The 57519-nt window shown below is 38.5% G+C and overlaps 3 protein-coding genes across 3 annotated transcripts; 2 read left to right on the forward strand and 1 right to left on the reverse strand.

The window, feature by feature from the left end:
• Positions 1-3071: 3071 nt before the first annotated feature.
• LOC145769112 (uncharacterized) lies at positions 3072-6272 on the forward strand. Its single transcript, XM_082580705.1, has 4 exons — positions 3072-3105; positions 3213-3339; positions 4335-4443; positions 6078-6272. Exons 1-4 carry the CDS (start codon positions 3072-3074, stop codon positions 6270-6272), a joined length of 465 nt encoding a protein of 154 aa, XP_082436831.1.
• A 20793-nt stretch (positions 6273-27065) lies between these two features.
• On the forward strand, positions 27066-38207 carry LOC145769318 (hypoxia-inducible factor 1-alpha inhibitor-like). Its single transcript, XM_082580914.1, has 5 exons — positions 27066-27557; positions 31840-31993; positions 32228-32345; positions 35217-35587; positions 36791-38207. The coding sequence occupies exons 1-5, from the start codon at positions 27072-27074 to the stop codon at positions 36862-36864; spliced, it is 1203 nt and encodes a 400-aa protein (XP_082437040.1). The 5' UTR covers positions 27066-27071; the 3' UTR covers positions 36865-38207.
• Positions 38208-44844: 6637 nt separating this feature from the next.
• Positions 44845-49652, reverse strand: LOC145769113 (uncharacterized). The gene is made up of 2 exons (XM_082580708.1): positions 48323-49652; positions 44845-48239 (listed from the first exon to the last, which is right to left on the reverse strand). The coding sequence occupies exons 1-2, from the start codon at positions 49650-49652 to the stop codon at positions 44845-44847; spliced, it is 4725 nt and encodes a 1574-aa protein (XP_082436834.1).
• Positions 49653-57519: the final 7867 nt, after the last annotated feature.

Consider the following 57519-nt stretch of genomic DNA (forward strand, 5'->3'; position numbering starts at 1 on the left):
TTTCAACCAACAAGCAGAATGCATCCATATAATAATAAAATAGACTCTCGGATTTGAATGTAAACTTGCGGAACTCTTAGACTTACTGGCGGAACCTTAGGGTTTCGCAGAACCCTGATTGAAAACCACTGGTCTAAAAAGCTAGACTTAAAAAGTAAGTTTACTTATTTCAGTTTAGGTATTATTCGGAGGTTTTAATCTGTTTGCTAAGATTTAACAATGCTTTGCATCAGCTAATCTAACAAAGTAGAGTTTCCTGAAAGCATTATTAATTACAAATTCATATTTTGATTTACTTTCTCACAGTTGATGAAAATGTTGCAAGCGAAAATGTGTCAAGTCAAAGCGTTAGATCACTTGAACTCGAATCCTCTGGAGATCTTGAAAGCCAAAGTTTTGACAGTTCAATCACTGGACAACAAGAACTTGCAAGCTTGAAAAACAAGAAAGAAATAACAACAGAAGTGTTCAATGCATCTGCAACGTGGATTAGTAGACCCATGCCTACTTTTTATCCAACAGCGCAAAACCGCAAAGACGATAGACAACTGGATATTTCGACTATCATAACTTCCAACAGCAGTCAAACGAACTTCAGCGATTTCGTTTTTGCAATCCAATCGTCACCGCCTGCTACCATTTTGACGGAATTTACAAAAGTACTGCTGGAAAAAACAAATAATACAGTAATTGCAACAAGGCAAAATTCTTCACGCGAAATTTTGTTGCAGCAAAACACTTCAATTTTGAAAAATAAAAACGCATCACAGACTCACACTGGCTTCTGCAAAACTATGGCAACACTCTCTTCTCGACTTTTCAAACATTATTCAATAATCAACACATCCATTGTAGAGCAAAGAATTAACATCAGCTTTTATTTAAATACAGCGTCTTCTCGCTATTTCGATAAATATATCTTCATTGATAACCATCCAAGCACAGAGTCTGATTGCTACGTGCCTTACAGAATTTTAAAAGGCTCTGAATTAGAACTTCAGTCTATTTTGGGAATACTAAAGTATGGATCACCTATTCGCATAAAAAATCAAACGGTAGTGATTGAATTGGTTGCTGATTTTGGTTTCGGCAAGAAAAATAAAGCAAGTCTTTTGAGAGCAGTGTACTTAGATGTAGTGGCGTCAGACTTGAGTACCGACGGAATAACGATACGAAATTTCACTATGGATGTGGAGATAAAAAGTAAGTAGATAATTTAATCTTGAACAAACTCTAGGTTTATCTAAGCTATGGGTTACATTTCAAACTTTAGAGATCATGGGACCAGAGATTAGTATAGAGCAGGGCTACTCAACTGGCGGATCGTGGTCCAAATCCGGACCTTCTGAGTGTTGATAGTAGACCATAAGCTTTTGGATGAATAAATTCTTTGCCACGGTTCGGGGCTTCTTTAAACAGATTTCTACTGGGAGGAAGCAATTTTTACTGTAGGCTAATTATCCTAGTTGCTGGGGGGCTTTGACTCCCAAACTCCCCAACACTTTTTCAGAAATCTAATTCGAGCTACATTTTACCTAAAAAATGGTTTGGTACAAATAGTTTAGGCTATTAAACATATTCAACTTTCAAACTGGACCTTTGTTAAGATTAGTTGAGTAACCCTGGTGTAGAGCTTGTAAATTTTCATAAATAGATACGGAGAATGTACTGTTATAATCAAGTAGGATTGTTATTCACAATGAATTTATTGCAGGTTTTGTCTGATAATTGGGCTATTTTAATTAGATATGTCAGCACTGTGCATGTCAACGCCTTGTAATGTTGGAACTCGTTGCGAAATAAGAGAGTCACCCAATCAAAGATGGAGAGAATGCGTTTCTTCGTGTCATGATTCCACCTATTGCTTCAACAACGGAATATGTCAATTAAATCTAATTGGGAACCAGACTTGTTGGTATAAAAGCGATTGAATATAAATATAATAATTGAAGATTTGAATAGACGGATAGACAAGAAAGCCAAACTTTGTGTCCACATTCTATAGCAGCGGTTCTCAACCGGGGGTTCGCGGATCCACAAGGGGTGGTAAAATGTTTCTGGTTTGTAGCATGATTTATAAATCACGACATTTAAAAATTTGTTGTGGCTTATTTGTGTATTAGCGTTGCGACGTCCTGTTGCGTAGTTTGAAGTTGTATAAGGTGTCCCACAATCGTTCGGTTTCCTGACTAAACAACTTTTATGTAAGCCTATGAGAGTTAAATCTTCTTACAAGGCTGTGTATGTTATTGTTCAACTTAACTCTTTTGAAAAAGTGGATTACATGCTTAATTAAAATATTGAAACGTTATTCAGCAGCCTTTCAGCACTCACAGGCTTGCCATGACTGTGATAACAGCAAAATATTGATCACAAATGAAAAAAAAGGAAGAAATTCTTTGTAAACCAAAGATCACAAAAACTCTATTAATTTTCGAAAAAAAAACAAACATTAAGTTAGAATGTAGCCTAAATTACTGATTTTTGAATCTGTCTGCCAACATGTAGGCTTTGCTCATAACATAACTTCGTCAATGTCCTATCGTCGTAAGTGCGTCGCGAATTCAGCAAATGCTTTATAGTGCGTCGCTTCGGAACTTATAAAATATTTTTCTCCGTTAGGATACGCGATATACTAAAACTTCAGATATTATTTTAAGGTCCACAACCGCTTTGAGGGCAACATAAGGGGTCCGCCAAGACAAAAAAGTTGAGAACCACTGTTCTATAGCATGTATGCTAATCTAATTTTAAGCTTTACTACACAAAGGCGAAGTTGTACAAGCGCTTTCATCGATCTGTCACGAAGGCAGCTGATGATTTTTTGACGACCAGTAGGCTACGGTAGGCTAATGCGGGCTGCTGAAGTTGTTAGCTTCAAAGTCGATTACTGTTCCGCAGCCTATACTTGTCAGTTCTCAAATATTGTAACTTTAATACCTAAATTCCCTTAGTGGCAGTTGGCGCCTTCAAGCTGGCACTTTCTCTCAAGCATCAGTTGAAAACATATTTGGTTTCTAAGGTGTCCTTCTGGCGCCGCATGGTGGCTTCGCGGAGAAAGGTGTGAAAAAATGGAAAATATCACCGTTATTGCGATTGCTGCAGGTAAACCAAAAAGCAGTTTATTCTTGTTTCATTGACAAATTACAATCTCGATCAAACAATATTAAACTTTGGAGAAACCTAAACGCCTACGTGTGGTTGTATTTTAGGCAGTTCCGGTCTTCTTATAATGGTTTTGTTTCTGGTTTTTATTGCCTGGATCACGCGAAGAAAGTCGAAATCGACAAATGAGCAACACCAGTCTCATCGAACAAGAAAACGACGCGATGTGGCATTGTGAGTGTGAATTTATCCTGTAGGTTTAATGTACTTTTTTGAAAATAGGTTTTGACAAACACGGATCAAATAGGCTAAGTGTATGATAGCCTACTTATGAATGCACAACTTTGATGAGTAGGCCAAACTTAGGTTACAATTAGTGGAATTAAGTGGTTGCTTACGACTTTGATATCACGATGTTTTTGTACAAAATATGCCTACTCAAACGATAGAATTATCTATTTTATATAGAAATAATTAGAATAGAGAACATTAACTAGGCCTATTTTTTGAAAGACAGTGTGTTGATTGAATCACAACGATTTTGCGAATAATGCTCAGTTTAATTCCTTTCTTTTCAGACAACTTTTTACAGCTTGTAGCCTAATTGTAGCCAATTAGGATTAATCATGGCGTCACAAACTTGACATGGTGGCAGTAGGCAGAGGTTACCGGTTTTCTTATACTTTGCCCATTTGCAGCAATGGTAGCCTAAAAACTGATGACCAAGTAGCAATCACACCTAAAGATTGATTGATTGATTGAATCTTTATCCTCGGACTGGGAAAGCTTCTTGCAGAGCTTAATCCTGGCAGTTTCGCATACTTGTAGAGGCTTTGAATCACTGACGCAGGCCCGGTCACCGAGATTGACAGAGTGAAGTTTCCGATTGTTGAAGTGTTGTTGCCGGGGAACTATTCCATCCATTAAATGCCGCTGAATGGAGAGCAGTCCTTAACGTGCGTTGCTCAAGCGCACAACCCGAGAGTCGAACCAGCGCCGCTTGATCTTGAAGCTTTGTCGTTCCAGAAGTGACGCGCTAACCAATTGAGCTATTGTCAAAGACATATTTTAAAATGAGCACATTTTAAACTTTACAGAATAGCCTGCTCGGCATTACTCTTTATTGCACTCTAATCATTTTTATCACCATTTTCTCAAAAAAAAAACAATTAGCGGCTTTAATCATCGTAATTTACTTTACTAAATTTGTTTTCAATACTTTCGTTCAGAAAAACTAATTTAACAACTGTTCGTGATCACAATCAGCCATCATACATTGCATCAAACGCACGAGTTGAAGAAGAAAGCGGACAAACATCACAAGCCTGGAATCCAACAGTAAGAAATTAGCTTTTACCTAATTTTATACTTTTGAAATTGTGCTGAATGTAAATCCTAATTGTAGTTTCGTTTCGTGTTTTCACACAGCTCGTTGTCTTTTAGCTAGTTTTTAAATGTTTTCGAATTGGCAAACTGTGTTAAAACCACCGGGTATAGTGCGGTACATGGACAGTCTAAAATCAAATTATCAACAGTTTGCTTGTTTTTTTGCAATTTGGACAGATTGGTGTGTTTTAATAGGCCCATCGATGAAGAGTGGTTCCAGTTCGAGCATGATGGGATAAAATTCTATTATAACTGATCCATTTCTTTCTGTTGCATGTCGAGAAACCTGAGAGGGATAACTTTAATATCGTCGGTAATGTCTCCACCATATGGTCGATGTTTTGTTCTTTCCATTCTTCTTCGTTTGAATCTTCTTCGCCACTTCAAGGGTCGAGGGACTCTGCCTTTTACCACCCTTGGACAGTGGCGGCGACGCGGTCTAGATGTTTGGGCAGGTGTCGATTGATTCGTCATCTAGTTCACGCAGACCACGCACACCATTTGGCGCACCATTTTTTCCATTCATTATTTAGATCATAGTTTTTGGTTGTAAAAAGAATGACGTTATTTTGGTCGATGAGTGTTTGATTTTAGTTGAACTATGTTTTGTCATGGTTACTCCAAGTAGTGTCAGCTTCTTGAAGTCTTTAATTTAGTTTGGCTGGGATTTCTCCTCTTAGACGTGGTAAGGAAACTCCGCTCATCGTGGGTAGTTGCTTACCATTGTAGCCTATTGGGGTCGATTTGAGCGCTTCGGTGGTTGTGCGTATAGCATCTAGTAATAATTGAACGTCAATTTTTTCAGTGTGTGCACATCGTTCCCACACAGGAGCACAGTATTTCGCCACTGAATTGCAAAGTATGAGAGTGAAAATGCGCAAGACCTTGAGACGCACCCCAGCTTGTTTTTGATGAAAGATTTTCTTGTTTTGAGTTTAGCTGCAATGTTTCGGAAGTGGTTTTTGAAAGTTAAGCTGTCAAGTGTAACTTCGAGATATTTGGGATGTTTTTCATATGGAAATATTGTTTCTTCTGTTTCAATGTTTAGTCTCAGTTTTGCAAGGCGGTAAAGGTGAAAAAGAGTTGCAACTGTTTTGGCGGAGTTCATACGCAAGTAAGCCTACCATTGTTTAAAATAATCCTTCAGTCCTGATAGATAGCTTATTTAGTTACTGTTTCTTCTATTGCTTTTAAAGATTTAGTCTAGACGGCAATAACCCAGTCGTCGGAGTATCCAAACTTGAGTGAAGTTGTCGTCGGCATATCACTAAGGTAGGCCTATACGTTGAAGAGGATTGGCGCCAGTACTGATCCTTGAGGAACTATGGCTATCTTCATAAGAAAACGTGTAGTGCATTTTTATTACGTACAGTAGTTCTTCATAACTTACACACTATTGAAGGCATTTTTGTAGATCGAAATTGTAGTATACGCACTGTTTAGCAAAATTGGCCATTTACATTGATTCAACGTCAACAGACGTTTTTGTTTTTAGGACTAAGTTCTATTTTAGACCTTTGCTATAACACAAGCAGCCTTGGTATTATGATTGCCTTGTTTGACATGTACTGTGTTTATTTTGATAGTTCGGAAATGACCACAAAATGCATAAAATACTGCGTTCAATACGAAATCCCCAAATTGAAGAGATGGTTCAAGCGACAAGTTTCAAAAGTATTCACTCACACGGGAGGGCTTGCTTGAGCAATCTACATGGAAAAATGCAACGCAGCGCATCGGTTACAACGAGGTTGTCCAATGGTTGGGATGAACGCTCATAGCGCCTCAAACCATTCCAAGCAGCAAATACTCCTTAATGGACCGCGATTTGCAAGTCAGAACATCCGTTGAGTGTTTTAATCTTTCATGTTACCTTACCAGAAAAAGTTTTCTTCACACCAGTACAAATACTCGTATGTTATGGTCTAGTTGATGATTTGCAAGCTTATCGTATATGGCAACATTTCCGCCATGTTTCAGTGATCTATCACGCCAGGTTAAAACGAGCAAACAAGAACTTTAAAAAGCCAAACCAGCTAGAACATGGAACTTTCACCTGCCCCTATTTTGTGAAAATGAATTTCAACTCAAAAAGTGGACAATACGTTACTAAAATGGCAAATTAAAGACAAAATAGAACGTGACAAACACCAGTGATTGCGATTTGGCAGAGTCGCAGAGAGCATTGTCTGATTCAACAGTACTTTCGCACACGAAGTTGACGTTAAATCAACGTCATCACTCATGTGATTGACTTTGTTCACACAGTGACAAAGACAAGGCAAGGTACATACTTGATATGATGCTCAACGAGCAAAGTCGGTGTTTTGAACCTTGATATAAGGTCTGCAGACGTTAAAAGAACTAATTTAATGGCTGGCAACAATTAAAAACGCTGCATCATTCAAACGTTGATTTTGCACGTAATGGACGGTATGTGCAATGGCGTAAAGCAGCAATTCTTCAGCTTTACCAGTTTTTATTCCTTGAAACTTTTGGACTTCGTTCAATTTTAGACTTAATTCATCATAAGACAAATTAGCGTCAAAAAGAAAACTGATCAATAAATTTGTGTTTTTTGTCCTACATGTATAGCAAATCGGCACTTGTTTTTAGCACCACTGCAATTGACCAGCCGATGAACTTATAACGTTAGAGCAAATGAGTCCATTACATGACTCATGAATGTTGCGCGGTACCAGGAAGGTTTGCAAATCTTCGTTTGATAAGCGCTGCCGTAAAAACACCACTGTACGGTATGTTATCATTAGATACAAGGTTTTGCATTGAAACGCTTCAGGTTTTCTAATAAAAGGACAAAATTAAAAAGTGCTTTTGAGGCAATACTAAAAAAAAGAGTATTTTAGCGCTTAGAAATAACTTAAGACTGAAATGAAACTTAATTTTACTAAACAAAAACTAAAAAGTCTACTAGTTTACACAGTATGTAGCTTTTAGGCCTACGACATGGCACCATGCAAGTCAGTATGATGTTAAAAAACTTCTACAGATGAACAACAAAATAAATTTGGTAAGATGAATTTGAATCTGATGCAGCTTCTTCACCGGACAGCATTATTTTACAAGAATATTCATACCTACATTTTTGTTGTAAATGCACCAAATTCAAAGCATATTTTCAAAATTTTTTAGGGGAGGCCCCCCAGACCCCCCACCAGGGACGCCGGAACGATTTTTGACTGGGGGGGGGCAAGATTACGAAAAAAGGGCACTTTTGTTTACTAAAAGGCCAATTTTTTTCAAGTTTTAAGATAAAATATAGCGATAATGATAATCCGGTATACAAAGAAGGGCACCATGCTATGTTATAATGATGTAACCTACTGTCAAGCCTTAAAGCAGCCTGCGGTCATGGCCGCTAAGTAGTGCTTGAATGAACCGCCGGTGCTACCTCCTCAATCGGCCAAGTTTGACCGCCGGTCTCTTCTAGCCAATTATTTAATTTCGCAATAGAATGATCGTCGATTAACTGTCGAAAATATGTAGTATCAAAGAGTGACGCAAAATTAAGTCAGCGCGTCATAATCACCACTGTTGCAGTGTTGCATTGTGTGGGGAATATTTGTTATTGATGGAATAGATCCATGTGGGATCGCCAGCGCTGTAAGTCTTGTTTGTAATTCCCCACGTTTATTTTAACAAAGTCTTAATCCGAAGTGCTAATTTACATCGGCTAGCAATATTGTCGTTTTTATGTCGATTCGATGTTGTCGGACATTGAACCGTTGTTAAAAAGAAGAACTAAGTTAGTTGACATCAATGGGAAAAACATTTTTTGATCATATTTTGCAAAAATTATGCTTCTTTTAGTAATGTACATCATTGAAATAGCTAAAACCTCAATTGCTAAGGCAACAGGGATCAGATGTCAGTAGATGTAGCAGAAAAAATATTTCGCACTTACTAGTGCATCGTCAGTTCTGATAAAGGGCAGTTAAAGCCTACAAGTAATGTTTTAATCATTGAAATACTTATTTTATTACCTTGCCGTCATCGTTAGCACATGTCGAACGTTGTTTTTCGTTGTAAAAAGAATTCTAGGGGAGTGGCGAACTTCTATAAAATCAGCAGAGATGTACGTATACGCCGCAAATTCTACGCCGCATACTTGCGGCGTAGACTTTTTGTTTACGCTAACGCTTGCGGCCACATTTTTTTGGATAGTTTGCGCTTGAGGCTACGCCGTAAAGTTTTCGCGGTTTTTTAGCGCATAGCGTCAACGCATACTTTTTAATGTATTTTTTTCGCTACAATACGCCAATTCCTTCCAGCGCTGCAGTTGAAAGAATGTTTTCAATGGGCAAAGACATATTGGAACCAAAACACAGCAAAATGTCAGATGAACATTTTCAGATGCTTGTGTTTCTTCGTGGAAATTCAAAATAAAACTTGTTTGTTTCGAGTGGTTTATACCGTGTGAATGTTTGGCACCTAGCAAACAAAATTAGTTTACGCTAGTGTATGCGCTGACGCCGCCAACTTTTTTACAAGTTGCGTTGATGCATACGACGTATGGTTTTTCGAACGTTTGCGTTAACGCTGACGGCGTCAATATTTTTTGTATGCGCGTACATCACTGAAAACCACATTGGAGACACTCGTGCCAGTGGCGTTTGAATAGTACTGGATTACAATCCCGATAAAGCAGTTATTGCGTGGTGCAACGATTCTATTGTACGACGTCGCCCAGGCCCAGACTTCAACAACGCTAAGTGATCATTTTAGCATTGTTGCAAGTTTGATTTTATTTACTTGTGCTATCGTTATTTTGTATTTTCGCCTCCGAGCACGCAGATTTGGCTGCCGAGAAGGAGCTCCGGTAGGCCACGATGGCTGCCGAAACAAAAACGAGTTTTAAGGCCTGTAGCCTACTGTGTTGCAAAATTTTGTGCCGTAAATATTATTTTGAGGCAAAAATGAAAGATTATAATTAGGCTAAAAGCAAATATCAGAAATTGTTATATTGCAAAATGTGTAGTAGTATACATGACTTTAAAAGGGCACCATTGCTCCCCTGCCCCTCCATCTGTAGAAAATTTGAGGGCAGAGGGGGCATCCGCCCCCCTGCCCCCCCGCTTCCGTCGCCCCTGCCCCCCACCGCTGGGTGTCGTCTTAGGCGAACACGCCGACGGGCTTTTCCCCCCCACCCCTTTCAAAATTCCTGGCTGCGCCACTGCAGTGCCATCTTGTGTTTGCCAAAATTTTATCAACCCATTGAGTGTGTACAAGAATAACCAGTCGCTACCGGTATACTAACATCGTAGGCTAACTTCCATAAAGAGCACTTCCATAAAAGGAGAAAGAAATTAACTCATCTACATTATGTCATGTATCAAATTGCATTAATTCAATGTTTGTCAGGTCTACTGCCACAAACAAAACAACGTAGGACGTAGTGAAACAACGTATGCTGCTAAGCACAAACACTCAGCACACCAATACAACCATTTTTACTAGTTTAATGTTTTTCAAGAGCGCTATAATGAAACTAAGCTGCAAATTGTTAAATATTTGCAACTTTTCCAGAAAAATATGAAAAAAAAACAATGAAAAAAAAACAAAAAAACTCGTGTTTTTTTTGGCCCAAGTTTTTTTGAAAAAAAAAACGTTTAAAAAAAAAAACGGTTTGTTTTTTTGCATTTACATCTCTATTCACACGGTCAATCTCTGTGACCGGAATTACGTCAATGGTTCAAAGTCTCTACAAGGCATGCAGAAATTGCCAGAATTAGGCTTTTAAAACAGACTTTCTCAGCCCAAAGTTGAAGATTTCGACAATACATTCAACCAAATAATCATTTAATTGTGATGTTTTTGAAATAAACTTGATAGGCACTGTAGGCCTACTGAGCGAAGGTAAAATCCAGTCCTTGAGGTAGAAACAAAAAGGATTGAAGCACAAAGTGCAGGGTGTCAATTCTAAAAACTTGCTGGTGAAATGTGTTCAAAACTATATATTTCATGACGGGAAGGCAATAGGAATTGCACAATAGCCAATGCATATTGCACAAAAACGTCTATTGCACAAAAACGCTTTAGGCCTACTGGTGAAAATATGTATTTAACAAGCTATTATATCAATGGGGCAATATATTGTGCCCCAGTTGGGTCCCAGTTATATTGGTTCGCCGCTCAATTAATTTCCCATCTAATTGGGCAGCCTAGTTTGAAAAAAACTCTTCTGAGCGGTGTCGAACTTATGTCTTGGGAGTCTGGATCCCAGATGGATACAAACACCAATAAACTTCGAGTTCAGAGGTAATGAAAGTAGCTTTTTCGTAGTTAAAACATGGTTAAAGGGAAAGGTGAAAGAAGAAATGTGTAAAAATATCTATGTTGCTATTATAGCAAATGGTGTATTAATTTAAATTACTAACATTGTAAACTAATGTGGGAATTTCAACTCAGGCTAAATTTGTATAATGTTGTTGTGCATATTGGCTGCTCATGCTGAACCCACATGAGATCTCATACCAACCCTTCAATCAATAGACCTTTCCTGCAGCTCTGTGCAATGAAGCGTGACGTTGAAAACAATCACGCTGGCTGCTTCATTGGCAAGCACCAAATTGCTTGTGAATACTTGATAACTTGTTGAGTAGTTAGTAGAATCTTCGTAAAAACATGGAATCAACGTTAAAAACAAGGATCTGACTGTTAAATTTTATTCAAGTTACTTTTGTATGAAAAACAAGCCAAGTGATACAATGATAAGCCACCTATTTAATGGGCTCTAGTAACTGCGCATAAGCTATGGCGCTTAGTGTGTTAATGTCTGAGCAAAAAGCTGTTGATCTGCAATTCTGATAGACTTGAAATTTCTTTCTGCTTTAGCTACTATGTCTTATAATAATAAGTGAGAATTACTGTCTTATTTGCTACAATAAGTAGGCTAATAAGCAGCTGGACTGCCATGGCGATGGCTTAAATCAAAAACTTTGTTGTTCTCTTCAATTCATCAAATATTTGGCCCCCCCCAAATTTTTTTATGGCTACGCCACTGACTGCCATTCAATCAGGGCCGTAGCCTAACTTCGTCAGTTGGGGCTCCGATACAATTATGAGGCCTCCATTTGTTTCTGTGCTTAGGCTATTATAGAACGTAGAAATGACGCATGTAAAGCTCGCATGAGCTACACACCACGAAACACCGGTGTCTATCGTTGTCAATTCTTGCTACAATCAGCTGCTGACAAACATTTATTGTTACTATTAGCTTATACCTTGTTTTGGCCGCTTTTAGCTCAATTGCCTAACGGGTCAACCTATTGATAAAGACGTATGGGCCACACACTTCGAATTTGCCCAAACTCATCCAATAAAAACTGGATTTCCCCAGAAGTTTGGTGATCACTTTAGATATGAAACCGAAGCTACGTTTTAATCTTTTTTTTCCGACCACAGAAGGATTTCAATTATTTGTTTGTTTAGTGTCTTTGCCGAGACACAGCCGCAAACTCTGGAGCGGTGTCGAACCGACGTTTTTTGCGAACGTCGCGTAAATGTTTTCATCACTCCATCATGCAGTTTCTACATTACTATAAATTGTTTGTACTTAGCCTAATTAGAGTTTTATAATGTTAAAAAGTTTGCTAAAATTTTAGACAACAGTTAGTAGGCTAACATTTGCGCTTTAGTCCAATTTAAAATGAATGCGTGTGTGTTGCAAACTTGTGATGTGATTATTCCTATTTCCACAGAAAGTAATAATTTCCAAAAATAGCCTACATAGGCCTATGCTGTCTCAAGATATTTATTCCATAAAAATAAAAAAAGCCAAACCAAACACAAACATTAAGTGGCTAGAAACCTGGAGTGACCAAAAGCATAGGGTAAGCAAGGACAAAAACATCAAGTAGGCTAATAAACGGAAAAGCTGCATGAAAAAAATATAAGTGTAGATTCTAAATGAAATGACAACACGTTTAGGCTACCATACCTATTTTAGTTGTTACTGAAATATTTTAAAACAAATTTATCAATGCGAAGTCTTTCCGTTCAGTGGTCCCGTGCAGTTGGCTATAGCGTTGTGCCGGCGGTAGTTAGGCCCATGGGCTAATGCCCTGTAGTAAATTCAAATTTTTTTCTAAAAATAAATAACTCAATTGTAATACTTAGTCAAAAAGGTACTTTTAGTACAAAATGTATGCCCGACGAAAATGCGCTATTGTTCGATGAAAACGTTCAAAAACTGTGCTTCACTGCTACGATTTCAATTCTTGAAGTGGTTTGTTTTCAACGTCACGCTTCATTGGTTGGCTGCGGGGAAAGGTCTATTGCAGGGTTTCCAAAACTTTTTTGGGCCACGGACCACTATTTGTAAAATTTTTTTGGCCACAGACCACTAAAGTTTCGTAAACAACTTTTTAACCGCAACGAAGATGCAATAAGTAAGATTTACGAAACTGAATAGCAAAAGTTTTCGAAATCATTTACTGTTGGGTTTTTGTGTAGCTGAGTTTTTTGTGTTTTCTAATTTTAGCCGCAGTTTTTGCCCGTTCGTGTGTAACAGCTACCTTTAATAAGTTAATAGCTGTTTATCTGCTAATAAATTTCATGCAAATATTGCCCTGAAAGTGTTTCCAGAAAGCGCTATAATCCATTATTTGAGTGTAATTTTGCAAAAATTTTCTAGGAGAGCATGCCCCCGGACCCCCCTAGAATACATAAATCATTTAAGTTGTAAAGAACTGTAGCAATTATCTTTGACAAGGTACGTTCAGTTCAGTTCAGTTGTTTTTATTTCTGACCATCATATCAAAACAATACACGTCAGCATAGCAAAAGTCGAGAAAAGGGTAGAAGCGACAAAACGCGAACGTTAAAACGTGCTTGAGACCGAAGTAAGGTACTGAGTCGAAAGAAATTTGGCACGGTCGCACCACCTTCAGAAAAATTTAAGATATAAAAGAAAATAAAAAAGGAAATGTTACAAAACAAAAACAACATATATTTAGGCTATAAGTTAATAGCTTTATTAGCCCACATAGCTTTAGCTGATATATTTAAGATTTGTATGGACAGTTGCTATGAAGATCGGCCATGGTGCGTTATCAAGAGTGCTGATTGTAGTATTCATGAGTCCCTTTCATTTATATTCTCATATTGATATTGCATGAACCGTTGTGTATTTATGTTACTTCGCACATGTAAACGGATTTTACAATTATTAAAAAAGAAACTGTAAGCAAGCAAAGTGTACTAGTGAGTAAAGGCAGAACATTATAACTGGCGACGAGTAGAGTTTCAGAAACCACGTAGGCTAAACACATCAACGTAAGACAGCAAGATGACTGGTCTTTCGCAAGCATTTCCATCTTTTGAAGAGGGTGATCCTTCATCAACTGGACAACGGTGGAACAAGTGGGTTTGTCGTTTAGAAAACTTCTTTATTGTCAATAAAATTAAAGAAGATAAAATCAAACGAGCATCTCTACTGCACTATGCAGGTGAATGGTTGTTCGACATTTTTATAACTTTGCCTAACACTGGTAATGAAAATGATTATGAGGCTGCCAAACAAGCCATCAGTAACTACTTCAAGCCTCAGATAAACATTGACTATGAAGTGCTGCAATTTCGTGAAATGGCACAACTGCCAGATGAAACCATCAATCAGTTTTACGCCAGACTTAGAAAAAAGGCTCAAACTTGTGATTTTGGTGGCGAAATTGACAAAGAAATTAAAAGGCAAATCATCAGCAAAACTTCTGACAAAAAACTGCGTACCAGAGCTCTAGAAGCAAAAAAGCTGAAACTAACAAATTTGCTTGAAATAGGAAAAACCCTTGAAACTTCACGACAGCAAACAGAACATCTTGAACAACAGGCTCACAGTCAATCACAATCGATCAACAAAATGCACAAACTCTCAACAAATAAACAGCATTCATTCAAGCCAAAACCTACTAGGCCAACACAACTCAGACAGTCAACAAGCATCAGCAAGTGCTATTTTTGCAGTGGCAGTTATCCTCATGCTAAGGGAAGGCAGTCATGCCCTGCATTTGGAAAGACTTGCAGAAATTGTGGAAAACCAAATCATTTTGAAAAATGCTGTTTAACTAAACAAAAACAATATCAAAGAAATGTTAGAGCTACATCTGAACAGCAAAGCAGTAGTGACACATCAGATTCTAATGAAGAAATTGCTTATGTATGTAGAATAAATTCAGAAAAGAATCCTACTGCAAATCTAAACATCAATGGAAAAAACATCAAATTTTTGCTTGATTCTGGATCATCAGCTAATCTCATTGATGAAGAAAACTTCAACAAAATACAATGCAAACTTTTCAAAACCAATGTTAAAATTTTTACATATGGTTCTTGCAAGCCAATGAAACTACTTGGCAAATGTCATGCTGACATAAAGACAAAAAATAAATCAACTTATGCCACATTTTATGTAGTGGAAGGAACACATGGCTGTTTGTTGAGCTACAACAGTGCTGTTAATCTAAACCTGTTGCACATAATCAATCAAACTGTCACTGGTACCAATTCTAGCATCATTAACAAATATGCTGACCGTTTTCAAGGCATAGGCAAACTCAAAGACTTCAAAGCCAAACTCCACATTGACAAATCAGTGATACCTATAGCTATACCACACAGGCGAATACCATTTCACATTCGGAAAAAAGTCAACACAGAACTGAAATACTTGGAAGACCATGATATAATTGAAAAAGTCAATGGTCCAACACCTTGGGTATCTCCCATTGTCACACCACCAAAACCAAACAACCCAGAAGAAGTAAGAATCTGTGTGGACATGAGAATGCCAAACAAGGCTATACATCGTGAAAGACACATCTGCCCAACTGTGGATGACCTTATTCATGCACTAAATGGAGCCAAAATGTTTTCAAAGCTAGATCTTAACAAAGGATATCACCAAATTGAGTTGGATGATGACAGCAGATACATAACAACATTCTCAACTCATAATGGGTTATATCGCTACAAACGTTTAAACTTTGGCGTGAGTTCAGCAGCCGAACTTTTTCAAAAAACCATTCAGCAAGCACTCGATGGCCTACCCGGTACACTCAACATTAGCGATGACATCATTGTCTATGGAAAGACTGAAGCAGACCACAACAAGAATCTTGATGCTTTATTGCAACGATTGCGAGAAAAGAATCTCACTCTGAACAAAAGAAAATGTGAATTTAACAAAACAAAATTGGAATTTTATGGATACACATTTTCTGACAAAGGCATTTCTGCACAAGACACCAAAATAAATGCTATAAAGAATGCTGCAACGCCAAAATCAGTCGGTGAAGTGCGAAGTAACATAAATACAAGCCATTAGAACTCATATTCAGAAATGCATCATCCAAGCCTCCAGCAAGAATTGAGCGTTGGAATTTAAGATTGCAACCCTACAATTTCGTTGTGACGTATAAACCGGGAAAAGACAACCCTGCTGACTACATGTCTCGACATCCCGTGGGAATCACACATTGCACTTCATTGTGTGATGCCACTGAACAATATGTGAACTTTATTTCTCAATCAGCAATTCCACTAGCAATGACAATTGATGATGTCACAAATGCTGTCAAAGGTGACGACACAATGCAGAAAATCATCAACATCATCAAAAGCAACGCATGGAAATCTGCCATGAAGAATCCAGATCAAGACATCAAGCCATACATTCCTATCAGGAACGAGCTGACATTAACAAACTCTGATTTAATTCTTAAACAGAACAAAATCGTTATGCCGCGAGTGTTAGAAAAACAAGCCGTAACTCTTGCACACCAAGGACATCAAGGCATCGTGAAAACAAAAGCATTGATTCGAGAAAAAGTTTGGTTTCCTGGCATTGACAAAACTGTTGAAAACGCTGTTAAAAATTGCATTTATTGCCAAGCTGCAACCGTTAAAAACACTGTTGAACCATTAAAAATGTCACCATTGCCTAACGCACCATGGACTGAACTGTGTATTGATTTTTCTGGACCGTATAACACTGGCAAATACTTGCTAGTAATTGTCGATGAGTACTCGCGATTTCCTGTTGTAGAAATTGTCAATTCTACCAAAGCTTCATCTGTGATACCGGTAGTTGACAAAATTTTCTCTATGTTTGGAATTCCACTTGTGCTTAAATCAGATAATGGCCCGCCATTCAATAGTTACGATTTTAAGCAATTTGCCCAACGTTTAGGTTTCAAACATCGAAAGATAACTCCTTTGTGGCCGAAAAGCAACAGCGAAGCTGAACGCTTCATGAAAACACTTAACAAATCTGTTCGCATTTCAAATGTTCAACACAATTCATGGCAATCTGACTTGAATAACTTTTTGAGAAATTATCGAGCTACGCCACACTGCACGACCAGAACGAGTCCCGCAGAACTCTTGTTTGGGAGGAAAGCTAATATTACTATTCCTCAAGCTCTCACTACTGTAAATGACCAATCGTTGAGAGAGAAAGACACTCGTGCAAAATGTAAAATGAAAAAATATGCAGACAAACGTACACATGCTAAAAATTGTGATATTTCAATTGGTGACTTGGTTTTGTTGAAAGTTAAAAGAGAAAGTAAACTATCACTCCCTTATGGATTGCGTCCTTACAAAGTGACCAACATAAATGGTTCGATGATCACTGCAAAAAAAGGATCTCATGTGGTCACAAGAAACTCTTCATTCTTCAAACCAGTCACAAATGACCTTTGTATAGATTGATGACAAGTATGTTTGATTAATTCTTGTTCTGTGTAAAACTGTAATTCGAGTAAGCAACGTTTTGTTATCATCAGACTGGAAAATTGTGACAACTATAATTTATCGTACTCGTCATATAAAAAGCATACCCCTTAATCCAAATCTACAACTTGGGGAGGATTGTAGTATTCATGAGTCCCTTTCATTTATATTCTCATATTGATATTGCATGAACCGTTGTGTATTTATGTTACTTCGCACATGTAAACGGATTTTACAATTATTAAAAAAGAAACTGTAAGCAAGCAAAGTGTACTAGTGAGTAAAGGCAGAACATTATACTGATGGTCGTAAGGGGAACACGTCTTGATGCGTTTAGCTCATAGCAAAGAAGAGCAAGGCAGGCAAAAAACCCACAAAGAAATCCTACCACGGGCAAAGCCATTTCAAGCGCAACGCACCATAGGCCTTGCACGACTCACAAAATAGATAGGCTATAACTTGACGACATGAAAACAATGACAAAAACAAATAAAACAAACTAGCAAAAACAACATCATCATCTTGCGGAAATTCAATTATACCCAGGGAAGTTATGTCTTGAAGATATCAAGCGTGCTTTGATAAAAGTTGCGTTGATAAAGCGATAATTTTAGACCCCAGTCAGCTAAACTCGTCACCTCCACACTGATCCAACGTTAGCAAACGTTGAATTAATGCAAAAACGGCAGGCATCGCCAGCTGGGATGTAGTATAGTGGCATGTCACAGTAATATGATAAATTCGGGTTACCGTATGTTTTACACGTTAAACCATAACTAAAGTGAAAAAAAATCCAATTCGGCATGTTAGAAAAATAGATAAACAATCAGACAATAGCATGACGATCCAGGCCAAGATATTGATATAAAACAACTGGTTGGAGCACATGGCCACCGCTTCACCGAAAGATGGCGATTGGTCGAAGAGGATGGAAAAACGTCTGCAGACTCTGTAGAACTTCTGTGGACAAAAAAAGAACCAGAAGGCCAGTAGGAGTACTTACAACCTTACTATTTTGCTAATAAATCTACACACATTGGCCTATCATTTATGGGCAAAAAAAAAATATATATATTAGTTAGTTTGGTGCATGTAATCCTTAGATAGGATTATTTCAAGGAAAATTTAGCTTGTTCATTTTTGATTTAAAGCCTTTTACAGTTTTGCATTCATTTCTTATAGTAGGGGGAAGCTTGTTCCAAACTGTTGGCCCCATGTACCGTATTGATTGTTTGCAAGTGTTAATTCTGCAATATATCGGAATATAAGGAGAAAATTACTTCTTGTTGTTAGGCTACTTGATTGTTTAGGCCCACACATAATTATATCATTGAATGTTGTGGGAAGTAGCTTTTTAGAATATTTAAACATGAAAGTTGCAATTTCTGTATTTTATCTGTATTCCGCCCCGATTGCTCAATTGGTTAGCGCGTCACTTCTGGAACGAAGAAGCTTCAAGATCAAGCGGCGCTGGTTCGACTCTCGGGGTGTGCGCTTGAGCAACGCACGTTAAGGACTGCTCTCCATTCAGCGGCATCTAATGGATGGAATAGTTCCTCGGCAACAAGACTTCAACACTCGGAAACTTCACTCTGTCAATCTCGGTGACCGGGCCTGCGTCAGTGATTCAAAGCCTCTACAAGTATGCGAAACTGCCAGGATTAAGCTCTGCAAGAAGCTTTCCCAGTCCGAGGATAAAGATTCAATCAATCAATCAATCATGTGGTTAATTGATTTTAAATTATTGAGTTCCATTACACTTTTTATGCTTTCTCTGATGTACAACGTATATGTGTGATTTTTGTGTGATATGTTTGATTTCTTGTCCTATTGCCACGGACTACCTGTGCAGTCGTCGCGGACCACCAATGGTCCGCGGACCACAGTTTGGGAAACCCTGGTCTATTGAACTACTTTCCAAGCCATTTTGCTACTTATTTTTGCTTTTTTGACAAAAATCTGGCAACTCTGTTTAGCTCACTGGCTGCTGGCGCCTGGCAAGTAGCAAGCAAAAAAAAGGCAAGCTGCAAGCAGATTGCGCTGTGCAGTGCAGTCACTGCAGTGGTTACTGGCAGGGCCCACAAGAGGGGGGGACAACCGGTGCATTGCACCGGGGCCCGGTGAGTTCAAGGGGGCCCGACAAAATGTCTAAATTCACGCGATAAAAAGATTGATTTCAACGATTTTGCATAAAATATTGCTTTTGATATTAGTTCCGTATGTCGAATAGGGCCCCCTTATGGGTAGCCTAGGCTATGCCCTTTTTTAAAATTACAGAATTTTCAATTTTTTGAGTTTAGGGGGCCCGACAAAATGTTTAAATTTGCATGCTCAGGTCAATTTTGCATAAAATATTGTTTTTTATATGAATATTAGTTTTGTATTTTGAATGGGCCTCCTCATGGAAATGCCCTTTTTTAGAACAATCAGTATTTGCATCTTTTTGCGTTCAGGGGGCCAATAAAATGTTTAAACTTGTGTGTTAAGGTCAATTTTGCATAAAAATTTTTTAATATTTTGAAGTTGGTATTTCTTATATGAAGTTGGTATTTCTTATATTGAAGTTGGTATTTCTTAATGTCATGAACAATAGCAACGCATTCATCCTAAGTTTGCTGCCCTAGTCTCCGCAGATTTCAAGGTCAGAAATGGTATTGTATGTTAATGTAAAGCTGTAAGCACACATATGCAATGCTATGTCAGCCATGTCGGATAGTATTGCAATTTTTGTCTTCGAAATGGCTGATTTTACCCACTTGTTGCCATGGTTACAATCAGGTGTTTCCAGAGTTAGAAAGGGTTAGAGTTAGGAAAGGTAAGGGTTTTGATCTTTGCCCAGGACTAAAAAAAATATCCAAAATACAAGTTTTTGTTTGGCAGTGGCTATTTGACCGGCTCCAGTCTTTGAATCTGAAACACTATTTGACCGGTCATGACGTCACTATATAGGCACCTTTTTTCTTTTTCTCTTTCAGAGCAAAAGACGAGAAGCGCCTAGATAAGTTCTAAATTTGGCAGCATTAATTCAGCACCTTCTCTGGCGCGTGCGTTACGTCTGCGGCTCCCACTCTAGAGGGAATGAGTTCGATACTACCTGTAGGTGTTTTTTTTTTCTTCTTTTTTTTAACTAAATTTTGACACGAAGTGCATTTTTGTAGTCAATTTTTAATTTAAGTCGCCTACAGCGCAATTTTTCATGTCTTTTCAAATGTGAGTAATAAAGTTAGAGTTTTTTTAATTTGCTGAAATTTGAGAATTTCTCTGGGTAATTTTCCGTTCGTCATAAGAGGATGTGACTGTGTTTGCCGAACGACGCATTACATTTACATACCATTGCCATTATTAACATCCTCTTGGAAAATTACCCAGAAAAATTCTCAAATCCCAGAGAAATTCTCTTTGAAAACTAAAAAAATGCACTTCCGGTCAAAATTTAGTTAAAAGAAAAAAGAAAGAAAAGCAACGCTTCCGCGTAGTATCGAACTCATTCCCTCCAGAGTGGGAGCCGCAGACGTAACGCACGCGCCAGAGAACGTGTTGAATAAATGCTGCCAAATTTAGAACTTATATAGGCGCTTCTCGTCTTTTGCTCTGAAAGAGAAAAAGAAAAAGGTGCCTGTATAGTGACGTCATGACCGGTCAAATAGTGTTTCAGATTCAAAGACTGGAGCCGGTCAAATAGCCACTGCCCTTTTGTTTTCAACAGCTATAAACTTTTCCTCAAATTAGGGCAGAATTCCATATCTGACAACGCTATTGAGGCTATATTTACACTATGTAGTGTTTTAGCATTTTATCTTTGTGTATAACTAGTGTGTATCTGTGAATTTAAAGTTATATTTACAATAGTGCATTGTTTGTGAAATAATGGAGTGTTAATACTTTAACCTAATTTATCCTTTGTAAGAACACGCACCCCAAATTTTGCTTGTAATTGGTGAGATATCACGTGACATGTCGCGCTGGGAGGCCCGGCAGCAACATCTGCACCGGGGCCCGGCTGGGTTTTTTTTTTCGGTCATTTATCGGTCATTGACCGATTTTTTAGCAAAATGTCCGAAAAAAATATAGTCAATTCGGTCAAAATGTCCGAAAAAATATATAGTCAATTGACTATATATGACTAAAAATTAGGGATGTGCCGATCACAAAATTTTTGCCGATGCCGATTCTTCAATATTTGCCGATGCCGATACCGATTCTTTGGTTAAATGATGATTAAAGCTAATTTTAGTTGGTGCTATACAAGTGGTTGCGATTTTGTTACAAGTTGCTGCCTTTGAAATGTCTAAAAGCGTTCACTTTGTCGCCTGCTTTAAACAGCGTGATTTTTACGGTAGTTCTTCACTGCTTGCGCGCTTCTTCTTCGTCGTATGAGCTGTTCTTCTGGACTATATGTTTGGGCATGATGTCATCAGCCACTCGACAGTCTCGTCATCCAGGGCCTTCAGTCCAGGCGCTCCATGTGGTGGTTGATGGATTGGGCAGTCATGGACGACATGATCTACTGTCTGGTCTGTGGCGCCACACTCGCATCCCGGTGAGGAAGCCAGGCCCCATTTGCACATGTCTGAACGAAAGCGACCGACGCCGGTCGTAGGCGGTTAAGCCGGACCCACGCAAGTCTTGCGAGGGACATTCCCGGAGGGTGGGGATCGACGTCGGGTAGGAAATCACGGAGTCGGGAGGTTTATTTGTCGCGGAAATCAGTTAAGAGACAAATTGCCATCGCTCACAGAGTGCAAAATCAATGTAGCTTAATGCAGTGTGCAAAATATTATCTTGTGCGGTTTGTAGTATTTTTCTCGCAGAATTTAAGAAGGTGCCAGAAACAAGAAGAAAAAAAGACTAGAGTGTAAAAGAAAATGAACGCAGCGGTATTGAATATACAAAAACCATTAAAAAAGTAACACACCAGCCTTGCATTCAAAGTGCATCAATAGGCGAAAAAAGAAAAACATCTTGTGAAGAAATTAGTATTGTTTTCGAACACCGAGTTGCAGCCAATCTTTTTGCTTAGCAAACACGTGAAAAAAGATTACCGGGTAGCTGGTTTAATTACGTTTGCGCAATCACACGATTGTTTGTTGAACGCATTAAGCGTAACAGGCCTATACTTGGAATTTACTTCTCTCTGCTTAGTAAATTAACATTAAGCAACTTTCAGTGACTACGAATTTTACAACGATTAAACAATAATTACAAAGAACATTTCTGCTTTTTAATATTCAAAATTAAAGGCACGTAAATTGAAATGCACTAACATCAACTTTTCTCCAGTTACTGGAGTAAGTCTGTTCCGTTGAGGCGTAAAAATATTGCCACCTGTGCTAAAAATTTGTTCGCTTTCGATCGAAGATGGTGGTGACGTCATAATTTAGACTACCGCTCTCCGAATGCTCGTTGACACTGATGCGGTTGTTCAAAGAAGCCGTTCTTTGATCGGTATTTCCACGCGCTCGCGCTACTTTTGATTAGGAAACTTTGATAAAGAATCGGCAATTTCTTTCAATGCCGATACCTGCCGATTCCGATTAATCAGCACATCCTTACTAAAAATGACCGAAATAAATAAAAAATGACCGAATTTTTTCAAGTCATTTTGGACAAATGACCGAAAAGTCTCAGCGAAAAAAAGTCCGAGGTCCGAGGATGAAGATTCAAAACCAAACCTTATAGCCTATGTCTTGGTCGATACTAGTTTTTTATGCAAATTCTTGTCATAGAATGTATATATAACCGGAGCGGAAACTTGTGCACTAGCTTTATTTACTCATATAGCGGTATCCTATATGTTGTCCAAAATTTGTTTCTAATTTGATAAATTCTATCAAATTAGCCATGCATTTTGCAAGTAGATTTAATTGCTTTCAGTTTTTTGACGGTGTGGGAGTAGTGTGACATTTTGAGACTTTTTGTGATGCAGTGCGGGCAGCAAAGTGCAAATAGAATTTCCTGCCTGTGACATCATTAGTGCCAGATCTTAGGCCTCTTAAACTTTCTCAGCTTTAAAGGGATAGTAAAGGAAAAACCTGACTTAGCGATTTTCCACGTTCTTTGTGTTTAACATGCTACCATAAAACGATTTTCAATAAAATTTTGCCCCATTGCAGGCTGATCACCATTCTGCGCATGCTTTTGTCAGAGCTTTTAAAACGGGTATGGCGTGAGCAGTGAAGCATGCGATTTTACAGTCTACGTCACTACAGACTAGCAATAAGCTGATCGCGCAATAGTTGTTACTGCGGGCGATTTAACTGTATGTATTTTCTCATTAACCAGAGTTTCTATGATTACAATCCGTAGTTTTTATATTTGGAGAATGAAATAATGTTTTGTCTAGTTCAAATACTGCATTCAAAGAAATGGCATAGGCCTACACATGATTTTACACAACCAACCAACTCCACATAGGCTACTGTGTAAATTCACGCTCGTCTGATCACATAGGCTATATTATTTTCTTGGACCAACAGAATGAGCGATTTTATGTAGATTTAAGAGGACATTGATTGATTGAATGTTTATCCTCGGACTGGGAAAGCTTCTTGCAGAGCTTAATCCTGGCAGTTTCGCATACTTGTAGAGGCTTTGAATCACTGACGCAGGCCCGGTCACCGAGATTGACAGAGTGAAGTTTCCGATTGAATTGCTTTTCATAGTTTAGTGCATTTTTCACTTGGTGCAGACTTATATACATATTTCTAAGACCATTTTAATTTAACCTAAAAAAATTCTTTTTTACTTGGAAACAAATAAAGCGATAGCACGTCAAGTCAATTTATTTTGTTTCAACAGCGCCATATGTTAACAAATAAGCAGAGTAAATCATGCATGTCTAATTGTCCATCTAGCAATAGCATGTCTTTCATCCGTGCTGTATCTAGCTCACAGTAGCACAAAGCTTGATGTTGCTCATCCATTGCTCCCTGATCCATTGCCACACAGTGACAACAACACCTGTTGATATATAATTGGTAATAATTAGGGCGATTACATTTTACTTGTCAAAAAAGTCAAAAATTCATCAAAATTGTAGCGTTAGGTCAAAAATTGTCAAAATTGTTTACAAACTGCATTGTTGTGGTGTCGTAGAGGTTGCACTGTCAGTGAATTTTTTATTTTACACCTTGTAGCCTACTTTGGCGCAGAGGGAAGGTGTAACGGATAAGGCGTTGGCCTTCTTATTAGGCCTAGCTCAGTGGTTACGCACCCGGCTCAAGATCATGCAGCGCTGGTTCGACTCTCAGGGTGTGCACTTGAGCAACACATTTTGAACGGCTCTCCATTCAGCGGTACCAAGTGAATGGAATAATTCCCCAGCAACAACACTTCAACAATATAAAAATTTCACCTTGTCAATCTCGGTAACCGGCCCTGTGTCAAGAGCCTCTACATTTACAAGTATGCGAAACTACCAGGAATAACCTATCAAGGCTTTGTCAGTCCGAGGATAAAGATTTAAAACCAACCAACCAAACCTGGTTCGACTCCCGGCTTAAGCTGGTTGTTGAAAACACTGCTCACCTCTATTTAGGGTGTAATAAATTGGTAGGCATAATTGCTGCAGGAAAGGCGGCCGAGAGAAAGGAACTGGCCACCTTACTTTCTTTAATGCCAAAGGTTTAGTAATGAGTACCTATCTTCTCATACCCAACACTTGAAACAAGTATGGGATCACATTTGCCTTTTTAGCCTACTTTGTACTGGTGTAAATGGCCCATTGTCTACTCATTGTGAATCATAAGCCATTAGGTGAAATAATTAGCTTAATATGGTGTGGTGCTCAACACACCTCAAAATGTGTAAAAATTTTGATAGGTTGTTTTGCGGCAGCTGTGTTGTACAGCATTTTGTACAGTGATGCGTAATTTAACTACTTGAGTTCTTCATACGTCAAAATTTGTCAAAAAAAGTTTTAATGTCAAAAGTTTCAATTTTTAGGCCAAAAAATAATTGCCCTAGTAATAATTCATTGCATAGGCTACCGGTACGGGAAAATGCAACTTTGCAATATAAATAATATAATATTAGGCAAGGTAAACTTAAGAGCGTTAAGATTTCATTTCCTTATAATTTCGGTTGCATTTGTAAAGTTTTCAACATGTTGTAGGTTTAAGGCCTTACAAACCCATAGGGAAATGCAATGCAAAGCTGAGGACTTATCCCGCTACGGTCGGTGATTTAATTCTTTAGTGTTAAGTAAAGCTAAACAAATGCAGTACAGTATATGATGTCAAATATTTAAATTTGCTTACCAGTCAGTGTTTCCCACTCGATCCTCCTGCTGAGAAACGTCAGTCACATCAGCAAGGTGAAGCTGATTGATCTTTGCCTCTGTGTACTCAGGCTCAAAACGATAGGGTTCAGGTTCTAGCACACTTTCTTCTTCATCATCACTTAGGCTACTTCTTCAACCACCGTACTATCTTCCTCTTCGTATTGGAAACTAACGTCAGAGTCAGAAATTCTCCAATATGACACATAAAATTTATAGTAACCTACAGCACCTAAAAATTGACAACTCTATAAACCATGCATACAATAACGATGTTATAATTAAAGTCACTTGCGTTCTTCTGGTGACTATGGGCTACCGTACTAGATTGCGTTCTTCTGGTGACTTAGTAGCCTATAGTCACCAGAAGAACGCAAGTTACTTTAATTATCAGATGCCTGGTGAACCGTTTCACTCTGTTTTTAACGATGTTATAAGTTGAATTCAATTCAGTCAATTTTATTTTTTGCTGCTGGCGCAAACATGTACTGAACGAAAAAGTAAACATACGAATTTGACATTGACACCAACAAAAGGGAAAATTCCTTGAAAACGGTAGCTTTGCTTTAAGAGCTATTCCATCTACCGTACATGGTAGGATGCTAGCTATTGGTAGGCCCCAGGCCAGTGGTTCTTAACTTGCTTAATCCCTGCAGCCTTAGTTAAATGCTGATTAGTTCTTTTACCCCAAAGACAACAAGCACTAGGTTAATGGTCTTGTTGTAAATTAAGCCCTGGAGTACAGGTTATCAAAACCTAATAACTTACTGTAATTCTAACTAAATACAATAAACTATAAAATCAACATTTCTTCATTAACTTGGCGTCTTTATGCAATGCTGTCGTGTCACAGCCAAACACAACACAAAAGTCAGGCATAGTATTTGCTATGATGCAATATTGTTTCTACAATAGTCAAGCTATGATGCAATATTGATTTTATGGACATTTAATTTTTAGCAATGCTACTACATTTATAGTACCGTACCTCACCTTTCTCGTAACATTGCTACTACTACTCAACGAAATATCATAGAAACTTAAAAAACGTGTAAAACTATCCTGCAAAACTTCTTGCAACCCAACGCGTCCGAACTTTTGATATTGCAATAATTGCATTGCTGGAGTTCTCGTCTGTAGTGACGTATTCTCTAGCAGTGTTTCCACTTTTTGGTCATTTTGAAAAAAATAAAAAGTAAATGAAACATTGGACTCTGGGCCTTGCCAGCGCCATTGAAAACCAATTTTTTTTCGGTAATTTTTTAAAAATGTATTCTTGAATGTTCAGTTTACGCATTTTAATGCTTAATTCCAGTTTGAAAATTTCATTTACTAGGCCTTTAAATACTTTGAAAACTTTGGGGCTAAAGAACTGAGTTGTCAAATTCTGGTAAACTTACTAAATATGTAAAACCAACAGCTTTCAGAATGTTTATATGACTTCAGTACTTCGCCACGCAGCCACATTTTCCCATTAATAGATTGTTTCTACTCAATTGTGTTTCACTTTATGTAAATTTTTGAAGCATGTGCCAAGTTGAGATTGTTTATGTGTAATAAAAACTATGATATAATGTTGAAAATATCATATCATTTGATGGTAATATTAATGCTAATGGAAGTGTGCCAATGTGATGTTAACTTGCAAGGTCATCTGAAGCCACTTGGTTTGCAACGTCCACCTGAAGGAATAGTCATCACGAAGAAAGTTTTGACGCCATTTACATTTTATAAAGATTTTGTTAGCAAACAACAACCGGTTCTTATCGCAGGATTACTTGAGAAGTCAAAACCTTTTATGTTATGGAGAGATACATACTTGAAAGAGTATTTTGGGAAGGAAGTTGTATTAGTTGAAAACACAAAGATTGAAAATCGACTTGTGGACAATCTTGAATTGACCCTTACAGAGTTTCTGAATGAATACAACCAAAGTTCGAAGTTGTATCTGATTATGACACTACCAAAACCAATGCAGCAAGAGTTTCCACTTCCATACTCACTACGCTGTGATAGCTTCATGAGTAGACTACAAGTAAGTAATAAGAGTTTGTAATTTTTAGATTACCGTATATAATACAGTATTTTAGCCTACTTGTGTATGTTGAGTACCACATTTTAAGTTAGTATGATATATCGTCTCTAATAAGCTGAACTATCGTAAGTCCAAATTTTTCAAAATTGCGTTTTTGATTGATTTGGTATCTTTATAGACTACAGTTTATTTTGTTAAAGCATTGTAACTCTATCTACTTTAGTTTTGATGATACAGAACGATGAGCTATCGTAAATGAATGTACAGCAAACACAGCATGAACTTTAAAATTCAATTTTCTTAAAACTGCATTTTTGGAGTTACGATAGTTCAGCTTATTAGAGACGATATACATTAGGGTGTTGCAGGCGCCCCGACCCTCTCGGATTTTGCTTACCTTTTTTGTGGTACTGTGTTTAGATCAGTAGACCACAAATATGAAGTTTCAGAAATTTTCATCAACGTTTACCTCCACCGCCGAGGCCATTTTGAGGCCCACTTTTTGATTTTTTTCATGTTTTTTGCCACTAGAGGGCAGTGTATAAGTTTTGCAATATTGGGGGTATATTTAAAAGATGCTCTATGATGTTCTGAATAATGTTAAAAAATAATTGGAGAAATGGGATAAGTATATCCAAAAATATTCAAGTTTTGTCACTAATTTTTTGCACAATACTGCCCCTAGTGGTGAAAAGAAAAATTGAAATATCTTAAAAACCACTCGTCATATTGTTATGGAACTTGCATGCACCCCCCCATTTTCATGGGTAAGGAATTTGATTTTAGCAATATTTTTGCAAAATATTACCACTAGAGGGCGGTAATTTTAATTTTGAACTATTTTTCTGTAAAAAGGCGATATTGTTGCATTTCTTGAGCTGTGCTATGTGAAGAATACAATTTCATGGCTTATGCACAACAAAATTTATTCAATTGTAAAGAAACTGCATCATGCAGGGTAGGCACTATATCAAATCCAAACAGGCAATGTTAGTCTTAGTTAACACAATTTCCGCAAAGGCAGTTGTGCATCTTCATTGTGTTGATAAACGACGTTTTCTAAGATTTAGTATCTTTCTTCGATCCTCCTCCACCACTTGAATATAGTTTTGCGGATTTTTTTCTTGCTTTGCTAGATGAAGAAAGTCGGATACCAGTTTTACCCCTCTGCTGAATCATTACAGACTCTGAGTGCACTTATGATACCATTAGCAGAAGCATAGCCATCATCTATTTCCCACTCTTTCGGGTGTTTGGCAAGAAAAGTTGTTGAAATGTGCAAAAGTACAAATAACATTTTGCTGCTGGAATTTGCATAGGAGCACAATGACAATGAGTTATCATTAACAATGTCTGGCAGCTCTGGCTTACTGTATCCATTACCGAACCTGTTTGTAACCTGGCCATGGAAACTTGCATTTAAATGCAGCAGAGTTCCAGCCAAAGCTTCCTTTTCATCCATAATGACTTGTTTGTCCCATAGAACTAAGGGGATCAGCTCCCTAGTTACATACCATGTGTGCCTACCTAAAGCTTTTAAAGCAGCAACACTGATAATTTTGTCTATTGCATCATAGCTTTTGATGTCACTTACCAGTTGCAAATCTTCTCGGGGTGCTGATGCAGCAATTGAACAGTTGAACCACCATCCATTAAATACAAAAGTGCAAAAGTCAACAAATCGCTCTATGTTTTGTATTTGTGACTTGGAAATGATTCCTTGTGGTGGAAACTGGAAAGTCTTGCAGCATTACTATCTTATAGCAATAGAGCTGCTTTCCCATCCACCTTGCTCGATGGACTGCACCGCATTTCATGAAGTCGTACTGTCCACTGTTGATTCCAATGTACACCGCCATCAGGTCTGAAAGTTCTTTGTAATCACCCCTCTGATAATTTTGCATATCTCTCTCAAAATTTATAAGTGCTTCCCACTTTTCTGCTTTGAGTTGTTACAAATTTTCCCAACTCTTGAGGAACTTTGGTATGCAATACAGCTGCAGCGTGTGGGGTTGCATCGAATCCTTTCTTCTGGAATCTTTTGAGATCTTGACGTTTCGACTTTCAGGGCTTCCCACACATGAGAAAGTATAACTTCTCCAGTATGTTTTCTGCATGCTAAGCAGAGAAGTGGTTTGTCTAGCTTTATTTGAAGAAAAATGCATGCAGCAGAGAGATGGCTAAGGATGGAAAAAGTTTTGGGTGTTGTTTTAAATTTTTCTTTTTTTTCATTCCATCTCTCTGCTGCATGCATTTCTCTTCAAATAAAGCTAGACAAACCACTTCTCTGCCTAGCATGCAGAAAACATATTGGAAAATGTGGTGCAGTCCATCGAGCAAGGTGGATGGGAAAGCAGCTATATTGCTACAAGATGGTAATGCTGCAAGACTTTCTACCACAAGGAATCATTTCCAAGTCACAAATACAAAAATTAGAGTGATTTGTTGACTTTTGTATTTAACGAATGGTGGTTCAACTGTCCAATTGCTGCATCAGCACCCCGAGACAATTAGCAACTGGTAAGTGACATCAAAAGCTATGATGCAGTAGACAAAATTATCAGTGTTGCTGCTTTAAAAGCTTTAGGTAGGCATACATGGTATGTAACTAGGGAGCTGATCCCCTTAGTTCTATGGGACAAACAAGTCATTATGGATGAAAAGGAAGCTTTGGCTGGAACTCTGCTGCATTAAATGCAAGTTTCCATGGCCAGGTTACAAACAGGTTCGGTAATGGATACAGTAAGCCAGAGCTGCCAGACATTGTTAATGATAACTCATTGTCATTGTGCTCCTATGCAAATTCCAGCAGCAAAATGTTGTTTGTACTTTTGCACATTTCAACAACTTTTCTTGCCAAACACCCGAAAGAGTGGGAAATAGATGATGGCTATGCTTCTGTTTATGATATCATAAGTGCACTCAGAGTCTGTAATGATTCAGCAGAGGGTACTGGTACTGTATCCGACTTTCTTCATTTAGCAAAGCAAGAAAAAAATCCGCAAAACTATATTCAAGTGGTGGAGGAGGAACAAAGAAAGATACTAAATCTTAGAAAACGTCGTTTATCAACACAATGAAGATGCACAACTGCCTTTGCGGAAATTGTGTTAACTAAGACTCACATTGCCTGTTTGGATTTGATATAGTGCCTGCCTTGCATGATGCAGTTTTTTTACAATTGAATAAATTTTGTTGTGCATAAGCCATGAAATTGTATTCTTCACATAGCACAGCTCAAGAAATGCAACAATATCGCCTTTTTACTGAAAAATAGTTCAAAATTAAAATTACCGCCCTCTAGTGGTAATATTTTGCAAAAATATTGCTAAAATCAAATTCCTTACCCATGAAAATGGGGGGGTGCATGCAAGTTCCATAACAATATGACGAGTGGTTTTTAAGATATTTCAATTTTTCTTTTCACCACTAGGGGCAGTATTGTGCAAAAAATTAGTGACAAAACTTGAATATTTTTGGATATACTTATCCCATTTCTCCAATTATTTTTTAACATTATTCAGAACATCATAGAGCATCTTTTAAATATACCCCCAATATTGCAAAACTTATACACTGCCCTCTAGTGGCAAAAAACATGAAAAAAATCAAAAAGTGGGCCTCAAAATGGCCTCGGCGGTGGAGGTAAACGTTGATGAAAATTTCTGAAACTTCATATTTGTGATCTACTGATCTAAACACAGTACCACAAAAAAGGTAAACATGGTGAAACCAAGATTTAAATTTCATGGGGCGCCTGCAACACCCTAATATACATATGCATTAGATATTAGAAAATTTAATTTTTGCTATGATTTCATAGTCAGATGCTATTCCAAAAATGTTTTATGACAGCACTCCTCAACTTTTGTTGCTCATTGTCCAGTTTTAGAATGAAAATATCTTCAAAGACCAGTGACTCATACATTGACATTTTGGCATATCTGCTTATGGTATATTTTGGTTGAAGCAGTTTAAATCCATTTCACAGTGTAAGTTGTCTACTTGGTTAACAAAATAATGAACCAGCCATTAGTAGTAGCCTACTGTATTTCATATTTCACAGTCAAAGAAAGTCTTGGAATTGTATATATTGGTTGTTCACCATCACTATTCTAAGCTTGTTTTTTTTTATAAATGTGTCTTGTCAGCAAAGAAACATTTATCTTCATTCCAATTGACAAGAATATAATACTACACGAAAAATTATTATCTTGTTTTTAGGTAATTTGTCATGCTTGCATGGAACAATCATTGTATTACATCATTTGTGCACGTTTAGGATTTTGTTCTTTGGTTCAGTGGAGGTAATACAAAGTCACATCTTCATTATGACAATGTTGAAAATCTTTATTGTCAAATTGATGGCCAAAAGGAGTGGTTTATGGTGGACCCATCATCTGGATCTCGTCATATAGTTGAAGATCACCCGGAAGGTAGAAAACATTGCATGAATCGTGTCTGTGATGCTCGATATTTGGTTTTGCTCTTTTTGATTAGAATACATGATGCATACATAGTATGACTTGCCATTTAGACAGTATGCTTAATTTGTGTATATATATTATGGTTAGTTTTATTCTGATATTTTGTTACCACATTGGCTCTAAAGTAGTTTGTAAGACTGCATTATTGTTTTAACGTTGATGTTTGGCATGTTGACCCTACAGGTCAATACTCAAGCGTAAACGTTTCTGCGGTTGATGTGAACAAATATCCTGGGATACAAAAGCTGCCATGGTGGAAAGCCACAACACATCCAGGAGATTGTATTTATGTCCCTGTGAAGTATGTTAATATAAACAATTAAACATTGATGTAATTGAAATTGTGTTACTTAAGCCTACAGTATATAATCAGTGTAGTCCATTTTTATGAGCAGTAGAGATCTCAGCAGGTTTTCAGTTCAATTTTGCAGACTATATATATGTAAAGACCGGAATGGCCCGTTTCGGCGAGTCCGATTCGGCTAATCCGATTCGGCTAGTCCGATTTGGCGAGTTCCCTATTCGGGGAGTTTTTAAAATTTTATTTTTGAAAGGGAATTATCGGGTACCGTAGCCTAACTGTTTTCACATCGTTTTAACGTCGCTGAACGTGCAGAAGGGAATAAAAATAAAATGTTTGAGCAATTAAATTAAAATTCGTCATGTCAGTTCAGTTGAGTTGTTTTTATTTCTGACCATCATATCAAAAACAATACACGTCAACATAGCAAAGGTAGAAGCGACAAAACGCGAACGCTAAAACGTGCTTGAATTCGTCATGTCCGTTCAGTTGTTTTTAAGGTAGAGGCGACAAAACGCGAACGTTAAAACGTGCTTGTGACCGAAGTAAGTTATTGAGTTGAAAGAAATTTGGCACGGTCGCAACACCTTCAGAAAAATTTAAGATGTGAAGGGAAAAAAAAAAATGTTACAAAAAAAAAATCATGTTTATATTTATAAGTTAGTACTTTTGAATAGTTAAAATGATTAGTTTGGATCAACAAATGTGTGGCCTCCAGCTTGGATTGAAAGGAAATTATCGGGTACCGTAGCCTAGTTATCCCTACCAGCAAAAATTTGTTCCAAGAACCCAGTTAGCCTAACAGTTCATTTTTACATTGTAGTAACAGAATGAAAAGGCTAACCAAATGTGTGGCCTATCGTTTTAACGTCGCTAAACGTTGAAATCGTGTAGAAAAGAGAATTTTGATGACTAGGATACGTTGCAAGCCTTAAAGCAGCCGGCGGCCATGGCCGCCAAGTAGTGCTTGAATGACCGCCTGTGCTCCGTCGGCCAAGTTTGGCCGCCGGTTTCTTCTAGCCAATTATTTAATTTCGCATTAGAATGATCGTGGATTAAATGTCGAAAATATGTAGTATCAAAGAGTGACGCAGAATTAGGTCAGCGCATCATAGTCACTACTGTTGTATTGAATATATCCAGCTGCGATCACCAGCGCTGTAAGTCTTGTTTGCAATTCCCGATGTTTATTTTAACGAAGTGTTAATCTGAAGTGCTAATTTACATCAGCTGGCAATATTGTCGTTTTTATATCGATTCAATGTTGTCGGACATTGAATCATTGTTAAAGAGGAGAACTAGGTGAGTTGACATCCGTAGGTAAAACACGTGTCTTCATAGTTGAGAACGCTGTGGGTTAGTGACTTCACACCCTCAATGGTGACATCATAACGGAATAAATGGTCAGGTTTTATAAAAGGCGGTATGCAGTTGAAACAATTTACTGAGCTGCGAGCAGTTAAAACAATTTAGGGTCGTTAGATGGTCCCGCAATACCGGATTACAATCCCGATAAAGCATTTAATGCGTGGTACAACGATTCTATTGCAGGACGTCGCCCAGACTTCAACAACTCTAAGTGATCATTGTTGCAAGGTTAATGCTATTTACTTGTGCTATTGTTATTGTATTTTGGCCTCCAAGCACGCAGATTTGGCTGCCGAGAAGGAGCTCTCGGTAGGGCACGATGGCTGCCGGAAAAAAAAACACGAGTTTTAAGGCCTGCGTTGAAACCGAGAAACATTCACAGAAGCCCTTCGATACGTTTCATTTTTAAGATTATGCATTTTTAAGATAATGTATTCAGACGTGGAATCAATGTACTAATGAACTATTAGGCTAAATGGGTTCTTGGAACATATCGAAGGGCTTCTGTGAATGTTTCCCAGTTTCAACGTATCCTAGTCAGCAAAGTTCTCTTTTCTACACGATTTCAACGTTTAGCGACGTTAAAACGATGTAAAAACGGCAATTTCTGCTGGTCGGAATAACTAGGCTACGGTACCTGATAATTTCCTTTTAGTCCACGCTGTAGGCCACACATTTGTTGATCCAAACTAATAATTTTAACTATTCAAAAGTACTAACTTATAAATATAAACATAATTTTTTTTTTTGGAACATTTTCTTTTTTTATTATCCCTTCATTTCTTAAAGTTTTCTGAAGGTGTTGCGACCGTGCCAAATTTCTTTCAACTCAATAACTTACTTCGGTTACAAGCACGTTTTAACGTTCGCGTTTTGTCGCTTCTACCTTTTTCTACACCTTTGCTATGTTGACGTGTTTTGTTTTTGATATCATGATCAAAAATAAAAACAACTGAACTGACATGATGAATTCAAGCACGTTTTAACGTTCGCGTTTTGTCGCTTCTACCTTTGCTATGTTGTTTTTCATATGATGGTCAGAAATAAAAACAACTCAACTGAACTGACATAACGAATTTTAATTTAATAGTTCAAACATTTTATTTTTATTCCCTTCTGCACGATTTCAACGTTTAACGATGTAAAAACGGCAATTATAATTAGGCTACGGTACCCGATAATTCCCATTCAAAAATAAAATTTCAAAAACTCGCCGAATAGGGCACTCGCCGAAAAAGGCTCTCGCCGAATAGGGAACTCGCCGAATCGGATTAGCCGAATCGGACTCGCCGAATAGTAGCAGACCCTGTAAAGACAGTTATGGTAAAATAAAATATTTAAAAATAACAATATAGCATATACTGTACTTGTATTAATGCTTCTTACACAGCATAAATGAAACATTAACTCCTTAACATATTCTAACCAATAACTTTAGTTATAACAACATTGAAGTTTTTACAATTATGCTTAATCTTAATTTAAAATAATATGTTTTTATAGTTGGTGGCACCAAGTTACAAGTCCTAAGGGAAGAAATATGGCAGTAAATATCTGGTGGGCTCCGATGATGAAAGCTCCAACGCCGGTTTCTTTGGATGTTGCAAATAAACAGATTGCTTTGGCTAGTTTACATTTCAATCACGGAGAGTGGATACGGTGGTCTTTGGCGACGTTTTTGAAAAAAAATGATGGGAAGGTGAAGTTTGACTTTATGAAAAACATGATAATTCATGAGCACACCGGTGAACATCTTGTCACTGAAAATAGTTTCCAACTTTTGGATACCAATTCTGATGGATTTGTAGAATTGAAGGAATTGTTGGGTCATTCTTCTGAAACAATTCATGCCTCTGTGCAATACGTGGAAATTGGTTAGTAATTAATTGTTAACTATTCAGGAAGAGCCACTGTGAGCTACAGCTCTCAAGCTTTAATTTAATGGCACTTTAGAGCCATAAATTTAACAGAAATTAATTAACAATGTTTTGAGACAGATACCGCAATTGTAGCTTACGCCTTTATTATGTTTAACGGATGGAATATTTCCCCTGCAACAACACTTCAACAATCGGAAACTTCACTCTGTCAATCTCGGTAACCGGCCCTGCGTCAAAAGCCTCTACAAGTATGTGAAACAACCAGAAATAATAACCTATCAAGGCTTTGTCAGTTCGAGGATAGATTCAAAGCCAACCAACCATGTTTGTTGCTCAATATTATTGCTATTGATTTACGTCGGCTGTGTGACCGATTGTTAATAGTAATAGCGCTAATACGACGTTCGAAAAGGGGTCTGCTACTATTCGGTGAGTCCGATTCGGTGGGTTCCCTATTTGGTGAGAGCCCGTTTCGGTGAGTCCGATTCGGTGATTTTTTGAATTTTTTTTTAGTTATTCGGTACCGTAGCCTAATTATCATTGCCGCTTTTACATCGTTTTAACGTCGCTAAACGTTGAAAAGACCCTAACCCCTAACCCTAAAACGGCAATGATAATTAGGCTACGGCACCCGATAATTTAAAAAAAAAAATTCAAAAAATCACCGAATCGGACTCACCGAAACGGGCTCTCACCGAATAGGGAACTCACCGAATCGGACTCACCGAAACGGGCCATTCCGTTCGAAAAGATGTGTGTTCGACGCCTGTCAAGCGCACGCGACTGTTTACTTAGCAAGGCACTGAAAGAGATGTCTGAAGATTGGTTTTCCGACCTTTCCTTTCACTTAATCCAAATGTTTACCAACTGAGCATTATGCTGAAGAAAAAATTATGAGATAAGCAAAGTTAACGATTTTTGTGCATCTTTGTGAATATTTGCAACTTGTTTTATTCTTTTTTTTTAAAGTAGTCCATTATTCTCAACCAATTTATTTTGATTTCAGCTTATTCACAACATGTGTCTGAAGAATGTCTTTTTGCACAAAGATTTTAAGATACTTAGGTTGCGAAGAGGTTTGAACGATAATGTTTTGTCGCCTCTACTGTTTTCTTGACCCCTGCTTTATTACAGCCTGTTGGTTTTACTTTATCAGAAAAAAAAAATGATGTTATAATGTATGGTCTTCATTTTCAGGTGCCATGAATACTAATGGCAAGTTTAAAAGAAGACACTTGAGCGATACAGAATCACTAAGAGAAGATCTGTAGAGACTAGAGACGCTATTTTTTTTAAAAATGCTTGTTCAAGACATCTTGCCATTAGCCTACATATGCAAATGTAACTTCATTAGCACTTTCTTGAATATTTTTTGTTCATTTAATTCCTGTCGATTATGTCTAACAAATTTTATTTTTTGCTTCCAATCATTCAACAATTTTAAACTAATTTTAAAATACTGTATTTTAAAATTAGTTTTTTTCGCACTTTGTCTTTCTACCACATCCTGTGATCTATTCAACACCTTTTGATGCAGTTACCTTTGATTCTCGCAGACCCTATATCGTTGAGTTTGAGCTAGTCAGAAGTACTGTGCAGTTTTTGTTTTTTCCTGTTTATAGTTGTAATAACTATTGTATTTTATTCAGATGTAGTTAAATTGTTATGTATATAATGTTATTCCTGAAGAGGACATCTTGTGATGTCGAAAACGTTCGATATTTAATTTGTTGCGTAGTTTTGTGTTTCTGTAAATATAATCAACTTTAATATGTTAAACTTGATAACGTTGCTCGGCTTCGTATACCTATGGTTCAATATTAATATAGTAGCCCACATTGCAACACTGTGTTGAACTTGTTATTTCTGCAGGATTTGAGCAATAATAAAGTATTCCGAAAATGTGCTACACAACTCTATGAAAGTAGCACTTATTGAAGAAGTAGACCTAAAGGGGAATGATAATTTTCTTTGCTGTGCTGTGGCTGCTGAAATCACCCATCTGCGCGGATGATGGTCGTCTTTACCTTATTTTGGACCTCTGCTGTGTTTGGCATTTGTTGTTTTTTTGTTGTGATTAGTAGCATGAGCAAACAATTTATATAAAGTTTAAAACCCAAGAATTTATCAATTTCTGCAACAGATTGATTATGTTTGTTCAGTTGTGACCCCTATCCGTTTGTTCGTTTTTGCTACACTTCGGCATTTAGCCTATCAACTTTTGACTCTTAATATTTAGCTGCTACTTTGTGTATTTATCATTTGCAATCTATGGATTCACTGCAGTGAACGGATTTTCATGTGGTAACATTTATACGGGGCTTTTATATTTAATGGTCTAATGATTGTTTATATTTTAATTAATATTAAGGTTGTCTGACTACTTGATGAAATTTCTATCTATCTAATTTAGCTATCTGACTCCATTAAACTATTACCACACAATTGTTACTCGAATTATAATTTTTAGTTATCAGAAGGTGTTCATATAATATTGTAGGTTTATAACAAAAATAAATTTAGACCTCACCGAATAACGAAGTACCGAATAAGCGGTTACGAGTTATCACATTTTAACAATCATCCAAATTGCATACGTTCTAATTTCATTCGTTTCTTCACGTCTCTCCCTTTAAAGGGCGAGTGTGGACAGTTTTATTTTCTGTTACCTTTTTTCTATTTGGATTAGCTTAGATGGAAAAATACAAAATCTTTAGGAAATTACGCATGGGTTAAAATGGTTCACTTGTTAGGAAGGAAAACGTGTTTGGCATAATATTGGATTGCTACAATAACATCTTTTCACAAATTGGGACTAGGGGGGAAAATTTTAAAAAAAATGCACTTTTAGCGCGCAAATTATGTAAAAAAAACAGCACTTTTCGCACGTAAATGATGGAAAAGGGCTTTTTTTTTCGAACGTAAAACATGTAAAAATATAGATTTTTCATGCAAATTGTGGCTAAAAAGACGTACCGTAGTACTTAGTCTAATCTTTTGAGACCCATAATTGATTCCTATTAATACTATCATCCTCACCCACAATATTTTATAAATAATAATGTAATAAAATTTAATCTCGCAACATTTAGTTGCAGAGGTCTCTTGCACTAAAGTAAAAAGAAACAACTAACTTATGATAATAGGCCTAAGTTATTTGTAACACAAAATTCTGTTGAGATATTATAGTGAGTTGAATCTTTGCAGAATTAGATGATTCTAAAGAGCTGGCATTTTATTTTGATGAAAATAAGAAACAAACTTCGGTAATTCAAAATTTTAAAATCTCACACAAAATTTAAGGTAGGCCTTCTCAACACCAGTGTTGTACGCGTCAATGAAATAAACTGACAGCGTTAGCGCGAATTGCCTAAAAACTTTACGGCGTAAAGTAGGGGAGAGCTTGTATGGTTGTAACCCTGTGATTTTCTCCCAACGCGGTGAACCTTTTCGTCACGTGATAACGCCATTAGGTATAGTCTGTGTCTGTACATGTGCATGCAGTTTGGTGAAGACCTTCGCTTCAGCAAGAAAGTTTTATCAACAAAAATCTGTTTTTCAGGTAAGAAACGAACTTTTTCAAATTTTGCTAGATTTTGTTTTGCTTCAGAAGTGTTTTGAATATGTTAAGTTCAAGCTGTTTAAGGTGTTGCTTGTAGTTTTAGCTATCAGTAGGCCTAGGTGTTTTTGTGGACTTCAAACTACAAGTCGTTTAGTAGCTAAACTCGAGGAAACATGGCTGACACACTTGGGTATGGTTGTAACACGGTGTTACAACCATACCGCAAATATTTTTGAATTGTTTGTTACCATATAGCCTAAACATAAAAGTTCGAAGCCTGGTGAAAAGTGGCTCAAATGTTCTTACTGTCATTACTGGGCTCATGAGCAGTGGCTCCGAGAGGGGGGGAAGTCGGGCCAGTTTCCCCCCTAGCAAAACATTGCAAAGGAAAAACGAGTAGTTTTTGCACTTTTGAGGGGGGCCCATTTTTAGTACTAAAGTAAAAATGTACCAACTTAATAATCAACAAATTTTCAAATGAAGTGCGTAAGTTCCAAGTATTTCTCAATCATTGTAAATGTCACTCTCGATGCTTCTCATCAAGAACAAATTATTTTCGTGTTAAGGTAGGCGATGTTGAACAGCTTCAAGACGTAAAATCTGAAGCTGAAATGATTTCTGTATCACTGAACGGTTTCGATTGTATTGATAGTTTCAACTTGAAAACTAGTGCTGTTTTAGCTAAGCGGGAACTATTTTTGCTTGACAAATGAACCTTAACTTCAAAATCTGCGTTGGCCAGGCATAAGATGTTGTATCCAACATAAGTTATCTGGGAAAGTTAAACTGTATCAGTCCAAGCATGGTTAAAGAAAGTAAATCCTGTATATTTTTTGTTTATGGATCATCATCATCATCTCCGTCTGCAGCAGATTGCGCATCAACATGAGTTTATTTGCTTCTAAGAGTGGCGATTTTAGCCAGCTCGCCAAGTTGAGTCCGGTCCATGATTGAATGCTGTCTTGCCGTCGTTTTGGTTGTCTGCCACGTTTTCTTTTTCCTTCTACTTTTCCTTCTGTGCAAACTTTGCTGATTCCGAATTGTGATCTTTTAGTGTGGCCGAACAGTTTTAAAACTTTTGATTTTATTATTGCTGCAATTGGATGTAATTTTGTCATAGTTAAAAGATCTTCTGTTTTCGTGTGGTCAAGTAGCCTTTTGTTGGTCATGCTTCTCATGATGTGATTTTGGAAAGTAGTGAGTTTTTTTTTTATTTGAGTTTTTTGTTTATGGTTGTTGTTGCTTAAATATAGTTGGAATTCATAATGTTGCCTACAGACAGCGTTGTTCAAATGTCTTATCATTTTTGGAATAATTGATTAATTATCTGTAAGCTTGTGGCATCTTTAAAGTTATAGCCCAGTCAGAGGAAAAATTCTGAAAAGTCTAAAGAAAGCTGTCCTATCATCTTGCAAAGAAAATTGACTTCGAGAGGGTAATCAAGGTGTGGTGCAGTCAAACCCAATGCTTTACATTACCATTTTGAAATTGAAGCTCTAAAGACGTTTGTTAAATGCATCAAGTTGGAACCAACAAGAGCTTGATCGGAAGCTGAGTCAATGCTGAAGTAGGCTACAACTAGCAGTTTTAAATTTGTGACTGCTTTGCATTATGTGGATTACGGTCCTAAACAAGATTTACTGATGAATTTAATGAAATTAAAGGAAGATGTAATCTAAGTACCGGTAAGAGAAAGCTGGCAAGAGTAGGCTACTACTCGCAAGCTAAAGTTGCAGTGGCAATTACAAATTTAAAAGAAAATGATTTTCTTTTCCTGAGGACAGAACGCTTTTATAACTCCACTTAACTAGCTGAATCATTCGAAGGAAATGTATTCTACTGTCCATTGCAAAGGATTCGATAGTTGTTGGAATTGACAAATGTATCAACAAACTCAAACTTATCGTCGATGAGTTTGAAGTTCCATGAAAATTTCATCGTATGTCTGCTGTGCATTTGCGGGCATGTGGACAAATTTAAACCATTTGTAGGCTACAACAATGACATTTTTCAAGACATTTTGGATGAGTTGGTACTTTTGACAGAAAGCCACACAGCAAACTTCAGTTGCAAACCAGAACAAACCACCCTATAATCTCTACACAAGAAATCATTGATTGCAACCTTCGAAAGGTTTTTCCAAATAGTTTTGTTATGATTTTTTGTGTGTTCCGGTAGGTATACCTCCAACGGTTCCGCTTTGAGAACATGGTTTTAGCACTTACTGAAATTTGTACAGAATTGTGTGCGCTCCAGTAGGCCTAATAATGACTCAAAACCGATTGAAAAGCCTAACTATAGGCTACCGGTACATGTTGTGCATCAATCCAGACGTCGCAAAATTTTATCATTTGATGCTGTGATCCGTGATTTTGCATTGCAAAAAGTCCAGAAAGGGTTGAATTAAATCAAGGATGTTCAAAGTCCGGCCTGCGAGCCAACTCCGGCCCACGAGACGTTTTTGTATGGCCCGCGCCTGTTGTTGTACAATGTGTTATTTTTGGCCTGCAGACACACAAAAATCATATAAATTCAACTTGCAGTTTTCCGAAAAATTATTGTGGCTGTTGGCCCGCGCACACTTATTATCAAATCTGGCTCGCGTGGGAAAAAGTTTGGACACTCCTGAACTAAATGCTTGGTTGAACTATTTTCGTTGCCTGTAGGCTTATTATGTGTTTACAAAGCTTTATCGACAAAATAGTTTGCTTGAATGGCATTTTTGCTGCAAGTGTAATCCAGTGATTATTGATGATTTTTACATTGAACGAAGTTCTTTTCATGCTGAGGAAAGCAGGCTAGTTTCAGCTTTAACACGAACATGCAACGCAAGATACAAACTAGTTGCGTATATTTGCTAAAAAATATTATGGGGCCCATTTTTCGTATTGTTTCCCGACCAGTGCTGAATTCTCTCGGAGGCCCTGCTCATGAGGAGTGTACAGAAGGTACTTCATTGTTTGTTTGCCCGAACTGCGATTCAGATTAACTTCATGTCAGCCAACTAGTTTACATGCTTTGCAACACTGCTGCTTCGCCTTTAAAAATACCAATTCAAGTGTGACTAATGTTGTCAAATTCGTTCTTTTTCTTTGTGTTTGTTAGTATTTGGCTAGCTCAATAAAATTACTAACTGTATGTTTGTTTTGTACTTAAATTTTAACACATTCAGCATGCTGTTACAACCATACCGCCCATTCGTTACAACCATACCCACTGTTGGGTATGGTTGTAACAAATGGGTCTCTCTGATGTAGCACCTTCCCGTGGGTGACACATAGGCGACATAGAGAAGACAAGGACTACATGTCGTAACGTAAGAAAATACGAATCAAGTGTCAAACTTTCAAAAGTCTGTAATGAAAATCCTTTGAGATATTCCATTTTTTGCAAAAAGTGTTACTACCATACCAGCTCTCCCCTACTGCGTCAGCTCTTAAAGAAATTGTCACCCGTCAGCGCTAATTTCTAGCGCTAATTTCTAGCGCTAATTTCTAGCGCTATTTTAGCCAGGGTCTCACAAAACGAAAGTATTCGACTTCTAACAGACTGTTTCGAGCTGCGAAAGACGATTTCGTCTTTTCTCGACTCAGATTAACCCAGGATACGATAAACAAACTTGAAACTGCATAATTGGATAGACGAACAGTTGCCACAGAAAAATATTGTTCATTGCTATCAGTCTGAAAGTCAAAACGTCAAACAAAATTTAATTCTCATTATGAAACGAGATTTTCCATGCAAACGAAAAATGACGCATAGCGCGTGACGCTTAAAATCGGCAAAACAGTTGACGGCGCTAGGCCTACCACTTCCGTCAACTAAAAAATAAACTGACGGCGCTAGCCTCAGCGTCAACGTACACTGCTCAACACAAATTGATAATTAATCTGATTGGAACATTAAGGATATTTTAAGTAAGGTCAAAGGTAGGCTCATAAGTTGTAACTTAGATCTATGCTGAAGCTTTCCATTTAATTGTTCATTCTTTAAACTGCCAAAGAAATAGAAAGTTCAAAATCTGAAGAGTATCAAAAACGTTATTTGATCACTCTTATAATCTAAAAAAATCAAATTAAAAAAAGCTGCAAAGTTTTCTCCCAACTGTTATGCACAGGGTTGCAAGTATCGGTTCCAAATCGCTATTCGATAGCGCTATTCTCTACTTTTTCAACATCGATTACGTCATAGTCTTTTCTTTTTTCCGCCAATATCGTTTATGGTTTTTCTTTACTTTTTTTTTATGTGAATCGATATTCTTTATTCGATTGTTTTGGGACTTTTTTGAAGCCTTTAATTCTACTTAATAACATACGACGGACAAAGACAGTGCCGGATTAAGGGGGGGGGGGGGCCCCCACCTCAAAGAAAAAAATCTATTAATTTTTTTAGTTGCACAGCTGGAGATTACTGCTTTAATTCGTATCTCAAACAAGCAAGGACGGCTCACCCTTATGTGCTGCGGTGCTGCAGCACCCCTGCCCAGCCCCAGTTATTCAATTTTTCTTCGTTTTTTTAACAAAAAACATATTTATTTGATACTTTCATATCCGAAAATGGTACGGATTACGGGTCAAAGTTATGATAATGCTGCCAATATGAGTGGCAAGTATAACGGTCTTTGTTAGATCACGAAACGCAAGCTGACAACGCGGATCAAAACACGGGAAAGTTGGTATTCAAAACGCACACCTTTTATTGAGTATAGAACTCGCAGGCTATGGTTTTCTGAAACGAAAATCACAGCGTAAGAAAAACGTAAAGAATTACACAAAACTAATACAGTATAGTACTGCTGTAGTAGGCTACAAAGCTATGCCTACACGACTCTAAGTCATATGTAAAAACAGACGTAATAAGCAGCACGTATCATATAAGACCATAGGCCGAGCACTCGTACAGTTATAGCCTACCGACGAATCTCCGACATACATAGCCGATTAGCTTGCACACAATATCAACTAGAAAATTAGCACAAACTTACCGAATAATTTTACCACAGCTTCAACAGACAGGCGGTTCTGGCACCCAACATTATATGATCTTAACTTACAGTAACAGAGTAAGTATACATTACAACTTATTACTTAATCCACAGCAATATGAAAAAATGAACAGAATTCAGTTAGTTTCTGTAATGTACTACAGACAACCAAGACTAAAAAACAGTAGCACAGAACGACTGCTGCAGCTGCAAAGAATGCCGCAAGAAAGACAGAAAGCCCGCGAAAATAACTGCAGCCAGCCAAAACATAATTATGACGTCACAAAACCTTACGTATTACGTAGTGCCCTGATACGATGTAACATACTCCCCCCTAAAAAATGGTAACCAGAATACATTTTTTACAAACCAAGCAAACATCGAAAAACACAAAAACAATTACGACGCTGCACTACGTAGCGTCTTGTGTGCGACGCGTGTATGGTGTTATGACGTGCAAGAGCATCAATCCATCTACAGGTGTAATGACTTCTTCGTGGCATCAGAGATTGACGATTTTGCTATACTAATGTTATGTAAAGTAAGCCTAAAATTCAAGACACAGCTCATGTGGGAAACGTTCACAGTTCATCTGCTAGCAACTGCTGCAGTTTGGACTTTATCCTGTTGTTATGTACATTGTAGTGCCATCTCTGCCGCGCTAGGGGTCGACGTCCTATTACGACAACAGAGATGCACACCAGTTCAGTTTGGATCAGATTCACTGATCAGGCACAATTTTTGAATTGGCCTTTTGATGATACCCATCTGGGTTCGCACTTCGACGACTCGCACATCATCAGGATGATCAGGAAACGTTGTAACAACACGGCCAATTCGCCATTTTCCTCTGGGAGCATTGTCATCTACGACTAGCACAATGTCATCTTGCTGCAAATTGCGTACACGGTCTGGCCATTTTGAGCGTAAAGCGATAGTTGGCAAGTATTCTCGACGCCACCTCTTCCAGAAAAGGTTAGTCAAATGCTGGACTTGCTTCCAGCGGCGGCGAGCATAAGCATCTTTTGCATCGAACAAACCAGGAGGCAAATTGTCATCAGAGCGGGCCAACAACAAGTGATTAGGCGTTAAAGGCTCTTTTGCTGATGAGTCCATCACGATTGGCACTAGTGGACGGGAATTTAAGATCTTTTCCACTTCAGTAAAAAGGGTTTGAAGGGTATCGTCAGTCAATGTTTGGTTCTTATTGGTCAATGCAGATAGAATCCGGCGAATCGATCGGATAGTCCTCTCCCACGCTCCTCCCATATGACTGGCAGAAGGCGGGTTGAACTTCCAGACTATTTGATTTTGCCGAAAATAACCATCAATCTGAGATTGATTGAACTCCTGCAGAGCGGAACGAAGCACTCGCTCTGCGCCAACAAAGTTGGTACCATTGTCCGAAAAGACTTCTTTCGGTTTTCCTCTTCGGCCAATAAAACGGCGAAACGAGTTAAGGAAAGAATCCGTGCTTAAATCAAATGACATTTCAATGTGCACAGCTCTCATCGTGAGGCATGAAAAAACGCAACCAAAGCGTTTTTCGAGACTTCTGCCTCTCTTGGTGAGAAACGGCCCAAAATAGTCGATGCCAACATATGAAAATGGTGGTTCATCTGGCTTGAGTCGCGCAGCAGGCAGAACAGACATGATCTGTCGACTTCTAGGAGCGTGTCTCATGCGACACAGAGTACATCGGCTGAGCTCATTCCTAACAGCGGCACCACCTCTCAAGATCCAAAATTTCTCACGGATAGCAGTCCAGGTATGGGACAACCCAGAGTGCCCAACTAATTGATGATAGTGACGAATAATTAGCGTAGTTAAATGATGAGAGTAAGGCAAAATAACCGGATGTTTAGAATCATATGAAACCGGGGCTAGTTCCAGTCTACCACCAACTCTAAGTACGCCATGTTCATCGATCCAAGGATCAATTTTTGACAGCATTCGGAGTTTAGGTGAGTCTTTAGCTCGTTGCTTCAGCTCCTTGTGTGAAAAATTGGGTTGAGCAAGCATCTCATGAATGAGAGGAAAGGTAGTGCGCTGAACATACGAGACAATCCTTTGTTCAGCTGACTGCATCTCTTGAACAGTAATACGAGTCTTCGAAACCTTTGATTTATCTCTTTTGGAACCAAAAACACGAATTAGCCACGATACTGCGATCTTTAGCTTATTCCACGAGGAATAGCGGGAAATTACATCATCCAAGCTGGTTAGTGGCTGGCTAGAAGCAACATGTGAAACTTTGAGAGGTTGAAAATCAATTGGCAAAGTCTCTGGATCAAGAGCTTTAACCTCAGGAAGTTTTGGCCATTTGTCTTCAGCTTGCCACAGAAATTGGGGTCCTTTTAACCAATTAGACTTCAGTAGCTGAGAAACCGACAATCCTCTTGATGCATGATCTGCTGGGTTGTCACGAGTGTTCACATGTCTCCACTGTGTGGGATCTGTGTGGCGGTGAATTTTAGCTAAACGATTAGCAACGAACGTACGAAAACGTTTGGTTTTGTTGGAAATGCTGTGCCTGACAGCACTGGAATCCGTCCAAAATATGGAACGGCAGTTAGGAAATTCCAACTGCTTGCAAATCCAATGATCTGCTTTTACTGCAAGTACGGCTGCAACCAATTCCAGTCTAGGAATGGTTTCCGAGCGTGGAGGGGTAACCTTCGCCTTCCCATACAGGAACGAACAGTGAATAACACTGTCTTCATCGATCAGCCGCAAATAAGATACGAAGCCATATCCTCGAGTTGAGGCATCACAGAAATGATGGATCTGATAGCTTATTACTTTCTTAAAACCTTTTGGCTTAAGGCATCGACGCAAACTTACATCGCGAAGCTTAGATAGTTCTCGCAGCCAGCCGTTCCACTCACTTACATCACATTCTGGCAATTCGCCATCCCAATCAAGTTGTTGTTCAATCACTCTTTGCTGAAGAATTCTAGCGATCAATATGACTGGAGCCACGAAGCCCAAGGGATCGTAGAGAGAATTAACCGTAGACAAAACTGAACGGCGAGTAAACACTTTTCTCTCCAAATTGTCAGATATGTTGATGCCAAACTCGTCAGAAGACACGTTCCAGTGAACTCCTAACACTCGTTCCTCCATGTTACCTTCCAGATCAACGTTAGTAATCGATTTTGCTCTCTCCTCCTGTGGAATGGACTGGATGACCCTTTGACTTGAAAATATCCATTTTGTGAGCCGAAATCCGCCCAAAGACAGCAACTCTCGCAACCCTTGCATTAACGCCACGGTACCTTCTTCAGAGTCAGCTGACGTCAAACAATCGTCAACATAGAAGTCGCGATTTATAATCTCGGAAATCAGGGGATTGAAGGACGATCCATGCCAAACTGCACTTTGTCTCATGCAGAAAGTAGCGCAGCACGGAGAGGAAGTTGCACCAAAAATGTGCACCAGCATACGGTGAATAGTAGGAGGAGAGGATAGATTGCCATGAGGCCACCACAAGAATCGGAAGCAATCGAGGTCATCTGGTTTGAGTCGTACTTGATGGAACATGCTTTCCACGTCAGCCGCCAAGGCCACACGCTCCCTACGAAAGCGGGTAAGGACGGAAATAATGCTGTTGACCAGATCAGGTCCTTGCATAAGAGCGTCATTCAGACTTGTGCCATGGTGCTTGGCCGCGCCATCGAACACTATGCGAACCTTGTCCGGTTTGTGTGGGTTGCATACAGGGTGATGTGGCAGATACCAACATAATTTATTATCATGTTCACCAGGTGGTACCTCCTCAGCGTAGCCCCGACGTATGTATTCATTCATCTGAGATACATACTTCTCCTTCAGAGCACCATCGTTTTCAAGTCTTCTTTTGGTGGAAGATAGCCGTCGTTCCGCCATGATTTGACTGTTTTTAGGCAGAACAACTCCATCGCGCCAGGGTAAAGGAGCATAGAAGTGTCCATCGGCCTTTGTGACGTTTTTCTCCAGGAGAGTTAGCACCTTTCGATCTTCAACAGAAGTAGGAAAGTTTAATTCATCCGGCTCGAAATCCTTGTACCAGGATCGTTGAATGTCCTGGTCGAACGCTTCATCAGTCCTTATGAAATGAACTGAAGCGTTACATGCTCGACCAAGGGCAAGATTTTATGAGCCTTCATAACATCATTTCCGATCAGGACATCTACGGTAGCACCATCTAGGGAAGGGAAATCCAAGCCTTTCAAATGAGGAAATGACTTCCTGTCTTCTTCGGACAAAATTGAATTGGGATGAACAGGAAGGTTGTCAATAGTCATTGCGTTTGATATATCGAATGTGACCCTGTCATCTAAAGATGTAATGGCGAAATTCACACTCATGCCCTTGTAGATATCTTGGTGTTGTCCTAATGTGCTCAAAGCAAGGCGTTTGGGTTCACCCGTTAAACTCAACCTTTTGATTAACCTCTTGTGGCAGAAGGTAGTGTCTGAACCCAAGTCCAGAAATGCATAGCAGCAGATCTCTCTTTCGTTTGCTCGAACCTTCACTGGAATTACATTGAAGTAACATCTTCCACCGTGAGCATTCGCAGTGCAACTTGTTGAATGTGCTTCAGCACTGTTAGATGACTCCGCCTGGGATTCCTTCGGTTTGTCATTGCTAGGCTTCCGAGGGTTGAAATTGTGCATCAGAGTATGATGCCGCCCTTTGCAATCGGTTACTGTGCACGAATGTGTCCTGCGGCACTCTCGGGTCGCATGCTTACTGAAGCAGTTAAAGCACCGGCTTTTCCTATTTAGGATGTCCCTTCGCTCCTTCAGTGTGAGTGCCTGAAAAGCTTCACATTTTGTAATAACATGTCGCTGCTCGCAGTAGTAGCATTTTAGTTGCGAAACTTCGTTAACTGCGACGTTGGAACAAGTAGCCTTTCTTGGGATAGTTTTCGTACCTTGCCGCTGTTTGTCGGCATGACGAATGATAGGAAGTGGTTCAGGGTAGGCATTCAGCAAATTAGCTTCCCCTTCCACAAACTCAACCAAATCCGAAAATTCGGGAGCTCTTTGATCTCTGTAAGATATCTTTGCAAAGTGCCGATTCCATGACTCCTGGATTCGGAAAGGCAACTTTTCGGCAAAAGCGGCGAGACTATTGTTAAGCTCCGTAACGTTGCCGACACTCTGTAACGTTTCCAAACACTTTCTCAGTGTAGAAGCGTAATCAAGCAAGGCCTCTCTATCGTTGTTACGGATCGAGGGGTGACTAAAAAGTTTGTGCTTGAAGGCAGAGATTATCACCTGAGGTCGGCCATACCGCTCATACAGTGTTTTGAGTGCGAGTTCATATCCCTCGTCTGGGGGTGTTACATTGGAACAATGATCAATGGCCCTCCTTGCCTTGCCTTCAGTAAATTGCAGAAGAAAACTCAACTTTTGCAGAGGCGAGAATTGTCGCTTGTCCACACTCTCCGAAAAACTTTGCTTAAATGGAATATACCGAAGGGAGTCTCCCGAAAATTTCAAACATTCCAATTTGGGAGCACTCATTACCTCGCTCACTATGCTAGCTATGGTAGTTAACATTTTAGTGTCCTGATTACCTACGGGAGCATGGCTCAAGTCATGGTCATACAAAGAATCAGTATGTGACACGCTGATCCTCTTAGGGAAAGGAGTTTGTTAAGCGGGCTTGGGGGTTTGAGAAGTAAAGTAAGGGTCAATTGCATCTACGTCACAGCGGACGGTAGCAGCGCTGGTCTTAGCTTGGGGTTTGCTAGTGATAGCTTCTAAATCAGCAACGGGTTCTACGGGTTGACTGGGACTGTGATTAACTTTAGATTTCACAATAGCCTTGGGAAGACAGGCTGGTTCGTTTTTAACAGGAGAGGTTTCGTTCTCAGTAGAGCCAAAAAACCTCTGTTGCTTGTCAAAATTAGATTCGGTGGGTAAATTTAAAAGTGCATCATCCAAACTAAGATTGTTATTTAGAGTCTGTTCCGCTTTTCGTGAAGCTTCTATCCCGGCATCTAGCCCAGCTATTTCCCGTCTGACGCTAAGAAGTTTAGCTTGGGAGTCCAACTTATTTTGCTCATCTATGAATGGCAACTGTGCCTTTAGAGAGGCTGACTTTTGCATATTCAGAACGCGCTCTTGTTGCACAGAAAAATTTGATGCATTGGTCGCAGTAGATTTCGGACCGAAAGCGGATTTAGATTTTGAGTGGCGGGAAGCAGAAGACGATTCGCTTCTTGCTGATTCAAACGAAAGGCACTGAATCGCCGTTTGTGCCAATTCAGCGACCTTTTCTACCTCTGCCTCAGTGCGGTTGAGAACTTGTTCAAACTCCCCTAAGGATTCTCGATCAACTAATTGTTCGAGATCGCCAAAACAATTTGACATTGCATCGAAAGCTTTATACAGATTGGTAGAGGCCTGTCGTATATTGTCAGGCTCTTTGGTCGTGACAGTTAGTCTTGTTAGAACTTGTTTAGCTGATTTCACGCCGGCACAACTACGCCAAAATCGGCGTTTTGTTTCCTCTGTTTTATAATTGAGGCCCTTTTCTGTAAGTTTACCTATCCGTTTGGAGGTGGGATCCAGGGATAACCCATGGTTGGTTTGTAAAGTTACAGAAACATTTTCAGGCGTAAGTAGAGTATTTGTTTTTTTCCCATCAACTACTTCAGTCGAGTTATCTTCATTAACGTAAGACATGTTGATGTCAGTTATGAGGATAAAAACTTGCTATCTTATCAAGAATAACGTAACTTACGATCGTTTGTTGCAATGTTGGAGTACTTGAAGATTCAGTAATCCGATTCTGAATATTTCAGAAAAATAATCCAAGTCCGAGTATTTCGGAGAATAATCCAAGGGTATTCTGGAGCGGGAAAATAATCCAGTTCAACTCCAGCAATCCAAAAAAGATTATTCGAAAACTTTATGTTAGATCACGAAACGCAAGCTGACAACGCGGATCAAAACACGGGAAAGTTGGTATTCAAAACGCACACCTTTTATTGAGTATAGAACTCGCAGGCTATGGTTTTCTGAAACGAAAATCACAGCGTAAGAAAAACGTAAAGAATTACACAAAACTAATACAGTATAGTACTGCTGTAGTAGGCTACAAAGCTATGCCTACACGACTCTAAGTCATATGTAAAAACAGACGTAATAAGCAGCACGTATCATATAAGACTATAGGCCGAGCACTCGTACAGTTATAGCCTACCGACATACATAGCCGATTAGCTTGCACACAATATCAACTAGAAAATTAGCACAAACTTACCGAATAATTTTACCACAGCTTCAACAGACAGGCGGTTCTGGCACGCAACATTATATGATCTTAACTTACAGTAACAGAGTAAGTATACATTACAACTTATTACTTAATCCACAGCAATATGAAAAAATGAACAGAATTCAGTTAGTTTCTGTAATGTACTACAGACAACCAAGACTAAAAAACAGTAGCACAGAACGACTGCTGCAGCTGCAAAGAATGCCGCAAGAAAGACAGAAAGCCCGCGAAAATAACTGCAGCCAGCCAAAACATAATTATGACGTCACAAAACCTTACGTATTACGTAGTGCCCTGATACGATGTAACAGTCTTCAAGCTCTTCTGCGCGAGAAATGTAGTGTAGCTCATTATGTCCCTTGCACAGCACATTCACTTAATTTAATCGGTAGCCTAAATGTCTTGTAGAAACATGCCGTTCTGCCGCTGAGGTTTTTGAATTGTTGCAAAGACTTTATTCATGGCTCGTCTCGTCTAATCATTGTTGGCAAGTCCATCGAAAATTCCTAGATGGTTTGCCTGTTTTGAAGACATTATCTGATACAAGATGGTCAGTTAGATATGATGCAGTTCTTCTTCTATCGAGTCTTCTAAAGTTTGTTGATACACCACAGATTGACACATTCTTCCGCAACGGAGTTATACACTGACAGGTCTCACCTACTGCACCGGGTGGCAAGCCAAGGACAAACAAGAAGGTGATCCGCTGCATAGGCATAGCCAGGGGGGCGAAAGGGGCCATGCCCACCCCAAATTTTCAAAGTTTGGATTCCGAAGTTGAGCCTTTTGTTGAAAATATAATAAAGTTTGTAGAAATTTATATCGTTTTCCAAGACATCTGGCTATTAACACCTCCAAGGACTTGTTTTAGACACACAGAATAACACCAATAAATTTTGCAAATCGTAAATCGCGCAAAATTTACTCGTTTTACGTTTCTTTGAACTAATTTGTGGAAGCAATTTCAGAATGGCTTACTCTGTTGGGTTTTTGTGTAGTTATTGAGTTTTTGTGTAGCTGAGTTTTTAGTGTTCTCTAATTTAGCCACAGTTTTTGCCCGTTTGAGTGTAAGAGCTATCTTTTATAAGTTAATAGCTGTTTATCTGCTAATAAATTTCATACAAATATTACACTAAAAGTGTTTTCAGAAAGCGCTATAATCCATTATTTGAGTGTAATTTTTCAAAAATTTTCCGGGGGAGCATGCCCCCGGACCCCCCTAGAATACGCGTGCCTTCGGCACGCTCTAACCCCCCTACCACTTTTATTGCTTCAACCCACCAGGATACGCCACTGCACATCAAGTGGCGATGGCTTCAAATCAAACACTTTGTTGTTCTCTTCAATTCATCAAATATTTGGCCCCCCCAACATTTTTTCTGGCTACGCCACTGGTCCGCTCTTTGGGACTCGGTGCCACAGATACATGCAACTCGGCCCGTGTCGTTGCCCCACTCCATCATTAATTTTTAGCGAAAAATGTCACTTGATAAGGGCCCCCACTTTCACCTCAGCCCAGGGCCCCATAAACCCTTAATCCGGCCCTGGACAAAGATATCAAAACGTATTTTGACGCTCATGCGAGAAAAACGATAATCGAACAATACCGATCAAGCGGAGTTGAAAGAACAAGCATTTTGTTTGAAGTTATGCATGATTGAGCAGAAAGGGAACACTGGTAGGCAGTATAAAATCAGACACTTGATTTGTATTTTTTTTAATTGCGTTTAATATCGATTAGCCTATTCTTTATTTTCTACTTTTTTGGGAGGCTATTGAAATCGGATATTTCTCTACTTTTTTAGAAGGCTATAGAAATCGGATATTTCTCTACTTTTTTGGGAAGCTATCGAAATTGGATATTTCTCTACTTTTTTGTTTGACTATCGATATCGATTTATCCCCTACTTTTTTTAATATCGACTTGCAACCCTGGTTATGCATAAGTTATTAAAAAAAAAATTGAAGTGAATACAGTGCAAAACCTGTTTGGCAGCTTGTCTCATCACTTGTTCTTTTGTCATTGATGACTAAGGTTTGGGTACCTGTCTGTTCTTTAGTCTTGCAAATCATTTTCAATGTCTTTTAGAAATTTATACAATAACGATAATGAATAACTAGCAGCGAGACATCAACAAGCTGATTAAGCATTATTGCTTAGTCCTGCACAACGAGATATAACACAATGAGTGGAAACTCCTCTTTTTGCTCCGTTTTACCTGTCGGCCGTCACGCTTCACTACAGACACTTGCGCAGTAGATTAAACCATGATTAAACGGACATCACAAGAGTTTTAGATGGGATGTTCCTTCGATTTTATGTGCGTTGAGCTCTACCACTGAGCTATCTCACCGCCTAAGGTGCTTGGCTAATTAGTAATATAGTTTTGTACCATGGGTAAGGTGCTATCCACATGTTAGGCTATTTTCAACCTATTATTTAACATTATGTTATTGTCAGAAGCCTAAAATTAAACTCTAGTGCAGTAGTGCAGCCCTAAAGTTAACCCAGCCAGGCTACTGTTAGCCTGTCAGCAACTTAATCAATTTTGAAGGACCTGAATTTCTAATAAGCCGTCTAGACTAGCGTCGTAAGTCTTACAATGTTTTTAAAACCTTAGGCTATAGTCTTGCACTGTTGCTAGTTGAATCGTGAAATTATAATAATAATAATAATGATAGCATTTATATCTCCTTAAACACAGTCTGCATTGTATTACAAAAGCTGAAATGTTTTCGAAAATCCACTTCCAGCCTCAGCAAAATTTTCATCAGAGTAGGACTTGGCTTTGAACAGTAATGTTCCGTATTCGTCGTTTTGTAGTGTGTCAATCATAGATGAACCTGCTGTGCAACTGGTGTCACTTTCTAGTTTAGACAAAATGCCTTGTTGTTCATCTGTGGCACTGCGCTTCAATTTTTGTAACACGTATCCCCCAATATATTCTATTATGTGTATTTCATCAGTTATAAGCACCGTATTAGTCGTTTGTTGTTGTTGTGAAACTTTGCTATTTTCATCTCTGAAATGTAAATTTCAAAACGTTAATGTTTGTGTATTGAACATAGATGCTGGCAAGAGTATTTAATGGTATACAAATCGTAAATTCGTGCTATTTTTTACGGTAATGTAGGCAAAGTTAAAATATGCATCTTGCCCCGTTTTATGCATCTTGAGTATGTCTCATTTACTGGCTGGTATAGACAATTGCGTTATCTATTTGGCGACTTTATATGAAGTTTTTGGATATCGACCAATAAATACAGACTGAATTAAGACAAGTTTCGTACTTGAAGATAAGACGGAGAGATTGGGATTGGCTCAGTCAACAGCAATCCCACGAGATCACTGGATAAGCATATTAATCATCGAAGGCAGTTTCTGAAACTTACTTCGATCACAAGCACGTTTTAACGTTCGCGTTTTGTCGCTTCTACCTTTTTCTTGACCTTTGCTATGTTGACGTGTATTGTTTTGATATGATGGTCAGAAATAAAAAAACAACTGAACTGAACTGAACTGAAATCTGGCAGAACTGTCGTTCGTCGTACCAGACATGATTGAAATAAATGTAAATCACTGTTGATAAGCTACATTGGTTAAACAAGCTATAGCATCGGTATAGAATGAAAATGCCACTATATGTTTGGTTTTTACCTCAGAAACACATCAAACAATTTTCTTGTTTGCTCCACTGCTTCCATACGTTGAAGTTTTCCGTGAAATAAACCTGGGATCACTTCAATTGCATCACAGCTAAACTTGTGAAAAAGTTCGCTCCCATTTGTGGTGGATTCGAATGCACGAATGTAATATTGAAGAGCTGCATCAGTGAAGTTATCAAGTGAACCACCAATTTGTAACCACATCTTCTGTACTGTTGATTCAGACACTAAAAAAATACAAAGTGTGTAATGAATACTACATGTAGTCGCGGATGTCCCGGTAGCACCTTTTGAAAGTGTACCACAATACGTTTCCTAAAAGGAAACTTGTCTACAAATTCCCAAATCAAAAACATCTTAACCAAAATAGAGGATTCAAACCAACGACCTCCAGTCTTCTGGCCAATAGCATACTCTCTACGCCATGTTGGTTGGTCGAAAACTCGATCTTAGCAACTATATTATTACTATCCTTTTCCCTAACCCTCTGATTGGTCCATTCCCTCTATACACCTATGTAATGGTACATTTTCAAAAGATGCGTCCCGGTAGCTTATGTTTCCATTATATATTGGTGTAATGACGCTATTCAGTAGAATCAGGGCTCCCGAGAGGGGGGTCAGGGGGACCAATGCCCCCTCTGCAAACGAAAACGCGATATATGATGTCTTAGTTGCAACCTGAAGGGGGTATGGGCCTCCGTTTCAAGAAATTAGGGGCCTCATTTTGCTATTTTGACGTCTGGAATGTGGTCTAACAATTTCCCCTTTTTACGTCGATTCGACGTAGGCAGGTGTTGAATAGATGCAATATTTGCGATATGTTTTAATTTGGCAGACTGGATATGCCTACCACAGCAATTGTTACACACAAGTGGCTGACTGCAGTCAGATTTTAACGTTGATCCGTCGTCGCCAGACGTAGAAACAATGTGTAAATGGACGATTCAGGCTATAAAGTTGTCTTGCCGGTCTACAGGCAGGTAATATGCGGAACTGTAGTACCATACCTTTTCTGGTGTTATTACATGTGTTTCCAGCGTGCTTTGACTTGACATGAAAACGCAATCTCCCGTTGGTTTTGTAAGTTTTCGGACATAAGTGACATCTGCAAAAATACCGGATAATATATCCAAACAATTTTATTCAGCTTTCAACACACAACTGCACAATTTAATTAGAGGTGCGAGGTCCTTTGAAACGCTTTTTTACCCAAATTCACGTTGTACTGTAGACGCGCTCGTTGAAATGGGAATACTTTGAAATTCTTCATCTTCGATTATTTCCACAAGATACTCGACGGTTAAATTATCAGAACTGTTTTCCATTGCACTGTTATAAAAAGCCAAACTTCTTCTAGCCCTGTTGGTTGTTTATAGCTGGATAAGATAAACTTTGATAACCATATAGCCTACAGTCAGTCGTTTTGTATCGTATTTCGTAGACCTTTGCTACCCTATACTAATTTAATATTGTTGTTAGCTAGAGCCTATGTATTTACCCTGCTTATTGACCTGTAACATCCTGATTAACCTACTTCAAAATTTCAAACAATAATCTGAAAAGACAAGCGGTAACGAAAATAAACTTTTAAACCACCTAACAATAATACTATGGTCGGAACAGTCCAATTGCTTCGTGGTATTCGCCGTCACTTTAGCCTTGCTTTAGTGCATTCTTAGCACGCCGTACACCCGTACGGTCGCAGTCTGTAGCCTTCCATGTGCAAGCAGTGAACCATGAAACGTACGACGTAGACAAACGAGAGAGATAAAAGAGAAACACTAAGAGAAGAGTGAGTTTCCACTCATTGTGTTATATCTCGTTGGTCCTGCATAACTTGCTAATTCTGATGCATACATAGGCCACCTAGAAAGAACAAGAAAATTCAGTTGATTTATGCTAGAAAGAAGTAAATGAACAGAGTTACAAAACGAAATCCACTTAAAGGAGAACTGTGCTCAATTTTAGCTCTAGCCAGTTAAAAATAGAAAAAATACGACGATCCCGTCGTATCCAAACATGTTCGATAGCCTACCCCTATCATTTTTCGTTTAGAAGTAATTTCCGAATCACTTTTATCAAAATTGGAAAGGACTACTTTGATTGCACATAGGGGTGAGGTTCAACTCTCAAGTCAGCTTCCTGGGTCTATGAGTCATTAATGGCAAAAGCTGTGAGAATCGCTGTGTTCAGCTTCAATTAACTCCGCTACTTCCCACGGTTCGGTTTTGTGATTTTGACAAATCGTCTTCCATCTACTCTGCATGAAGTCTCAGCGTTAAATCTACATCGTATGCACATCTTAATCTTTTGTTATTTGCCACTTCTTTTTGTTGGTTTTGTTCTCATATTGTATTTTAACAACATCATTACTGCTGCATTCCGACAAACAAAAATAAACTTGAATAGAAAACCCGAACTGGCCGTCTTCAGAACA

Source organism: Aplidium turbinatum, chromosome 4 (genome assembly GCF_918807975.1).
Source record: "Aplidium turbinatum chromosome 4, kaAplTurb1.1, whole genome shotgun sequence".
Taxonomy (NCBI): Eukaryota; Metazoa; Chordata; class Ascidiacea; order Aplousobranchia; family Polyclinidae; genus Aplidium; species Aplidium turbinatum.

Coding starts and splice junctions, on each gene's coding strand:
- LOC145769112 (XM_082580705.1), top strand. CDS start 3,072: ATGGAAAATATCACCGTTATTGCGATTGCTGCAG. Junction 3,106..3,212: donor CGTTATTGCGATTGCTGCAG/GTAAACCAAAAA, acceptor GTTGTATTTTAG/GCAGTTCCGGTCTTCTTATA. Junction 4,444..6,077: donor CACAAGCCTGGAATCCAACA/GTAAGAAATTAG, acceptor TTATTTTGATAG/TTCGGAAATGACCACAAAAT.
- LOC145769318 (XM_082580914.1), top strand. CDS start 27,072: ATGTGTAATAAAAACTATGATATAATGTTGAAAATATCATATCATTTG. Junction 31,994..32,227: donor AGTTGAAGATCACCCGGAAG/GTAGAAAACATT, acceptor TTGACCCTACAG/GTCAATACTCAAGCGTAAAC. Junction 32,346..35,216: donor TGTATTTATGTCCCTGTGAA/GTATGTTAATAT, acceptor ATGTTTTTATAG/TTGGTGGCACCAAGTTACAA.
- LOC145769113 (XM_082580708.1), bottom strand. CDS start 49,652: ATGAGTGCTCCCAAATTGGAATGTTTGAAATTTTCGGGAGACTCCCTT. Junction 48,240..48,322: donor GGATTTCCCTTCCCTAGATG/GTGCTACCGTAG, acceptor GTAACGCTTCAG/TTCATTTCATAAGGACTGAT.